Here is a 67780-nt window from a genome sequence, read left to right on the forward strand (position 1 = left end):
AATCTCGAGAAGCGATTTTCTCGCCACATGTCAGGGGGCTATTGGGCCGGAACCATTCACGCAGATGGAGGTGACGTGGCTTGATCTGAAGGCAGGTGCATCGAACCGTCGGACCGAGGAAGGGCCCAGGCGCTGCCACGTGTCGGCATCCGGGAAGCCCTCGCTCGGTGCGCTTTCATCTCGACCGTCAAAGGGCCTTATATATAAGCGGCCACTTACATCCAAAACTTCACTTTTTGCTGCAAATTCATTTCTGACGCTGAGACTTTGTCGAATTGTCCCTCCATTCCAGGTAGTTGTCTTCGTGCTCTCCCTTCGAAAGCTCTTCTCGAAGTTTTGCCTATTCTTGTCTTCTTGCACCCTTCCTCTTTCGTCATTTTCTTTTTGTTCTCCTTTCTGGGGCTAGCGTCATGGCTAGAACCTCTCCTCGAGAAAGTCAGTCGGGGAACCCGACCGACGATTCCTGATCGACCCCAGAGGTGGAGGTTTCTTCACTTTCAACGGCAAACGTCGAATGGCTCAGGGAGCAGTACAGTATCTCGGAGCAGTTCGAGCTCTTCGCCCCTGGGACTGAGGGTCGGGTTAACAACCCACCCCCGGGCTAGGTGGCCTTTTATGTCGAGGACCTTCGGGCAAGTCTTCGCTTTCCGATTTCGGAGTTCGTCCGGAACATCTTGGATTATTACGGACTTTGTCCGGTGCAACTGGTGCCGAACTCAGTCCGATTGATAATCAGCTTCGCTCTGTTGTGTCAGCTTTTGCCGATCTTTCCTCGTATTTCTCTCTTCCGGGCGTTCTTCATCCTCCGACCCCACCCGAAAGCCCGAGGGTGGTGGTTCTTCAATCTCCAAAAGGGTCTTTCGTTCATCACCGGTCTTCCATCGTCGATTCATAGGTGGAAGAACCAATTTTTCTTTGCTTCCTCTTCACTATCTTGGGGGTTCTCTTCCCGCTGGGGTGACCCTCGGACTCAACCGAATGAAAACAGTCAGATGGAGGCTGGAGACCAAGAGGACTTTCACTGACTGAAGGACGTGTCGGTGCCGAAGCAGAGGGAGCTCATCATCGAGCAAGCTCTGTACGACACCGGCCTGAGTTCAGTTCCCCGCTTAGGTATTGTTCGGTCTGTCGGTCATCCTTTGGCTTTTTCATCCGTCTTCGGGCTTGTGCTGACCCTTTGTTGAAATTGCAGGCATACCGCTGAGAGTGAGACTGACTGATGCCGATATTCGGCAACATGCTGCGAGGAAGAGACCGGCGACTGGGGCCAGACCTTCACGGCCTCCCAAGAGGCCTCAGATATCATCCCCGATCGACGTTGCGATGGTGGCGGTGCAGCCCGATCCTGAATGTGCATCGGGCTTTGAACCGATCACCACACTGTCAGCGCCGACAGTGCCACCCGAGGCACCGACCGAGGAAGGGGCAGCAGAGGGGGCAGCCGATGGAGCGTCGGTTCCCCCGACTATGGAAGAGGTTCGGGCCGAAGCACGTGAGCCCGAACGACCTGCAGCGGCCCCCGTCGCACCCTCGGGAGGGACTCGATCGAGTTTAAGTTTCCTGTCCCTCTCTGATCTTCGGGCCTGGGCGACCGACCGTGAAAAAGCTCCGATGGTGTCGGCGGACGACACAAGGTCGACGGACCGCGTGGTGTTGTCCGATGTTCGGGTTCCCGAAGGAGCGTCAGCCCTGGCCAACCACAATTTGGCTAGGAGGTTGTGCCAGGCGACAATCTTGCTGACCGATCAGGAGCTCTTGAAGAGTCGACCGATGACCGACATGCTCTCTTCCTTTTACCCGACCATGATCCAGGTGAGCCCTTCGTCTTCTTCCTCTTTCATTATTATTTTTATCATTTCATTTTTCTGACGATCGATCTTCTATTTGCAGCTGATCTACAATATGTTCGAGCTGGAGGTCGGGTACCAGAGGTTCGGCGACATCCGGATGGCCTGGAAGAATAGGGCCGAAACTACCGAGGCAGAGAAGGCAACGCTGGTGGACCAACTGAAGTTGTCGATCGACCGTGATGCTAGGCTCGAGGAGGAGATCTCCCGACTCACTGATGGACTAGTCGCTTCGGAGGTCGAACTTCAGTCGGCTCACGAGCAGATCCAGCGCAAGACCCGCTTCGTTCACCAACTGCGGTGGGAGCGGGATGGCTGCGTCAGGGAGCTCGAGGCCGAGCGCGAACAGCTTCGTGTTAGCCTGGAGAACCTGGTCAAGGCCAAGGAGAACTTGTCCTCCACCCAAGCAGACGCCGACATAGCGAAGGCGGAGGCAGAGTTGGCCAAGGAGGCGCTGAGCTGGGCGGTGGAGGACTTCCGTAGCTCGGACGAGTACCAGGAGGAGCTTCTTGAGAGCGGCTTCACCTCCTACCGAGTAGGGTACCAGGACGCCCGAGATACGATCCAGAGTCTGCACCCGGAGCTCGATCTGAGCGGCGTCATCCCTCCGGGGTCGGATGACCCAGTCGCAGAGGGGGTTGCCGACGCCACGCCGGAGGATCCGATGGCTGCGGAGGAGGCTGACACTGAGCCAGCAGAGGTGGCTCTGACCTCTGGTCCAACTCCGACCCGAGAGGGCACACCGATTGCTCCCGAGCTATTCCCGATGCAGAAAGTCGACTCCGACGAATAGTCGGAGTGTCCGCTATCTTTGTATTTTTTGCTTTTGCTTTGTCTTTGATATTTGTAATCGGGCTTCGGCTCAATTTTGTAATCCGACTTCGGCCAAATTTTGTAAGTTGCTTCAACTAAATGAAATCAAAGACTTTTTAAACCTTTCCCCGCAAGCGGTTCAAAGTGTATGCCTTGCCGAGCCATTCCCGATAGTATAGGTCGTAGCTCCGACATACCTCATTAAGACACTCGGTAGGATCTAGCATAGCCGACCAAAGTAGTCAGTAGCGCATGCCCCGCCAAAGGCAGAGCAAGCCCCGATCGCGGGTCGGCGACCCGACTGTCATGCTGGTTGCATAGGATCCGATGGTCGAGAATCGTCCCGACTGTAGGTCGAGTGTCCGTCGCCCGGGCCTTGGTCGGGCGTGCATGTGGGGTCAGATTTAGCCAATCCCTGAATGTTGCTCGTCGACACGATCATTCCATAGAGTCTGATAGTCGAGTGGTGTCCGACATATCCGGATAGGATAACGATGACAAATCGAATATCCGTCGTCCGACCCTTGATCGGGCGTGCACATCGGAACGTATGATAAACGGTGGCAAGCCGAATATCCTTCGATCGATCGTGATCGAGTCGGTATGTCGCAAGTGCGACGTAGTTCGTCGATGCCATCATACTGTAGAATCTGGTAGTCGAGTCGTGTCTGACGCATTCGGATAGGATAACGATGGCAAGTCGAATATCCGTTGTCCTGCCCTTGGTCGGGCGTATGCATCGGGATGTATGATAAATGGTGGCAAGCCGAATATCCTTTGACTAATCGTGATCGAGTCGGTATGTCGTGGATGCGACTGCGGTCGTCTTGGCGTTTTGCCCTTTCTTAGTCGAAGCTAAGTCAGTAAGTTAGCCAGCCGCATTGGTCGAAGCCCTTTGCCTTCAGAGGCAGGGACCATCGTAGATATTCCGCTCCTTCGATCTCCGTCGTAAAATCCGATGTGTCGTCGACGATCGAAACGTAGATTCGACGATTGAAACGTAGATTCGACGATCGAGTCATAGATTCATCGTAGATTCGATGATCGACGATCGAGCCATTGGCGATCGGCAATCGAGTCGTTGATTCATCATAGAATCGGCGATCGACGATCGAGTCATTGGTTCGACGATCGATGATCGATCCGTAGATCTGTCATAGATTCATCGATCGACGATCAAGCCGTTGGTTCGACGATCGATCCATAGATTCGTAGTAGATTCGACGATCGACGATCGAGCTGTTGGTTCGACGATCGACGATCGAGCCGTAGATTCATCATAAATTTGACGATCGACGATCGAGTTATTGGCGATCGACGATTGAGCCATAGATTCATCGTAGATTCGATGATCGACGATCAAGCCATTAGTGATCGACGATCGAGCCGTAGATTCATCGTAGATTCGACGATCGATGATCGAGCTGTTGGTTCGACGATCGAGCAGCTGGTTTGGTGATCGACGATCGAGATGTAGATTCAGCATAGGATCGACAATCGAGCCGTTGGTTCGACGACCGACGATCAAGCCGTAGATTCATCGTAGATCCGACGATCGACGATCGAGCCGTTGGTTCGACGATCGACAATCAAGCTGTTGGTTCGACGATCGATTCGGTGATGGAGTCGTAGATTCGACGATCGACGATCGATCGAGCCGTAGGTTCGACGATCGATCGAGCCGTAGGTTCGACGATCAGGATGCTGGTTCGACGATCGACGATCGAGATGTAGATTCAGCGTAGGATCGACGATCGAGCCGTTGGTTCGGCGATCGATGATCGAGCCGTAGATTCATCGTAGATCCGATGATCGACGATCGAGCCATTGGTTCGACGATCGATGATCAAGCCGTAGATTCATCGTAGATTTGGCAATCGATGATTGAGTGGCTGACGATCGACGATCGAGCCGTAGATTCATGATAGATTCGACGATCGACGGTCGAGCCGTTGGCGATCGACGATCGAGCCATAGCTTCTTCATAGATTCGATGATCGGCGATCGAGCTGTTGGTTCGACGATCGAGCCGCTGGTTCGGTGATCGACGATCGAGACGTAGATTCAGCGTAGGATCGATGATCGAGCCGTTGGTTCGACGATCGATGATCAAACCGTAGATTCATCGTAGATCCAGCGATCGACGATCGAGCCATTGGTTCGGTGATCGACAATCAAGCCATTGATTCATCATAGATTTGACGATCGACGATCGAGCCATTGGTTCGGCAATCGACGATCAAGCCGTAGATTCATCATAGATCCGATGATCGACGATCGAGCCATTGGTTCGACGATCGACGATCAAGTCGTTGGTTCGATGATCGATTCGACGATGAAGTCGTAGATTCGACGATCGATGATCGATCGAGCTGTAGGTTCGACGATCGGGATGTTGGTTCGACGATCGACGATCGAGATGTAGATTCAGCATAGGATCGATGATCGAGCCGTTGGTTCGACGATCGACGATCAAGCCATAGATTCATCGTAGATCTGACGATCGACGATCGAGCCGTTGGTTCGACGATCGACGATCAAGCCGTAGATTCATCGTAGATTCGACGATCGACGATCGAGCTATTGACGATCGATGATCGAGCCGTAGATTCATCATAGATTCGATGATCGATGGTCGAGCCGTTGGCGATCGATGATCGAGCCGTAGATTCATCATAGATTCGATGATCGGCGATCAAGCTGTTGGTTCGGTGATCGAGCCGTTGGTTCGGTGATCGATGATCGAGATGTAGATTCAGCGTAGGATCGATAATCGAGCTGTTGGTTCGATGACCGACGATCAAGCCGTAGATTCATCATAGATCCAGCGATCGACGATCGAGCCATTGGTTCAACGATCGACAATCAAGCCGTAGATTCAACGTAGATCCGACGATCGGCGATCAAGCCGTTGATTCATCGTAGATCCGATGATCGACGATCGAGCTGTTGGTTCGACGATCAACGATCAAGCCATTGGTTCAGTGATCGATTCGACGATGGTGTCGTAGATTCGACGATCGATGATCGATCGAGCTGTAGGTTCGGCGATTGGGATGCTGGTTCGACGATCGACGATCGAGACATAGATTCAGTGTAGGATCGACGATCGAGCCGTTGGTTCGACGATCGACGATCGAGCCGTAGATTCATCGTAGATCCGACAATCGGCGATCTAGATGTTGGGTCGGCGATCGACGATCAAGCCGTAGATTCGTCATAGATCTGATGATCGACGATCGAGCCATTGGTTCGATGATCGACGATCAAGCCGTAGATTCATCGTAGATCCGACGATCGGTGATCGAGACGTTGGTTCGATGATCGACGATCGAGCCATTGGTTCGGTGATCGGTTCGGCGATGGAGTCGTAGATTCGACGATTGGGATGCATTGGTCGAGGCCCTTTGCCTTCAAAGATGGAGGCCGTCACAGATATTCTGCTCCATCGATCTCCGTCGTAGAATCTGCGCACGAGGAGCGGAGAGAGGGGTGTAGGAGTCATACCTGCGATGCGTCGGTCTCGGATTCCATCGTCGGGGTAAGATCCGTCTATCGGTGGGAGGCCTGCTGGGTTCAGCAGGGGCCCGACCTTTCTTCCGCTTTTCCTTCCGGCCCGTGCTCTAGGTCAGGCACCGGTCGGAAGCTCCTTCGTCTGCACGCATGTATTTGTACGCGCATTCCAGCAATTCGGCATACGTCCGGGGGAGGGTCATGTCCAGAGAATATGTGAACCGAGACCCCCTTGGCCCCTTCTTCATGGCCAAGATAGCTATGTCTTCGTTGAGGTCCCGAACCTCAAGTGTAGCCGCGTTGAATCGGGCCACAAAGTGTCAGAGTGTCTCGTTTTCTCCCTGCTTGAGGGAGAAAAGACTATCCGAAGTTTGTGGCGGCTTCCGACTGATGCTGAAATGGGCCACGAAAGAATGTTCGAACTGTCCGAAGGAGTGGATACTTTTCGAGCGAAGGTCGGAGTATCATGCCCTGGCAGCTTTGCGGAGTATGGCGGGGAAGCCGATGCAAAGGAGGTTATCGGTTGCTCCTTGAATTATCATGAAAATCTTGTAGCTCTCCAGATGATCAATTGGGTCGGTGGAGCCGTCGTAAGGCTCCACATGAGGCATCTTGAACTGACTAAGGATCGGTTCATCGAGAATAAATCAGGAGAGGGGTTGGGTGGTCCGAAAGTCGACATCATTCGACGACTTCTGACCATCTGCCTAGAGCTGGACAAGCCGATGGTCGATTTTCTCGAACTTGCGCTCATAGTCGTCTAACCGTCGGTGTTGAGAAACTCCAGGGGTCGATCCTCCCGATGAATTTGAGAGTGAGGTGGATGGTGTCTGCAGCCGCTTCTCCTTCCTCGCTCGCTCCAGCTAGGAAGGTGTCACGCTGTGGCCGCCTCCCTCCTTCTCGGTGGGAGTGATGAGACGGCTACTCTTGAGACGAAGACGGAAGTGGACGCGGGCGTCGGCGGCTGCTTCTGGATGACATAGGGTGTGCCGTTGGTTGCTCCACCGGCGGTTGCGGCAGCTGAGTCGGTTGTTGTTGTTGAAGATTTTTGACCACATCCATCAGAACGGTCATTTACCGCATGATTGCTGCGATCTGTGCCTCCGTGGTCACCGTCGGGTGCAGAGAGCTGGGTTCCGCCATGGAGGGTGAAGGAGAGGCCTCTTCCCGACGGAAGAGCGCCTCATCGATCCGGTAGCTCTCGATCGCTAAGCTCTGATTTTCGTCATCTCGAGAGGTCTCTTCAAGCTTCTGTGGAGCTTGCTAGCTTACCTCTGTCGAATTCTCCTACCTGGCGTGCCAAATCTGTTGCGGTCAATCCCCACGTCGTCCGATCGTCGAGGTCGCGCACCTGCAAGAGAAGTCCTCACGGATCGGAGATGCCTCCGATGGGGACCCTCCGATGGTCAAGTCAGAGAGGAGACTAGGCAACAGTGAAAAATCAGAGGCTCAGCTCGAGAGGGCTTGAGAAAGTTTGCTTAAAACTTGAGAAAGCTTACCAAGATTGTTGCCTTACCCCTTTTTATAGTAGAATACGGTATGGTCCCGCCATTAATGGTGCAGACAACTGGAGAGTTGTCAAATCGTCGGGGGCTGTCAAATCACCGTGGGCTGTCAGAATTAATCCATGTCCTTGGCAGGACAATGTCCCAGGACGGTCGCACAGCATGTCTTTGACAGGACAGCAGCCCATAGCCGTCGTACGACGTTTGGACGGACTGACCGACTATACGTCGGTATTCGACTGTCGGGACATCGGATGATGATCCGAAGATACCGTCGGTTGGTTTGGTGCCTTGCTGAAGTCGGACGTCGGCTGCCACCCCCGACAGTAAGTCAGTGATTTGGGCTCGGTCGCACGGTCAGTCGAAAATAGTATGGGTCTGTTCGGCCGATATACCTTCGACCGCATATTGTCGGCAGCCATTGTCAGAGCCATTGGTCGGTCCGATCGGTAGAGTCGGGCGTTGGACGGACAGGTCCGAAGGTAAGTCGGTGTAGAGGGGTCGGTCGGTAGAGATGCGATCCAGAGTTTGCACCCGGAGCTTGACCTGAGCGACGTCGTCCCTCCGGGGTCGAAGGACCCAGTCGCAGAGGGGGATGCCGACGCCATGCCGGAGGATTCGATGGCTGCGAAGGAGGTGGCTTCGACCTCTGGTCCAACTCCAACCTGAGAGGACACATCGGTTGCTCCTGAGCTATTCTCGGTGCAGGAAGTTGACTCCGACGAATAGTTGAAGTGTCCGCTATCTTTGTATTTTTTGCTTTTGCTTTGTCTTTGATATTTGTAATCGGACTTCAGCTCAATTTTGTAATCTGGCTTCGGCCAAATTTTGTAAGTTGCTTCAACTAAATGAAATCAAAGACTTTTTAAACCTTTCCCCGCAAGTGGTTCAAAGTATATGCCTTGCCGAGCCATTCCCGATAGTATAGGTCGTAGCTCCGACATACCTCGTTAGGACACTCGGTAGGATCTAGCGTAGCCGACCAAAGTAGTCAGTAGCGCGCGCCCCGCCAAAGGCAGAGCAAGCCCCAATCGTGGGTCGACGACCCGACTGTCGTGCTGGTTGCATAGGATCCGATGGTCGAGAGTCGTCCCGACTGTAGGTCGAGTGTCTGTCGCCCGGGCCTTGGTCGGACGCGCACGTGGGATCGGGTGTCAGCCAATCGCCGAACGTTGCTCGTCGACACGATCATTCCATAGAGTCTGATAGTTGAGTGGCATCCGACGTATCCGGATAGGATAACAATGACAAGTCGAATATCTATCGTCCGATCCTTGATCGGGGGTGCACGTCGGGACGTATGATAAATGATGACAAGCCAAATATCCTTCGACCGATCGTGACCGAGTCGGCATGTCGCAAGTGCGACGTAGTTCAACGATGCCATCATACCGTAGAATCTGGTAGTCGAATCGTGTCTGACGCATTCGGATAGGATAATGATAGCAAGTCGAATATCTGTTGTCCTATCCTTGGTCGGGCGTATGCGTCGGGATGTATGATAAACGGTGGCAAACCGAATATCCTTCAACTGATCGTGACCGAGTCGGTATGTCACGGATGCGACTGCGGTCGACTTGGCATTTTGCCCATTCTTAGTCGAAGCTAAGTCGGTAAGTTAGCCAACCGCATTGGTCGAAGTCCTTTGCCTTCAGAGGCGGGGCCGTCGTAGATATTCTACCCCTTCGATCTTCATCGTAGAATCCGATGTGTCGTTGGCGATCGAGACATAGATTCGGCAATCGAAATGTAGATTCGACGATCGGATCGTAGATTCGATGTAGATTCGACGATCGACGATCGAGCTATTGGCGATCGACGATCGAGCCGTTGATTCATCGTAGATTCAACGATCGATGATCGAGCCGTTGGTTCGACGATCGACGATCGATCCATAGATCCATCGTAGATTCGTCGATCGATGATCAAGCCATTGGTTCGATGATCGATGATCGATCCGTAGATTCATCGTAGATTCGACGATCGACGATCGAGTCGTTGGTTCGACGATCGGCGATCGAGTCATAGATTCATCGTAGATTCAGCGATCGGCGATCGAGTCGTTAGTTCGACGATCGACGATCAAGTCGTAGATTCATCGTAGATTCGGTGATCGACGATCGAGCTGTTGACGATCGACGATTGAGCTTAGATTCATCGTAGATTCAACGATCGACGGTCGAGCCATTGGCGATCAGCAATCGAGCCATAGATTCATCGTAGATTTGATGATCGACGATCGAGCTATTGGTTCGACGATCGAGCCGCTGGTTCGATGATCGACGATCGAGATGTAGATTCAGCATAGGATCGACGATCGAGCCGTTGGTTCGACGATCGACGATCAAGCCGTAGATTCATCATAGATCCGACGATCGATGATCGACGATCAAGCCGTTGGTTCGGTGATCGGTTCGACGACGGAGTTGTAGATTCGACGATCGATGATCGATCGAGCCATAGGTTCGGCGATCGGGATGCTGGTTCGACGATCAACGATCGAGACGTAGATTCAGTGTAGGACCGATGATCGACCCATTGGTTCGGCGACCGACGATCGAGCCGTATATTCATCGTAGTTTCGACGATCGACGATCGAGCCATTGGTTTGACGATCGGTGATCAAGCCATAGATTCATCGTAGATTCGACGATCGGCGATCGAGCTGTTGGCGATCGGCGATCGAGCCGTAGATTCGTCATAGATTCGGCGATCGACGGTCGAGCCGTTGGCGATCGATGATCGAGCCATAAATTCATCGTAGATTCGACGATCGACGATCGAGCTATTGGTTCGACGATCGAGCCGCTGGTTCGGCGATCAGCGATCGAGACGTAGATTCAGCGTAGGATCGACGATCGAGCCGTTGGTTCGACGATCGACAATCAAGCCGTAGATTTATCGTAGATTTTGCGTAGGATCGATGATCGAGCCGTTGGTTCGGTGACCGACGATCAAGCCGTAGATTCATCGTAGATCTGGCGATCGATGATCGAGCCTTTGGTTCGATGATCGACGATCAAGCCGTAGATTCATCGTAGATCCGACGATCGATGATCGAGTCGTTGGTTCGACGATCGACGATCAAGCCGTAGATTCATCGTAGATCCGACGATCGATGATCGAGCCATTGGTTCGACGATCGACGATCAAGTCGTTGGTTCGACGATCGATTCGACAACGGAGTGATAGATTCGGCTATCGACGATCGATTGAGCCATAGGTTCGATGATCGAGATGCTGGTTCGATGATCGACGATTGAGATGTAGATTCAGCGTAGGATCGACGATCGAGCCGTTGGTTCGGTGACCGGCGATCAAGTCGTAGATTCATCGTAGATCCGATAATCAATGATCGAGCTGTTGGTTCAACGATCGATGATCAAACGGTAGATTCATCGTAGATTTGGCGATCGACGATCGAGCTATTGGCGATCGATGATCGAACCGTAGATTCATCGTAGATTCGATGATCGACGGTCGAGCCATTGGTGATCAACGATCGAGCCATAGATTCATCATAGATTCGACGATCGATGATCGAGCTGTTGGTTCGACGATCGAGCCACTGGTTCGACGATCGACGATCGAGACGTAGATTCAGCATAGGATCAATGATCGAGCCGTTGGTTCGACGACTGACGATCAAGCAGTAGATTCATCATAGATCCGACGATCGACGATCGAGCCGTTGGTTCGGCGATCGACGATCGAGCCATAGATTCATCGTAGATCCAGTGATCGACGATCGAGCCGTTGGTTCGACGATCGATGATCAAGCCGTAGATTCATCGTAGATCCGACGATCGATGATCGAGCCGTTGGTTCAACAATCGACGATCAAGCCATTGGTTCGACGATCGATTTCGCGACGGAGTCGTAGATTCGACGATCGACAATCGATCGAGCCGTAGGTTTGGCGATCGGGATGCTGGTTCGACGATCGACGATCGAGACGTAGATTCAGCGTAGGATCGGTGATCGAGCCGTTGGTTCGGCGACCGACGATCAAGCCGTAGATTCATCATAGATCCGACAATCTTCGATCGAGCCATTGGTTCGGCAATCGACGATCAAGCCGTAGATTCATCGTAGATCCGATGATCGACGATCGAGCCATTGGTTCAACGATCGATGATCAAGCCGTAGATTCATCGTAGATCCGACGATCGGTGATCGAGCCGTTGGTTCAGCGATCGACGATCGAGCTGTTGGTTCGACGATCGATTAGACGATGGAGTCGTAGATTCGGTGATCGGGATGTGTTGGTCGAGGTGCTTTGCCTTCAAAGGTGGAGCCCGTCGCAGATATTCCGCTCCTTCGATCTCCGTCGTAGAATCTGCGTACGAGAATTGGAGAGAGGGGTGTAGGTGTCATACTTGCGATGCGTCGGTCTCGGACTCTGGGGCAAGACCCGTCTATCGGTGGGGGGCCTGCTGGGTTCAGCAGGGGCCCAACCTTTCTTTCGCTTTTTCTTCCGGCCCGTGCTCTAGGTCAGGCGCCGGTCGGAAGCTCCTTCGTCTGCCTGCATGTATTTGTACGCGTGCTCCAGTAATTCGACGTACGTCTGGGGGAGGGTCTTGTTCAGAGAATATGTGAATCGAGACCCCCTTGGCCCCCTCTTCATGGCCGAGATAGCCATGTCTTCATTGAGGTCCCGGACCTCAAATGTGGTCGTGTTGAATCAGACCACAAAATGTCGGAGTGTCTAGTTTTCTCCCTGCTTGAGGGAGAAAAGACTGTCCAAAGTTTGTGGTGACTTCCGGCTGGTGCTGAAATAGGCCACGAAAGAATGTTCGAGCTTCCCGAAGGAGTGGATACTTTCCGAGTGGAGGTCGGAGTACAGGTCCTGGCAGCTTTGCGGAGTGTGGCGGGGAAGCCGATGCAAAGGAGGGCATCGGTTGCCCCTTGAATTGTCATGAGAGCCTTGTAGCTCTCCAGATGATCAATTGGGTCGGTGGAGCCATCGTAAGGCTCCAAATGAGGCATCTTGAACCGACTAAGGATCGGTTCGTCGAGGATAAATTGGGAGAGGGGTTGGGTGGTCCGAAAGTCGACGTCGTTCGATGACTTCTGACCATCCGCTTGGAGCTGGGCAAGCCGACGATCGATTTTTTCAAACTTGCGCTCATAGTCGTCTAACCGTCAGTGTTGAGAAACCTCAGGGGTCAATCCTTCTGATGAATTTGAGAGTGAGGCGGACGGTGTCCACGATCACTTCTCCTTCCTCGCTCACTCCAGCTGGGAAGAAGAGGGGCGTCGAGACCGACAGGTGTCACGCTGTGGCCGCCTCCCCCCTTCTTGGTGGGAGTGATGAGATGGTTGCTCTTGAGACGGAGATGGAAGTGGACGCGGGCGTCGGTGGCTGCTTCTGGACGGCATAGGGTGCGCCGTCGGTTACTCCACCGACGATCGCGGTAGCTGAGATGGTTGTTGTTGTTGAAGGTTTTTGACCGCATCCGTCAGAACGGTCATTTGCCGCATGATCGCCGTGATCTGTGCCTCCGTGGTCACCATCGGGTGTGGAGAGCTGGGTTCCGCCATGGAGGGTGAAGGAGAGGCCTCTTTCCGACGGAAAGAGCACCTCACCGACCCGATAGCTCTCGATCACTGAGCCCTGATTTTCGTCATCTCGAGAGGTCTCTTCAAGCTTCTGCGGAGCTCGCTAGCTTACCTCTGTCGAATTCTCCTTCCTGGCACGCCAAATCTGTTGCGGCCAATCCCTCCATCGCCCGATCGTCGAGGTCGCGCACCTGCAAGAGAAATCCTCATGGACCAGAGATGCCTCCGGCGGGGACCCTCCGACGGTCAAGTCAGAGAGGAGACTAGGCAATAATGAAAAATTAGAGGCTTAGCTCGAGAGGGCTTGAGAAAGCTTGTTTAAAACTTGAGAAAGCTTACCAAGACTGTTGCCTTACCCTTTTTTATAGTAGAATGCGGTATGGTCCCGCCATTAATGGTGCAGACAACTGGAGAGTTGTCAAATCGTCGGAGGCTGTCAAATCATCATGGGCTGTCAGAATTAACCCATATCCTTGACAGAACAATATCCCAGGATGGTCGCACAGCATGTCCTTGACAGGACAGCAGTCCATAGCCGTCGTACGGCGTTTGGACGGACTGGCCGACTATACGTCAGTATTCGGCTGCCGGAACGTCGGGTGATGATCCGGAGATACCGTCGGCTGGTCTGGTGCCTTGTTGAAGTCGGACGTCGGCTGTCACCCCCGACAGTGAGTCGGTGATTTGAGCTCGGCCGCTCGATCGGTCGGAAACAGTATGGATCTGTTCGGCCGACATACCTTTGGCCGTATATTGTCGGCAGCCATTGTCGGAGCCGTTGGTCGGTCCGATCGGTAGAGTCGGACGTCGGTCGGACAAATCCGAAGATAAGTCGGCGTAGAGGAGTCGGTCGGTATATCCCAACACATCTAATGGTATGTACAAACCTGTAGAGACGGGATCGATGTTGGAGATGTGTTATTTATGATGAACCTAATCAGCCTATTCCAACCAATCACTTCAATAAAGTGATTCACGCTTGGGAAAGCATCTCCCTCCAAGAAAGAACTGTTTATAAATTGATATAATTTTCTTAGACATAGAAATTTATATATTAGTACATGGGTGTTTGATCTTAGCTTTAAATATAATTAATCCGCCATTGTTATTGCATTACGCTCAAGCATCCCTTTCATTAGTTATGATGGCCATACTTGTACAAGATTATTTATGGACAAACTGCACAATAGTTTTAGGGGGTGTTTGACGAGGGTAGCTATTTCTTGTTTATTTTAATTTTTTGTCTTATTATGTTCCTCTTTTAGGCTCAAATAAACCTGAAAAAGAAATCTGATATGTGAGGCTAGAAGTTGGAGATTCGTCTCATATCTTTTTCCCGTGGTTAAGATACTGCTCTATTTATATGTTTAATTTAGGGAAGTTGGACTATAAAATGGAAATAAAAATTAGCATCTTACATTCCAACCATTCTGTTGGAGGTACGTAGTTTTATTCTAATTTCAATTTTAAGACAGAATAAAAACATCTAAATCATTTAAAATTTAATTTCTATTCTATACTATTGTTTAAATGTTATTTTGATTTTGATTTTAATTTTAATTATTAATCAAATATATCGAAAAATAAAATTATTTTAATTTTAATTTTAATTTATTTTAAACTAAATTTTAATTTTAATTCTGATTATGAACTAAATGTATATTAAATTCCACACATAATTTATTATATATGTACGAGGAATTTGCAATAAAATCAAGATTTTGCAATGTCTAAATTAGTTATAGCTTGTTACTGTCAGATAAATGAGATGGTAGGCTCCCGCTACTGCCATCATTCTCCGACTGATTAAAAAAAAGTGCTGGTTGTAAAATGAGACGAGGCAAAAAAACCATTAGAGCATGCCCAGAACTTCTACACCATTTCATTTTCCAACATCATCGATTACCCACCTACAAACTCACATGAAATCATCATGATCTGCTCCCTTAAAAGAATATAGAAAAATAAACGACAACCCTTCATAACAATCTAGTGGAATCCAAAAAAATATAAAATACCAAAATCATAAATAAGTAAATAAAATGTTAATTAAAATCTGATGAGAAGTCGCATCGATTCCTTTTGGCGAGGGGAATATGCAAAAAAAGGAATAGAGTGCTGGTGGGATCAGCGTATTCCCCACCCCTTCTTCAGAAACCGTGCCCTCGTCAATACCGTCCGATTTGACGTTGATGTGATCGTGGTGACAGACCGCACACGTGTATGGTATGTCATCTGTCGGCTCCCACAAGGCGGACGCCTCAGCCAGCCTGCGAGCAAACGGCCCACGTATAAGCCTTAATTTACGTTGCTGCCCTTCTACCTCTTGCCATCTTCGACTGTTGATTCCGCGGGTTTCCGGAAAATGTGCGGTCGGATAGGGTGAACAGGGTGTGTGAGGAGGGGTAATTATGAAAGGAGGGAAAAATTGCTATCGAACGTCTCCCCGGGGAGTGACGCGTCCTACTAGCCCATTTCTTTGGATTTTTTTTAAATATTATTTTTTTAATACTTATTTTCCAACCAATCTCCCCTTTCCGATTTATTTCTAAAATACGGTAATTTGGATAATGCGGCAAGGACGTGGCAAAATTCTTGAAACCTTATATTCAACGTATCATTTCAAATGATATAAATAAAATATTTAAAATTTAAATTTAATTTAAAATTTTAAAAATTTAAAATTAAAATTACATATGAAACATGCGGTTTCAATTTTTCAGATGAAATCATATTTTTGAGATGCGGCTTTATACCTTTTTTTCATTGTCGTTGCTGTCCGAGCCTGTTCCGTCCCTCTACCATGACCGTCCATACTGCATCCACTGCGGCCTCATTCTATCGCCATCTACACCACACTTGCCATTCGTCTCTGGCTCCGCTTGACCACTATCTCTCTTCTTCTCTCTAAGCCCCGACGGTCGTTTGCACGAATACAAAAGCACCACCTCTTCCAAACCCCCTCCGTCCTCCTCCGGCCATTGAGTCCGCACCCCACACACCCCTGCACCGCACCCCACCACCCCCATTGTCCGACCGCTGCCCCAATCGGCAGCCCCCCTCCTTTTCCTCTTTGATCCCGATGAAATCCCCATCCGTACCCTTATATTCGATACAAAAATGAAAAAAAAATATCAATAAAAAAAATTGAAACTGTATCTTGAAAATATGATTTCAATTTAAATTTTAAATTAAATTTAAATTTTAAATATTTTATTTATATTATTTGAAATCGTAGAAACCGCATATATGCGGTTTCGCCGTCTCCCTGCATCCTCATCTAAACACTCGTAATTTAAAAAATAAATAAAAAATAATAGATAAAAAAATAAAAATTAAAAAAATAATATTTAAAAGAAATTAGTTCTTACGGCTCAGAAATTATTACTCGGACCACGTTCAAATAGACCGTCCAAATCCCATGATGGATAACACGCCACGTTGACCCTTCTATTTCACGAATTTTCAATTGCACGTTATCCACCTTGCACGTGCTCGAAGATATGCCTTGATCTATCTGGTCCAATAATTTTTCTGGAGTATCTTGGATGTTTTGAGTGACGGATGGGACCCATTTTACTTACATGTCACCGAACCCTGCTGCCATACCTGACCACCAAAAATTCTAGACAAAATTTTATTTAAATGTTTACTTTTATAGGCGAGATTGATAAATAATAAATTCCGAAAAAAATGTGGAATTTGATGATTATTTAGTGTAATTATTAAAATTTTTTAAAAAATTTATAGCAATATTTTTTTAACTTTTTCTGATTTATATCTAGTTCTATTTTTTACAATTAAACTGTAAAATTTAAAATTATTTACAATGTATCTCAATTATCTAATCCATAAATATATATTTTTTACATAAAAATTCATAAATATGTGATTGCCATGTGATATAATTTTATATATTTATTCACAAATATCCTTACCTTTTAATTAGAAGAGGAGAGTTAGGATTTGACGCCTCGAGACTCGATTCACATTGAGCCAACAGCAAGATTCGCGATGAAAAATGAAGTCCAACGAGATCAAGATCACCCCAAACGGAGCTCAGATATAGGAGATACGTACTTTTGAATTTGGCACGAAACCCGAAGTGGCGGCAGACCGTCGGTGGCTGGTGGCGGGCCTGCGGTGCGCAGCACAGGCATGGCCAGCGCACGGGCTAGGTCCGCGCAGGGCGCGGCCCAGCAGGCAGGCCCGGCCCAGGCCCAAGCGCATGGGCACGTGGGCCGGCCCAGGCCTAGGCGCGCCCGCACGGGTGTGGCCCAGCCCAGCGCGTCACGCTGGGAGCCCAGATCCTAATCCACCGTGGATCGAGAGATCCATGGCAGACCGCGTGGGCGTTTTCCATGCGTTTCTCATAGTCCACGTGCGATTGGATGGCGTAGGTTGATCTGGATCTCGATCCGACAGTCTGTGGTCTTAATTGGGCTTGATTAGGACTCCTAAACCTAATCAAACTCAGATTTTAGCACTTTAAAAGGGGTTGATAGCAACCAGAAGGCTCATGGTGGCTTGTTTTTCCCTGTGGACGCATGGAAGGCTCTGTGCGTGAATCCAAGAAGGCCAGAACCCCATGAAGAGAGTGAGAGAGAGATGTGTCACGTTGTGAGAGAAAGAGCAGGAAGGCTCCTAGACAGCGGACAGCGATCGCTTCAGGGATTCAAGGAGGTCTTCCAAGAGAGAGCTTTTGTGAGGGAAACTTTCTGTGAGAGAGAAATTGGATGTACGAGGATTGAGGATGAGATCTCCTCTTATAATTTTTTTTTTCATAGTAAATTTTGTATGCCCTATGGAGGCAAGCTCTTTTGTGGCTGATCCACGTATTTTGATTGTTTTTTGTTTTGTTTCTTCTTTCTTCCTGCTGCATCGCGTGGTACTGAAAAGGTTTTGGAAGGTGGTGTCCTGACCAGACATCCACCCAACAAGTGGTATCAGAGCAAAGAGGTACAATGATACAAATTGCAGCAGTGGTGAGTAAGATTGAAGATGGAGAAGACAGGATCAATCAAGATGGAGATCAACAAGTTTGATGGAAAGAACAATTTCTTTTTATGGCAGGCAAGGGTGAAGGACGTGCTCATCCAATAAGGGTTGATCGATGCTCTCTTGTGCGAGGAGAAGCCGACCACCATGGAGGTGCAGGATTGGAGACAGCTACAGATGCAGACGATGAGTACCATCTGCATATACCTAGTGGATGAGATGGTGATCCATGTGCTGAGCGAGACTTTTCCGACGGTGCTGTGGTCGAAGCTCGAGGAGTTGTACATGGCGAAGTCTCTCACTAACACTCTTTTCTTTTGGAGGCAGTTTTACCTGCTGCGAATGGTTGAGGGACAAAGCGTGCAAGAGTATCTAAACCACTTCCAGAAGATCTTCATCGACCTCTTCAGCATTGGCGAGAATGTTGAGGAAAAGATCAGGGTGCTGGTTTTGCTGGCGTCGCTTCTCTCTTCGTACGAGTCCTTGGTGACTGCTCTTCTAGTAGAAAAAAGTACCATCAAGATGGACGAGGTCACCACGGCGATACTCCAGAATGAGGTTCTTAGGAGGAAGAATCCGACTTCGAGCTCCGGTGGCAGTAGCTCAACTTTAGTGGCTTCTAGAGAAGCAGGAGGCGGTAGACAGAGCGACAGGAGATCGCAACAAGGACGATCCAAGTCCAGGAGGGATTTGAGCAAAACCAAATGTTACCGGTGTGAGGAGTTGGGGCATCTAGCCAGAGATTGCTCTCAACTCAAAAATTGGATGGTGGCTGCTGTGGCAACGGCCAACAGTGATTCAAAGAGAGATATCTTAGAGATATCTGACGAGGTATCTACTTCTTCCCAGCAGTAGATATTAGATTCTGTATGCACCCATCATGTATATTGCAGAGAGGAGCAGTTTGACTCCTCAGAGAACAATGAGGGCACTATATATCTGCCGTATGGATCAAGCTATGCGATTAGAGGCATTGGGACGGTCAGTTGGAGGACACACGATGGTACAGTGAGGAGATTGGGGGAGGTTTGATACATACCCGATTTCAGATGGAATCTTATCTCATTTAGCAGACTGAATTCGAGAGGCTACAGAACGATAACTGGTGGAGAAATTCTGAGGGTGCTACACGACGATAGGATTGTACTGGAGGAGAAGAAGGAGAGCAGAGGACATTATTACCTGGCAGGGAGCCTAGTACGAGGTAGAGCTTTGGGAGCCAGGTGGAGCCTTTGGAGGTCCAGGTGGAGGTGGATCGGGCATGAGACAAGAGACTCGGGAGGAAGAAAGATGACGTCACAAGGTGAGATTCCTATTGCTGCAGGATGATGCCCCAAGCATGTCTCAAGTCAGGAGGAGCACAGCAAACGATAGAGATGGAATCGAACGGCCTGACTCGACTCCCATATTTGTCCATCTATGATCAGCAGGCGATTGCCCCAGAGCATGGGGGTGAGGAGATCCAAAAGCTCTTGAAGTTGGGAGGCCGAATATCGAGTCGAGATGGAGATTGTTAGGATTTGATACCTCAAGATTCGATCCACATTGAGCCCACAATGAGGTTCGCGATGAAAAATGGAGTCCAATGAGATCAAGATCATCCCAAACGGGGCTCAAATGGAGGAGATACGCGCTTTTGAATTCGGCACGGCATCTGAAGCAGCAACGGTGCGACCGCAGGCGGTGGTGCTCGGCCCAGGCGTGGCCAGCACACGCAGGGTGCGGCCCGACGAGCAGGCTCGGCCCAGGCCCTGGCGCACGGGCACATGGGTCGGCCTAGGCCCAAGCCCAGGCGCGCCCACATGGGCGCGGCCCAGGCCCACACGCGGGTCGACCCAGCCCAGTGTGCCGTGCTGAGAGCCCAGATCCCGGTCCACCATGGACCGTGGGGTCCATGGCGGACTACATAGGTATTTTCCATACGTTTCTTGCGGTCCACAGCACTATTCCATAGATCGGAGCGCGATCGGATGGTGTGGGTTGATTTGGATCTCGATCCGACGGTCTGTGGCCTTAATTGGGCTTGATTAGGACTCCTATACCTAATCAAACTCAGGTTTTAGCCCTTTAAAAGGGGCTAATAGCAATCAGAAGGCTCATGGTGGCTTGTTTTTCCCTGTGGACGTGCGGAAGGCTTCATGCGTGAATCCGAGAAGGCCAGAACTTCGTGAAGAGAGAGAGAGAGACGCGTCACGTTGTGAGAGAAGAAGTAGAGAGGCTTCTAGATAGCGGTCGCTTCAGGGGTTCAGATGAATCTTTCAAGAGAGAGCTTTTGTGAGAGAACTTCCTATGAGAGAGAAATTGAGTGTACGAGGGTTGAGGGTGAGATCTCCTCTTGTAAAATTTCTTTTTCACAGTGAAGTTTGCATGCCCCATGGAGACGAGTCTTTTTGTGGCTGATTCACGTATTTTGATTATTTTTTATTTTATTTCTTCTTTTTTTTTGCTGCATCATGTGGTATTGAAAAAATTTTGAGAGATGATGTCCTAGCCAGATATCCATCCAACAGAGGGGTTAGTATTTTTTTAGTGAAAAGAGAAGAAATTACGTGGCTATCATGTGACTCCTTTTATGTTTCTTTTTTCCTTTCTATTGGATTAGTTATTCCGATTCTCGTTGAGTGCGGTGGAGATAAAAGAGAGGGGAGAGAGAATAGAGAGAAAGATAAATATAATATTGATGAACCTCAAGCAACAGATATAATGAAGGCATGAAACATAATGAAGCAAAGGAAGAAGAGAAACACATGATTTCCAGTACACCGACAAGCTAGGGTCACAATCCTGGAAAGCTGCGAAACTACCCAACAAATCATAAAAGAGCCGGAGGAAGGTTCTTCAAGCCTTAGTGCCCACTTTGATTTTAGTAGCTCAAGGGAGTATATTGATAATAGTTCAATCAATACCATTAAAACCATTAATGAATACAATATATACTTGGAAGAAAACATGCATTAATTTTGCAGGAGTGGGAACTTTAAACAATGTTATATTTTGAAGAATCTAGGTGGACAAAACAATGTTATATACAATAATTTCAACATGGATCTTAGATGCAATATCCAACAATTCAAATTCCTAAAAGCACTTCCCGCAGAAGGCAAGAAGATCTAAGATTGATTCTTTGCCTCATTTCTCATACTTTAACCTTGCTCTAAATATGAGTTTCTCATCAACTATGCTTGCCCTCTTAAAGGCACAATAGAGCCTTCTTTGAAGCAATTTTATTTCTCAGGACCCTTAGAAACCTAAAATTGGAGTAACCATAGATTCAACCGATCATGGACTGGGCATGACTTGAGCTCTTCATGTATCCGAGCTAAGACTACTTCTACATAGTCTATAATAGGATTGAAATTGAGCCGAGTCAAAGTAAATCAAATAACTAGCGGCTTGAACTCAATTCGATTCAAAATACTCAAGCTGAAAATTTGACTCGAGATTGATCGAATCTTAATATCCAAATTTGAAGTCAACTAGACTAAAAAAAATACTTGAGATCAACTTGATTTGATTCAAATATCAATCAAGCCATACTCAAGCTTCAATTTGAGCCTGGATCATAATTAAAAATATATTTAAAATAGAATAAAATAAAAAATTAAATTTTGAATATTAATTAATAATATATATTATAAATAAAATAATATTATGAAAAAAATATTTATACTTGACTAAGCTCGCGAGCTTTTGGGCCAAGTATTTTGCTATTGAAGATTGATTCAAAAAATTATTCAAACTACTCAAGCTCAATAATGATCGAGTTGAGTCAAGTATGCTCGAGTTGAACTGGAGTAACTCACGAGCTACTTGGCTCATTTATACCACTAATCTGTAGTTTAAAGAGAGGAAGAACCTATATATCTAGAGCCTTTGCGAGCAATTTTCTGCAAAAGATTTGGTGAACAAATTATTACATTTTAAAATTCATGAAAAAAAGGAGATGAGAAGAATCAAATTAAATTAAAGAGCGAAAGAGATAGCAAAAGCTTATACGAAAGAAAGAGAATGAAAGAAGAACTTTGAAACCTTGTCTCTTTGAATTGGAAATCATAATTGAGGATTGAAAGTATAAAGTTTAGTTTCTTTGCAAGAGGACTTGAGGAGGATGAGGTTCCTCACGGCAGATAAGAGAATGAAATCCCAAAACCCCATAGTTCTCAAATGGATCCTCTTCTGAGGCTCATCGAGGTTGAAGTGGGCATTAGAGGTGGCAGGAGGGTCGGGGAGGAGAGGCTGTGACCAATACGGAGGTTGCCACCAATGGCAGAGGGAGAGAGGCATGCCCAATTGTGAGGGGAGAGCATTGGGGAGTGAGAGAGAGATGACGATGAAGATAAGATGGGATGCGGTAGGAAAGCAAATAGATGCATTGAGCTTGTGGATATTAGGATTTCAGCATCTTGGTCACCAATGGTGGAGGAGGCGGTGCCACTGCCCAAAAGAGGAAACATTATTGCATCTCTTCTTCCACAAACTCCATTTGTGAAGGATATAAATCATTTTATAAATTGAGGAAAGATTTAATAAATTAGGATATTTGGTGAGGTAATTTAGTCATTTCACACATCCTATTAATGATGTCAGAGTTTGGATGGACGACTTAGTCACATTACCACGAAAAACTAGATATTTGGTTCTAATTGAAAAAAAAATAGAAGATTGGGGTTTAAGTGCAAATTACAAAAAGCTAAAGGGACATTACTGTAATTTTTTATAATTTTATTAGCTTCATACACTAACATCTTTAATTTTGATTAAAATTTCATTCTTCTTAATCCTTTTATATTTGTTGATATTTTTGGTTTATAGTTGTATTGAAGGTTTATAGTTGTATTGAATACCACTGTATCAAGTCCCTACCGAAGATCGGTGAGGATGAGATTTAGTAATCATTTATATAACTTCCAAAAACTTTGTTAGCTTGGTAAGTTAGCATGTTCACTTCTAGATTAAGCTTTATAAATTTGTCAATATTTAGGAAATTGACACTTCATGTCAATCAAGGTGTTTGGTTTATTACTGAATTAGGCATGCACTAATACAAGTATATATAAAATATTGGTCTTTATTGGTTCAACCAGTATAAAATCAATATTTTGCATGAACATCAAAACTAATACTTATAGTAGTAGTTAATTGTAATTTTACATTATTGTTGATATTTTGATATCTTGCTTCTTATATATAAGTTAGGACAGTTAATATTTCAATTTTTAAGAAATGTTCGCCTTAGTTTTTGTAATGACCTTTAAGAGCCCAAAACCCTCATTATGACGTGAAATCTGATTTGGTACAAAAATAATTAGTTTTCAGTAAATCTTTCTCTAATTAAATGATTAAGATATCATGATCTGTTTTTTTTTTTAAAAATATAGACTATTTAATTAAACTCAAAACCTTATTTAATTAGTTGCTTGGTGCATTTTTTTACCTCCTAACATAATAGTCAACATAATGTTGATATTTTGGGCCATGATAAATCAATAAACCTTGTGATGATCAAACCAAGATATCTTCCTCTATGGTAGTTTCGTTTGTTAATTTTGAGGATCAATATTGCACTTCTTACCATCTTTGCCTCTTGGAGATTTGAATGTTAGCAAATTTTCCTATCCTCCTTTGAGGCTTTCCATACTTGTCAAGAGGTTAACAAGCTTGGAGAACACCTTGTTGACATCAAGGATGCTTACTACGAGATGTTGAACTTCCAACTACTCTATCAAAGGAAATACCTAGTTAGCACTCTATGTATGCTATCAAAGATATAGACAAAATTATATAGACACCCCTTAAACTTTGTGTAATTTGCACTTGAACCATAATATTTTAATTTTTCAATTAGACCCAAAAGTTATGAATTGGTTGTGAGATGGCTCAAATGTCCACTCGAGCTTTAATGCAATTAACTACAAGTATGAAATGACTAATATACTCTTTAATTTTTATTCTCGCCAAAATACAACTCCTCTAATCCAGCTAAAAGCATATTAATGGAATTTTACGTCTAAAATCTCACATGACAATCATGTGTTCATAAATCTTCACTAGTGGCTAGGTCACAATGCAATCAAGACTTAAGTTTTGGGATTTAATTGAAAAAATTAGAATGCTTGGGTTGTAAGTGCAAATTGCAAAAAATTAAAAAGATGTCACTATAATTTATCCTAGAGATATAAATAAGTGGTTGGGAATTTTGGTAAAAGACACACTTCATTCTGCTATTTCCAAAACTCAGACAACCTTTATCCATGACCATCATACAACATTTACACAAGACCGCATTTTCCAAATTTCAAATGCTTACCCCTAATATATTCGAATTGTATATTTTGGTGAATTAAACACAATTTTGTAGCAAATATGCATTCTTTTAGAATGAATGTGTATATCAATATCTTTTATATTCAATACACATATTTTAAATTTTTTAAGTGCACATAAGTGGCCGATAACAATTGGGTCCCAGCTATCATATTCTTAGATGGGGAACAACCCTCTTCAATTTTGCATTTTTGCTACCATTTGGGAACAGTGAAACACCATTCTTGTCATTTCCAGATGACCCAACTCAAAAAGCGCCAACAACATGGACTCCAGTTCCCTCTCTATCCCTGTGCTGTGTGGCCTTCTTCATGTGAAGGCTCCCACTGCAAGAGAAATAATGCCTGATGATTGTATGACGCAACATCCAAGAAGTTTGGTTTCCATATAAAATTGAGACACTAGGCCTTGCCCTTCTGTCCTGGTCTCATTCTGTGGGCTTTGCTCATTTTGGCATTTATTAATTGTTAATTTTTATCATGAATAATGCTGTGAAGACCCTCCTATTTGTTGCTTGTTCATCATTTGTGATAGCAAAAAGAAGGGATTGATGTGATTCAGAAGGATTTGTCGCAACCCCAAAACTTGAACTAAGATTTTAGCCTCCTGATGCACCATAACGCACTCTAATTTATGCAAGAAATTGAGCTGTCTCAAATACTTGCTCTATGGAGTTCAGATATAGGTGACTATGCACAGGAGTCGGCAATAATAACTTTCCAGAAAAGAAAAATAAAGAAACACTCAAAGTGAAAAACTAATTCTAACTTAATACGTTTTATGGGTCAAGTTGGGGTAGATATAATAAATTATTATCTATTTATATATCTGGGTGGTGACAATTCCATGAGTGAGCTATGTGTATATATATATATCAGACCATATAAATAATTGTATGAATAGAAAAACAGGAAATTAATTTTTATTTCACATAACAAAAATGATGAATTTGATTAATTAAGTCCCAACATCAAAAAGTCAAATAATTCTACTTGACTTTTGAATTATCTTAGTATGATCGTCCCTTCCTATCACTTTAAAATCAACTTTTAAGTCCTTAACTTTTTTAAACCAAAATATCCTATTTTATTATCCTAATATATAATCTTTCGATATCTGATACTTTCAAATCTAGAAGAATAAAATAACATGATTTTTTTTTTTTTGAGGGAAGAATAACATGATCGAGATGATAAGTAAGCAAGGAAAAATCTAATTATATGAACCAACATGGAGCAAAATGTTTAATTAATGATGAAATTTTAGTGGTCCCCATTGAAGAATAATTTATTAGATGTATTTACATTGGTTGCATTACATAGTGTAAGGATCCATGACCTCACAAAAAGGTTGATTGAAAAGTATTGCTTGGGTTCCTAAGTCCTATATAGTTATCCAATATCTATCTTATATATAAGTAAGGTAGGACTAAATATATTTAATATATAAGCTGGTGGTCAATCCAAAATATTATATGCCGCAATACCCTCTAATCCATGGATCATGAAACTAGTCTACTTTTATACCTTTTGTAACAATCAAAAATCTTATGCAAAAAGACTAACTGGAAGATGTTATTTAGATTTCTTAGTCTTATATAAATATTCAAGTTCTAACTAATGTATAATCAATATGAGACTAAATATATACCCACATGAGTCTCATGTATAATTCCTATAAAATATAAAAATTATCATGTGGGGCATCTCATAGCATTATTTTTTCGTTTATAGGAATATACTCAATTTAGAGTTAGACCAACTGATAACATGTATGAATAAGAGCCAACAAATTAGTCATAAAAAGAGCCTCTCTTTTTTTTTATCTCATTGTCTTATTCCATGTATGCAATTTCACATAACTTTATAGTACCAATGTATATACAGAACATTAGAAAAAAGTAGTGGAAAGTACTAATGGCATAAGTATCGCCCATTCTTGTTGATCTTAATATAATATAGATTTTCACTGCAACAAAAACAGAAAGACTAGTTAAACAACAAGCTTGACCATATTTTGGGTTGTTTATATGCCATCACCAATTCCAATCAAGCTAACTCTGAACTAGGCAGTCTCTTCAATATTCTATGAAGTTAACTGATATGTCACTTCTGGGTAAGATGACATAATTGTACAAAACTTTCATGAATGTTAAAGAGGATACATGCAAGTCTTGATGTATGCATGGTTCATAATATATTTCTAGTTCTCAAAATGTGCGAAAGGAGACTTGTATTCCTTGAAGATGTGCAAAGGAGGCATACATACTTCTTAATATCACAAGCAAGCACATCCGGAGGGGGGGTGGGGGGGGGGGGGGGTTGGGGGCAACCATTAATAGGTGAAAATTTGTTATTTGTATGATTTTTGTCATTTTGTCATGTCCTAATTCAATTAGTATCATCCCAACAAAATTATCATGCATCGACTCACCTCATACAAGGTCTAGGATAAGCCAAGTCCCAAACATTCAAACACCATCATAGGTGATCATAGACCGAGAAAATAAGAAAGAAAGCCTACAATTCCAATTGTTGCATCATTTAATAAGTAAAAGAAGAATGCAATGGTTGCAAATCGATATTGTGGTCCTTGTATCTTGCCCCAAAAAATGATATTTGATCTTTTTTGGTCCAAGTTTCTAAGATGATATTTTCTGAAGATTGGGTAGATATATTATTTGTATGTATTGCTAACAATTAGTATATATATTCAAAATATATGGTGTTTTTTATAAGTGCTAGTCATGTTTGGAGGAAGTAAGATGCTATCACTAGTCAAATATCATTACATATATAAGAGGATTTGTACAAAAGAGGAAAAATGTTAAGGATTTACATATATGGAAGATATTAAGGGGGAGAGAATATTAAGGAGCTCCCAGTAACCATCCAAAGCTTTGCTTAAGGCCAAGTTGCCCCCAAGAGCGAACATATGCAAAGTCATGGGAAGAACCATGACAGATAAGCTCTTTTAGCAAGAAAGATATTTGAATTCTTCTCATGCCCAATGTGCTAACAAAGTGCCATTTGTAATTAATTCGAAACCTTCCAAGGATTAGAATGAATGTGCTTCCGTCTCCAAGTAGACTAAAGAGTTGAACATTTGATAGCTAATCATTGATGTTGAGACAACTTTTTAATGTTTGCCAAATTCTACTGGAGAAGGAATAATTTAGAAATAGATGGTTCACAAATTCCACTTCTATTCCATAAAGAGGACAACTATTATTAACCATCCAATATTTTATAGCTAGAACTTCTCTAGCATACAATTTGTTTCTTAAAGTGAGCCACATAGATACGTTGACCTTTAGTGGCACAACCTCTTTCCAAATAACCTGGAGAAAAAGTCTGAGAATTCCACCATTATTTAGAAATTAGAATAAGAGGAAACAAAAAAAGACTCTATCCTTGGATAACTTCCAAATTGGCACATATGCAATTCTAAGGGTATCATTGATGAGAGAAGCTCAAATAGAGACTTCATTTGCCAGATTGATAAAAAGAAGGCAGGCCGAATACTCTGATCTTCCACTTAAGAAACCTTCAATTCTACTGCAAGACAATGGTCATATTTGCTTTAATCAATGCACGACAAAGATTCTCAAATGGTAAAAACAATGGGATTGAGCCGATCCAAGAGTCCTCCCAAAATCTTTATTTCCAAGTTTGAAGGATATGCAATTCGCAAATACATCAAAGTTAGTGCAAATATCCTTCGAAATAGGTGAAACCCTATCAATGAATTTTTCTTACTCTCTAACCAAGCCTTCTCCTTGAATAATATATAGGTGTTTTTGATTAGGGTTTTCCAAAGTACATCTGGTTCATTCATTAATTTTCAAGTCTGCTCAGCCAAAATAGAGTTCTTATTGCTTATAATCTTAATACCAGACCTCCCCCCTCTGTGTCCTTATAGATCGAGTCCTAATTCATAAGGCAATGAAAGCCAATCACTCTATCATTTCCCTTACATAAGAATACCACCTCAATTGGCCGATTCTTTTAGCAATCCATTTTTGCAATCCAAATACTCAAATGCAATAGAGTGGTAAAGCAGTGAGGATAGCATTGATCAAAGTAATTCAGCCTTCGATAAAAGCCTACCCTTCCTCGATAAAAGCTTTGATTGCATGAGCTTGTTCTTGGTCTGTCTATGTTAGGGGTAAATATGTATTTGATAATATCCATTTAGGTCTATTTTTGTATCAGAATCTATTTGAATATGGATAAAAATTGGAGTATTTATCTAATATCCTTATCCATAGATGTATATATTAAAGAAAAAGGATATGAACATAGATAGATAATTATCTAATCTGTATTAATTTTATATAACACCCACATACTTTTAATAATAATTGACCATATTAATATACTATTAACTTAATTTATCATCTACTTAGTAATAACTTTGATTCTATGGTCATAAAATTTTATTGTCATTAGGTGCAAACTATAAGCTCTTACTCAAATTCAACTATTGAAGAATTATATCATAGAAATAAACCATAAAAGCCAAGGATAAAAGATATAAAAGAAGTACTGGCATAGTAATTAAAAAATATTAGTGCAATTCAAGACCTTGACTTGAATCATTCCACAAATATGATAGTTTCGTTACCATATTGAAAATCATGGAATTCATATAGGCACAAGATTTTGGCCCAAACTGGAGTACTTGCAATGTTTTAATCTTTCTATGGCATCAATGCAGTAATCTTGCTTCTCCTCGGATCTATTCTAAAATTTGCAATCAATCAAATATACTAAAGGAGCTATGGATCAACAAAATCTACCAAAAATAGTAAAGCTAATACTGAGCTCGGCCACGGTAGTACTCCAAATCAACATTAAGGTTGATACTCTATAAATATCATCACATAAGAACACTTCAAGAAGGTAGAAAACTAATCAGCATTTAAGAATTATTGTAACTCTTAACCCTAAGCAGCTGATAATGTTCCTCTTCAATCATATTGATGGCCTCTATTTGGAGAAAAACTATTAAGTACTCATTCAAATTGACTATTGATATCAGCAAAATTCTAATGAGATTGTATATTATATGGTGAACAACAACTTCCATACCATACAAAATGAATTGAAGTTGACAACTTCATATTTTGACATGCAATGATGGAAAAATAATAAGAAGATAAAATAAACGAGAGGAAACAAAGAAAGGGGATCATAGACCACAGTCACATTGTTACATGTTTGTCTATTAGCAAAAAGAGGCCTACTTTGGGTCCAAGTTAGAAACCCCGCGTTCTCTTTCCCTCACCCAACAAGAAAAGGATAAACAAATTGATTTAATGCTAACCATTAAACCTATAAACAATAACCAGTGAACTCTGGCCTTCAACTAACACCAAAATATCATTTCTTGGCTCTAATCTTAATCCTAAGCTCTACTAGTTAATTTGACCCCAAAGAAACTAGACTAGGTCCGGAAACAAATTCTAGGCTCAAATCCAATGTTATTGGCAGCATCACAATCTCTAGCAAAACAGCGAGAAGTTCATAGATTGATTTAAATCGTGCATATAGGTAGGCAAGAAAAAATTCTTTAGCTTAGAATACGATAAATCGGGCTGCATTTTGGGTTGGCATCCTTGGAAACCCAAATATCCCAGTGCTCAGAATAAGGAAATCGATCAATGCGGTAGACTCTTTATCATTAGGTTTAATCAAGAATTAAGTTAAAAAATAGAAAAATAAACTTTGTTACTAGTAACTAATGCACTTTATGATTTTACTTGACTGGAAATATTTTAGCCAAATTATACAAAGATGATCAAAAGAGTTCTATTATTTATTTTTAAAACTATCATAGATATAGATGTAGATATAAATATAGATATAGAAAATCTTAATGCAATCATCACATTGAAATATATATCACGAAAGACCAAAATTGCATGCTTTACTATAACATGGGCCCACCAAAATGTAGCCCAATGAAAACATTGATCTTAATCATCATTGTCCAGATATGCGTTTGCCCCGCTTATCCAGCTATAATCTTTATCAGCCCCCATAACCTTATTAATTCAACTAAGTTAGAATTATTTTTGATAAACTTAATATATACAAGGTAGGAGAAGCGTCAGATCCGAGACTCATCATAAAAGTACTCTCCACGAATCTTAATGCAGATCCAAAGGTCTATGCTTTATGGTACCATCAACCTAATCCATTCCTTCTTATCAAGGCACATAGTATCTGGTTAATGGGATTTATGATAACCTTTGCGGATCATCTGCCAGATGGACAGATTATTGGCCGTCCGATTGCTCGGCAGGTGGAAGGATGGGGCGGAAAAGCTGTTCCTCTCACCTGAAAAAGCATCGGGACCACCTGGATTGTGTGCTTCACCGGCGTGCACGGCGCGTCGTGCCCCTATGATTGCCGACTCCCGCCGACTCAGAGACACGACGCCACGTGTTTGCCGGCAACGAGATGCCCACCTCCTGCGGGCCGTCGCCGTGCCCTCCTATCGCGGACGCACCAAATGGGCGAGAGATTTTTATCCTCCGTCCCCTCTAGTAAAGTTAAAATCACCGTTTTTTGTGAACTGTTAAGGGCAAAATTGACATTTCATGACCACAATAACCACCAAACCCTTTGCATAGCGGTAAAAATGCCCGCTTTGTAGCCTGTCCGAGGAACATCGCCTTCCATTATCTCCCGGGAACTCTTTTTAACGGCCACCCAGCTGTAATCCGCTCTCTCCCCACCACGCTTTAAATGGCCTTAAATTTACCAAACTGCCCTTCATTATCTATCATTTTGGAGCCGCTCTCCAGCATCCAAAATTCCAGGTAGAGGATCCCGTAGGCCCAAAATTTTCACCACGTTGTTGTCCGCTCGGTTGGCACGGCACATCGCACCGGCAACAACTAAATTTGAAAAAATTATCGATTAAAATTATTTTTTTATATATTTTAGATCATCTAATAAAAAATTAATATATCATTCAAAATTAAATTTTTTTCATTCAAAATAATAAAAATTATTAGATAGCTAATCATTATTAATGTAAATATTTTTTTATTCAAAATTTTCAATCAGATTTGAATGGTAGTGGATTTTTTTTCAATAATAAATGATATATTAATTTTTTATTGAATGATTCAAAATATGTATGGTAGAAATGTTTCGATCAATAATTTTTTCTAAATTTATCTTTTGAGACGAACCACTCGTGAGGCGATTAAATCCCCTCATGTTACGTGTTTCCTATGAAGGGGACCACTCGGTATTAGCTTTGGGCTCCCTGCGTTATACCAGAAGAATTAGCGGAGTCCATGTTCAAAAATCTTCGAGTAGTGTTAGCTGCTTCCTCTGATGCGTCCACTGAAAAGTGAAAACTTAAAAGCTAAAGGTATGTTAGTAATTTCACGTGAATAAAAATAATTATACTCTTGGTTTTGCTAGAAGTACTCCCTGGCTCCCACTTTGGAAAGTCTTTCTTTGGTGTACGATATAAAAATAGGTGTGACAATATAAGTCCGCTTTACAAGGGGATGCGGATTTTTATAATTCGGATTATCTTTCTCGATCGCGTTTTAGGAGGAAGGTTGGGAGAAAGCGTTCCAGGCGTAATTGCGGAGGGTCAAAGCCACGGTGCTTGAGCTCGAACCATCCAGGCGATAGAGATAGAGGGGAAGAAAATGTAAAAAAAGAATCCTAATTTTCGACGATTTCGCGATCGAGGTACTGTTCTGCTGTTCGTACGATCCGTATTGGTGTTTTCTTGGCCGAATTTGTCTCAGGATAGTGGTAAATCTGCTTGGTCATAATTTTTTTTTTTGGCTATCTTCTGGGTTTCGAGGCTTTCATGGGGTTAGGTAGAGGGGAATTGGCAACTGTTGCGATTTTTTATGTTTTTTGTTCAAGATTTCGCTGTTAGTTGCTGTGGAACTTGATAAGAGTGTTCTTTTGTGGTAATTCTGTTGCCATATCGCAGCAAACGTGACGTTTGTTGGGAAATTTAGTGTGAAACCTAGGGTTTAGATTTTGATCCTGCTTAGAAATGCGATTTCTTGAGTTGATCTCTGCTTTCTGGAAGTAGATCATGTTCTAGTGTTTGTTTTTTATGCATTGAGGAAGCTTGAAGTGTGTTTCGTTGGTATATATTTACTGTTTACACTGATTTGAACGCAGTTTACTGGTTCTTAGCTCTATACGTCAGTATTTTGATCGCAAACAAGAACTTTTGGTTTTGATGACGATGATGTTGTGATTGAGATGGATTCTGCGAGAAGCTGGTTCCAAAAATTCCAACCTAGGGATAAGTCGAAGTTCGGACCGATAAAGAAGAAGGATATGGACAGTGGGAAAGATTTGCAGAAGCCTCCAGTTGATGATGCGCCTTCAAACGCTACAAAACAAAGGGTTGCAGCTGCGAAGCAGTACATTGAGAACCATTACAAGACGCAGATGAAGTCCTTGCAAGATCGAAAAGAGAGGTGAATTACTTTCCTTTCTCTTACTTTCCTTTTTCTTTCTCCTTTCCCTTCATGGTGTATAGTGTAGTACAGAGGGATATTGAATTACATGATATACAAAAACAGAATAACCTTGAGAGGAGTCTGATGTACTTGAAATTACCGATTATTCAATTTTGCATTATGACATTCTTTTACCTATTTAATTGATCTCTATGATAATGATACCGTTCTCCTTCTGCATTGGGTCCAATGAGTTTCTTTGATGCCGGCTGGCCATATTGTTGGAGGGTGGGTGACATGCCAACGTCCTTTTCTCTACTGAGTATCAGGGTGTCTTTTCTCAACTAAGCCTTAATCCCAAAGTAGTTGGGGTTGATTATATGAGTCCTTTTCCTCCATTCTACCCACGTATAATACTATGTGCATAGCGCCCCCCCAAGCCTGGATATAGGAAGAGGGTTGCAGTAGGTTGATGGTTGGCATAAAACTATAGTTGCATCCTATTAACATGGATGTGGTACTACAATGTAGTATATTTTATAAATTTCATGTTTTTTTTTTTGAATCAAACATAAATGGTTTTATAACACCAGTTGTTTGGTTGCAAATTGAAATTTCATAAAACCATTAATAATGAAATCGGATATGATGTCTATCCACGTTATACCTTTCCTTACATTACAAAAACGAAATAAAGGCAGCATTTGTCTTTTTTTTTTTTTTTTTGTGATTTCCAACAAGCTTTTATTGGGTTAAATCAGCAATGCCCCTCCACTTTTCAGCAGTGTTGGCAGTGGTGTGACAGCCTCAATGGGCCTCCGACAGCCTCTGGCAGTCTTCTCTCTCTCTCTCTCTCTCTCCCCCTCTCCTTCCCTCTCCCCTCTCTCTCTCTCTTCCTCTCTTTCCTTCTCCCTCTGCCAGTTTCTTATTTCGATTGCTAGAACCATCATGGTCCACTACCGGCACAGCTCGGTACGCCCTAAACTGGGTGGTTCGGGATGGTTCTACAATCCTTGCCGCCTAATGTCTTTTGAATATTCCATGTATTTGATTATTTGTGCATTAAAGGTAGATTTGATCTTCTTATGGAAGTTTAGACTTGTGATTTGGTTACTATTGTTGTTGTAATTTATATTGTGTAGTGTGAGAGGATTCTTAATACAATATTTGAGAACAATGTCAAATCTATGAGATGACAAACACATTCTATTTAAATTTAAAATCTTTCAAACAATACATGATATCTTCTATGCCTAGAATGCTGCTTATGTCGGCTGCAAATTGGAGACTAAGTTTCCACTTTCCACTATGGAACTCCCTAACATAAAAGGCGGATTTTGCGATTCGGAAGCGGGTTTTGCCATATGCTGCTTAACACGTGAATCATGATGGTATTTTCCTCTCTGAACAGTCTAGCATGTATGGTAGGCAAGCCTAAAGTGAACTTCCACTCGTAGCCAACCTAAGCGACATTTTTATATAGAAATGCTTCTTTTGGCTGTGTTTTGCTTTTATGGTAGTTTTGGCCATGCCATGGAAGCTTCAACTAGAGATTTGCTTATTATTGTTGCTATTTGTTTTGATTTGTGAATGAGGATTTTTAGTATAATAATAAGCAAATAGATGTTGACTAAAATATTTATTGTTGTCAGTCATTTATGTGAATATTAAAGACATGCATCGACGGAATATGCCACACAAGCAACTTTCTGACTTTTCCATGCATCTCTAAATTAATCTGAGAATACAGGACTTTATACCATCCCACTAGATAGGATCAGTAGATGCTGCCTTTTTTCACCCATTACAACTTGGTTTCTTTTAACTTGCACTTTCATTTTAGACCTTTCTATTGAATGCCTAAGATGCCTTAGTTTAACTTTACTTTTCAATGTGGTGAACGTAGACGCTGGATTTTGGAGAGGAAGCTTGCTGATGCTGATGTTTCTGAGGAGGAGCAGAACAATCTCCTTAAGCATTTAGAGAAGAAGGAAACTGAGTACATGCGTCTTCAAAGGCACAAGATGGGGGTGGATGATTTTGAACTGTTGACCATTATTGGGAGGGGCGCATTTGGAGAGGTTGCCATCTGCCCACACTTCCTGCTATTGTGGTTGCTTGCCCTCATATTATGGCTTGAATATAAGCATATCAATTTTGACATTATGCAATAATTTACTATGTCTTCTAACAATGTATTATAGAAAAGACCTTTTAATTTAAAATGATAGCATATGAATGAGTTCTCTGATTGTCTCAGTTAAAACTGCTTGTTGATCTTGACAAATCAGAATTTGTTGTATGTGTACCAGCTTTTATCTGCCAAAGCTTCCTGTCTTCTCCTTTCTTTTCTCTTTTCTTGTTTTGGGTAAGTGTTGTCTCTGTTGTTCATAATAAGATTACTTACCTGGCACCAATGTGAGATGCTATGGCGGATCCAGCTTTACCTTTCAATGTAACTACCCTGTACTGGATGTTACACTATAATTCTGTTCAAAATGCTATTTTTCAGTTGTTTTTTATGTATAGTATTTTGTTAGAAGTATCAACTTTGTAGATTCTTGTTACCGTTAATCTTATGGAGTGGTCATGCGTGCCTATATTGACATTGCAACTATACCCCTCCGCCAACACAATTATCTTACTTGTATCTCTTTATTTACTTACTGCTCATCTGTTCTGATGTTTACATCTTTCTTGATGTGACGAAATTAGATTGTGAATATCCTCTTATTTTGGTTGAGTACAGAAATTTTCTTGGTCAGTTAGGACTTACTAGTACGAAGCACGCGCATTTTCACATCAGATATGAGATGGGTGATTTCAAAATTGAGGTCCAATCTTTGTCATTCTATTTCTATTTTTTTTTTAAAAAAAAACAAAACGATCCATGGGATTTTGGGAGTCTAATGGATGGAGTCAATGGGAGAGTTTAAATGCTCAGCGAAAAAATGAAGTGGCTCCACGAGAAACCAGACGTGCACATATTTTAAAAAGCAGAGTTGAAGGTTCTGGATGGAGTCCAAGTCTTGGCGCTAGCATTATAATAGTAGAGAAGAGAGAAGCCAGCATGGGCAATACCGAGCAACACATTGTTATTTGATTGAAAAAAGACTCGGAATGGAAGCTGAGCTACATGCAAAGGGTTTTTTTTTTTTTTTTTGTTGGGGAGGGGGGGTGGTGGGGAGCTACAATTTTTTTCCCCATTCCTTATTGGGTGAGAGGTGTTCTTGTAATTTTGAAGGGAGAGTGCCTTATTTTGATGATATATATATATATATATATATATATATATATATATATATATATATATATATATATATATATATATATATATATTAAGTTGTTACATTTTCTCTTATTGTTGAATAGTCACCTCTTATTTTTCTTTTAGGGGAGAAAAGGCAATCCAAAAGAGTGTATGCTACAAAAGCGGGAGTATTTATAGGAATGGAACTTGGATAAAAGTGAAAAATCCTTTAAAAAAATGGAGGGGAACAGAAAGAATCCATGGGATTAAGCATGATTTAAAAGGAAACATTTCATGTTTACCAAAAAGTGGTGTGCCTGGACCCCTTTTTCTGGAAACGTGGAAGCCTTTGTGGCTTCCATTTGATTTGCGCATGGTTCTTGGCATCACCAACATGAGAGGTTTAGGCTCTGATTGTGGTCTTATATGGCAAGCCTCAAAGACTTTCCTAGATGCTGGTCTCATATGCCCAAAATCAAAACTTGGGTTTGTCTTTGCATAAAGACGATCTAACCTTTGCCTGCTTATAGAATAGCTTTGTGTGTTGAATTGGATTTATCATATTAATACAAGTACAGACCTATGATCCTATATTCCTATTATTTGATTTCAAAAAATTTTACATAATAGTGCACTTTTAAAATGTGATGTGTAAGGCCACATGTGCAGCTGCACGTGTATTTAGTCATTTGACTTACTGCATACCCCATATACGGCTATTGTATGTGGTTGGGCTGCATATGGGTTGAAAAGATGGTTTCTTAGCATTCTGTGGACACATGTATTAGGTTTAACATTGTGCAGCTGTATATGCAGTTTACTCATTGTCATGCAACTACATATGTGGGCCTTTTAGCATTGTATAACCACATTTATGGTTACTCTTATGCAAAAGCATGTGATTACAGTAGGTTCAAAAGCTAATGGTTGGTCTGGCTGTCAGTTTCAAGCAGGCCATATACATGTATATTAACAATGTCAATGTTTTTATTATTTTATACTATTAATTAGAACCAAGCATTAGGTAATAAGCACTAATTGCTAGATGTCATTGTTGTTAATAGTGCTATTATTTATAACATATATGGCTATTGTTATTGTTCAGGACTAGTTGTTAGATGTTATTGTTATTAAAATTTTCTATTATTTATAAAAAATATCTATATTATTATTGTATATAATATACTTTATTTATTTTAAATATTTAACATACTAATAAAATAGGTACTTGACACCTGCATATCGCAGCTTCATTTGAAAACATTGGGAAGTGACATATTTAAATAAATCTATTGGGTCGCATATAGTTTACACTCTACAGGAAGATAACCTATTAATGTGATTTCTATTTATTACAATCCTCCATAGATATGAACAACAATTCTTCCTCGCCATCAATTTATAATTTATGAGCCTTGTCTTGAGTTATGCGAGTTATGTTGCCCTTTTGGTTTCTAATGTGTACACTTTTAAACAGCCCATTTGGTCAGCAAATTGAAAGATTAATTGACATAGATTATACGTTAGGTGCTTGAGTTTGTCTGTTTTTTAATGGTTCAGAAAAAATTAGAGATTGCTAAGTAGAATTTCTTCCCCTCCATAAGTAACTTTTTTTTCCGCAAAATTATTGACCTAATTCAGATTCTTAGTAGGTTTTGGTGCAATCATGCAGGTGAGACTTTGTAGAGAGAAGACCACTGGTAGTGTTTATGCAATGAAAAAGCTTAAAAAATCTGAAATGCTTCGCAGGGGCCAGGTATCATTAACAGGTCAAACTTTCCTTTGTTGTCAATTACCTTGATAATCTGCTGACCTGCCTGTGTGTATTTTTAAGGTGGAGCATGTGAAAGCTGAAAGAAATCTTCTTGCTGAGGTTGACAGTGCTTACATTGTCAAGCTCTATTGCTCTTTCCAAGATGAAGAGTTTTTGTATCTTATCATGGAGTATCTCCCTGGTGGAGACATGATGACTTTACTTATGCGTAAGGACACACTGACAGAAGATGAGGCCAGGTTTTATGTTGCAGAGACAGTTTTGGCAATTGAGTCTATTCACAAACACAACTACATTCACAGGTATCCTTTTAGCAATTCTGTATCATTTGTTTTGCAACCTTTTTAGAGTTGTAAAAGTAGAAAATTACTGTGTGTATCTTTACAGGGATATAAAGCCAGACAATTTATTGTTAGACCGAAATGGTCATATGAAGCTCTCAGATTTTGGGTTGTGCAAACCTCTTGATAGCAGTAGTTTTCCAAATCTGAATGAGCCTGACTATGCAATGGGAAGAAATATCAAGCCTCCATTAGAGAGCAATAAGCAGCTGAGCACCTCCCCTGCACCTAGGCGTACACAGCAGGAACAGTTATTGCATTGGCAGAAAAATAGGCGATTGTTGGTATGTCATTTGTTAAATTACTTCGTGCATAGCTATTCGACATGTAGATCATAAAGCTTTAGTTGTACTTGTAATTTATGAAATGCTAAAATTTGGATATATTTCATCATTTTTATTAGGGATTTTTGCATATGTACCCTGCAATTATGGCTTACTGCGTATTATCCATTTCTGTGAGTAGAGCAAAAAATGTTACAAAGGAGAGGTTATACGAAAGTTCTTTTAAAGGAGTCTGTGATGAGCATAGCCAAGAAAGCCTTATCCTATCTGTTGTTGGATTGTTTCCATAAATACTCTTCTGATGGCAGTAGTTATAAGTTAACTAGCAAACTTGAGGCCCATTTCAGTCTTCTATCAGGTTGGCAGGCATCCTAGTAAAAGAACCATAAGTGCACTTTTCTTGTGCTCAAAAGATGTTCTTTGTCCAATTATATGTTCAAACATTGCTTTAAAGTTAACACTTAGTCCGCAGGTTCGTCTACTAGCTGATGTGTTTTTCGGTTCCTCATCTAGATTTTATAGTGGATAGGATTATCATTTGTATGTGTACGTTTATGGATGGGATATGCTGACTAGTGACAGCCCCTTTTTTATGTTTATGCTGGCACTTATGTTCATGCTATTTCTTTGTCAACTGCAGGTGGGTATTAGCTGCATTTCTAACGTTTGTTACCATGTTCTTTTGCGATTTCAGGCTTATTCAACTGTTGGTACCCCTGATTATATTGCTCCGGAAGTTTTATTGAAAAAGGGATATGGAATGGAGTGTGACTGGTCAGTTTTTCTATTTTGTTATATTCTTGAACTTTCTACCAGTTTCCTGATCATGCGTATATCTATTAGGTGGTCACTTGGAGCAATTATGTATGAGATGCTTGTGGGTTACCCACCATTCTATTCTGAAAATCCAATGTCAACCTGCAAAAAGGTATGCAAGTCAAGTTTAGTAATTGCTTTAATACTTTTCTGGATTATATGATTAGTTTGGGAACTTACTTTTGTTTGAATTCATTATTTTTGATCGTGGAACTCTTATTGTGGTGTATTTCCTGGGGGAGTCCACTGTTGATCATTGTTCTAGTACTTCCTGACCATGATATCAACTCTCCATTAGCTTCCCTATGTCAAAAGAGATCTTCGAATGAAAATCCATGAAATTTCTTTCAGAGCACTTGCAATTTTGATGAAACAAATTTGGGATCATGGATCTTTTTTAAATATACATTGTCAACATTAAAATTAGCCTCTCATGTCCGTATAGACATGGCCTCCCATGAGTTCTTATGACAATTTCTTTGTTTGACTTGATCATGGATTTGGGACCACCATCAACACATTTAACTTCATACTCGCTTATTCACCTATTAAAAGATGCCTATTGTTAACCTTAGACCTACCTTAAATCACTAATAATATCTGGGCCTGCATATTGGTTCTCAGTATAGCAATTAAATTTCATATTTTAAATTTAATGAAAAAGATATCCACCCTCGTGGGTAAAAGGCTAACATATTGAAAGTGTCTACCTTTCATGTTCTTTTACCACACATTTGAAAACCAACTGTTGGGATAAGTCAATCAACCCCCGACTCAGATCAACCAACTACTGACTTCGACTCAACAACAGCTGATCGACCAGACATGCAACCCTAACCGACTCTACATCGGCTGATTATGCGGTTCCGACTTTTCATTGACCAACTGAGCGAACCGCACCGACCTATTGCCGGCTAACCGACTAATGATTCGACTACTACTGATCGACAGCGGACGATTTAGACCATCGGCATAACAGAACTACTAGCCGACGGTCGCTCATGGATTCTACCGACATATGGTTAGCCAGTCAATCCAAATATACCATAACCATCACGAACGGTTACCGATCGCATATCACGGCGTGATCAGTGGGAATTAACGATCTACTACGTGATTATGGCCCGATGATTTAGCGCCATAAAACACGGGACCATGTCCGACGGTTACGAAAACCTTATCTATAAAAGGGGATAAGGAAAACGAGACTGGTAAGCCAACTTTGGGCCAAAACTCTGCTACTGCTTATAGTCAACTCATGTTCACCAACTTTTTTTCTGACTTAGGCATCGGAGGATCTCCGTCGGATACAAATCCGGTCTGCGTGGACGTGGTTTTGCAGGTGTTCGTTCCCGACGATAGGCAACGAGGAGTTGGCCGCAACAGATTGGCGCGTCAGGAAAGAGAAAGCAATCGTATTCACTATGGCAAAAATCAGGGCCCAATATTTTACTGTAACTGGGTCGGCGAGATACTCTTTCCGTCGGAAAGAGATTCCTCCCCCTCCTTCAATAGCAGAGCCTAGTTCTTCATGTCTTGTGATCATCACGGACGTCCAGATCGCTGTACTCGTGCAGCAGATGAATGTCCTCACAGAGGTAGTCAAAAGCCTTCAACAGTAACAAACCCAGCAGCCACCGGCAGAGCAACCGGTGGCACAATCGGTGCCGTGCAGCAATCGTTTCTTTGGAGCGATCATCTTGGTTTCTCCGTCGAGACGAACAACGATATTCTCGGCATTCTCGGCGTGCCACTCATTGTTCCCGGCGTTCCTCCTTCCCATCTCAATAGTATTAGGAAGGGGCAACGACCGCGAACGCCCTCCGTGTCTCCTTCAAACTCGTCGGGTGGTTCTATCTCCAGAGTTTTCCAACGGCAATTTGATGATTATAAACGTAAATTTCAGGAGATCAATCGCCAACTTGCTCAGCTTCAAGTGGAAGGTTGAAAGTCCTCCAACGACTACGACTTCCACATCGTCCAGCTGCTTTCTCGGTATGTCTTGGACCAACCGATCTCATCTTGGTTCAAGATGCCTCAGGTGGAGTCATATGATGGATCCGCCAATCCGATCGACCATCTTGAGAGCTACAAGGCTCTCATGACGATTTAGGAGGCGACCGACGCCCTCTTATGCATCGGCTTTCCGGCAACTCTTCAGAAAGCTGCTCGAGCCTGGTACTTCGAGTTTCAGTCAGGAAGCATATATTTTTTCGGACAACTAGAATATTTTTTCGTGGCTCACTTCAGTATCAATCGAAGGCCGCCACGAACTTATGATAGTCTCTTTTCGATTAAGCAAGGAGAGACTGAAACACTTCGAAATTTCGTGGCTCGTTTTAATGCAGCCACGCTTGAGGTCAAAGATCTCAATGAAAATATGACTATCTCGACTATGAAAAAAGGTCTGAAGGGATCTCAATTCACATATTCTTTGGACAAAATTCTCCCTCGAACTTATACTGAACTTCTGAAGCGTGTATACAAATATATGCGCGCAAACGAAGGAGCTTCTGACCGACACCAGACAGAAGATCAAAATCAGAAGAAGAAAAAACAGAAGAAAGGAGGAGCTCTGGCAGAATCAAGTCGGCCACTGTCCAATAAGCGAGCGTCACTCCGACGACGGAGTCCAAGGTCGGGTTACGGCAGGTATGACTTCTATACTCCTCTTTCCGCTCTTCGTGCATAGATCCTCATGGAGATCGAAGGAGCGAAATATCTACGACACCCCCCACCGAAGAAAGCGTTACCGAGGAGCCACAATTGGAAGAAATATTATCGGTTCCATCGTGATCACGGTCATGATACCGAACAATGCATCCAGCTCAGAGATGAGATAGAAGTCCTGATTCGACGAGGCTACCTCAGAAAATATCGGAGAGATTCGCCGACTCAACCTTCTGCTGATCGACGACCTCAACTGTAAATTGAGGAAGCTGTAAATAATCAACCGACTGCAGGGGTGATCAACATGATCTCCGGACGATTGGACAGGGGGCAACTTCCGAAGATGAGTCGGCAAAGCGACGACAAATCGACAATGTAATAACTTTTTCGGAAGAAGTTCGGAGAATTCAGACTCTCCATGATGATGCTGTTGTTGTTTCGGCAACAATAGCGAACTATGATGTAAAAAAAATTCTTGTAGATCATGAAAATTCAACTGATATTTTGTTTTATTCGATTTTCTCTTGAATGCGACTGTCGACTGACCGACTTAGAAGAGTCTCGACGTCACTGGTCGGCTTCACAGGAGATGCTGTCACAGTGGAGGAAGAAATTTCTCTCCCCTTAACCGCTGGGACCGAACCACAACAAGGCATTGTTTTCATAACGTTCACGGTGGTTCGAGTACCTTCGGTTTATAATGTCATACTCGGACGATCTGGGCTTAACGTTTTGAGAGCAGTGACTTCGACATACCATTTGTTAGTCCGATTCCCAACAAGATATGGAGTCGGAGAGATGCGTGGAGATCAACAACTCGTCCGACGTTGCATCTTTGTCTTCACCCAAAATAATAAACCTGAAGACTCTTTGCCTGTTGACAAATTAGATCAAAGAGAAAATCAGGAGGGGAGTGAATCGGCTGAACAACTGGTTTCCATTCCGTTAAAAGAAGATCTTGAGAAAATGGTCCGAATTGGATCACAATTATCTGACTCAGAGCGGCAACAACTAATAAAATTGCTCAGAGCCAACACCGATATTTTTGCTTGGTCAACCACCGATATGCCCAGGATTCCTTCAGAAATAATAACTCACCGACTTAACATCAACCCAAATGTTAAGCCGGTGAGTCAGAAGAAGCGACCTTTTGCTCCTGAATGACAAAAGGTCATTGATGAAGAAGTCGACAAACTTCTCGCAGTAGGCTTCGTCAAAGAAGCTATATATCCCGACTGGCTTGCCAATGTGGTAATGGTAAGAAAAGTCAATGAAAAATGGAGGATCTGCATCGATTATACTGATCTGAATGTTGCTTGTCTGAAGGACAACTTTCCGTTATCGAAGATTGACCAATTGGTTGATGCAACTTCTGACCACCGACTTCTGAGTTTTATGGATGCCTTCGCTGGATATAATCAAATCTGCATGGCACTAAAAGATGAAGAGCACACAGCTTTTGTGACCGACAAAGGCATATATTGTTACAAAGTAATACCTTTCAATCTGAAAAATATCGGTATTACCTGTCAATGGCTCGTCAACAAGATCTTCAAGACAGATCGGACGGAACATGGAAGTATTTGTGGACGACATGCTGGTGAAGAGTCTCCAAACTTCAGATCATGTTTGGGATCTGGAGGAAGCTTTCGACACACTCCGACGATATCAGATGAAATTAAACCCGATTAAGTGTACATTTAGAGTAACCTCCAGAAAATTCTTCGGATTTTTTGTTTCATAACGAGGAATCGAGGCTAATCTCGAAAAAATCAAAGTCATTATCAACATGAAGCACTTTTGGTCGGCTTGAAGATAGCCAAGGAGCTTGAGATTTACAGTTTGAAGGTCTTCACTGACTCACAATTGATCGCTGGACAGGTCAAAGGTGAATTTGAGGCCTGCGACCTCATTATGATGAAGTATCTTCAGAAGATGAAAGATTTTACGGCAAGCTTGAAATATTTCGAGATCTTTCACATTTGCAGAATCGAAAATACTCGAGCCGATGTACTTTCATGACTGGCTACTACTGCTTTCAACTCGCTGGATCGGATATTTGTTGAATGCCTCGAACAGCCGAGTATTGATAAAGTCGAGGAGGTATTGCAGCTCACTATCGAACTAAGCTGGATGGATCTGATCGTTCAATACCTGACCGATGGGATCCTTCCTGCGGACTTCTCAGAGGCTAAACGACTCCGATGGACGGCTTCTCAATATGTAATAATGAATGATTATCTTTACAAAAGATCGTTCTCTCTTTCCTTGCTGAAGTGTTTAGGACCTACAGATGCCGACTATGCACTTAGAGAAGTGCACAAAGGGATTTGCGAAAATTATTTGGGGGGCAAGTCTCTAGTTTATAAAGTTCTGCGACAAGGATATTATTGGCCCACCATGAAAAAAGATGCAGCTGAACTCGTTCGAAGGTGTGAACCATGTCAAAAGTATGCGAATATACAACATCAACCGACTAGTCAGCTGACGTCGATTGTAGCACCATGGACCTTCGTACAATGGGAGATTGACATATTTGGTCATTTTCCTCCAGCATTTGGTCAGAGAAAATTCATAGTGATCGCCATCGACTACTTTATCAAATGGGTAGAAGTCGAATCTCTAATGCAAATCACTGAAAGCAAGATGGAAGACTTCATTCAGAAATTCATCATTTATAGATTCGGTTTGCCACACCATCATCACCGACAATGGTCGACAATTTGACAATCAAAATTTTAGAGAGTTTTGTGCGAAGTTTCATATTACGCACAAACTCACGTCGATCGGTTATCCACAGTCAAATAATGAGGTGGAAGTAACCAACCGGACAATCCTACACGGGCTAAAAATCCGACTGAATGAAGCCAAAGGTCTTTGGGTAGAAGAATTATATTCGATCTTATGGGCGTACCGAATAACTCCCCGCATACTGACTGGAGAATCTTCCTTCAACTTGGCTTATGGGACAGAAGCAATGATACCGCTTGAGATCGGATTGTCGTCAACAAGAGTGGAGCAATATAGTGAGCCGAGCAACTCCGAATGTCGAAGAGCTGACTTAGATCTCCTTTCAGAACTCCGACAGCAAGCTCAAGTTCGGATGATTGCATTCGGCAAAGGATAGCCCAGTATTACAACGCAAGAGTCAAGCCAAAGGTCTTTCGATCAGGAGATTTGGTCTTAAGAAAAGCAGAAGTCTCAAAACCCTTGGATCAAGGAAAATTATCCCCGAACTGGGAAGGACTTTACAAAATATCCGAAACTCTTAGATCGGGCGTATATCGGCTAGAAATTCTCGAAGGATCGACGATTTTTCGAACATGGAATGCCGACAATCTGAAGATGTATTATCAATAAAGTCATCGATATGTACATCATTTAAAATACAACCAGAATTTCAGAATCGCAAGCCTTTGACAAGTTTTATTAATTACTGGCTATATGCCGGCTTTCATTGCCAAAGCCGAGCTATCTACTGTACTTTGATATGAAATTTATGTCAGCCTCCACTATAAAAATCAAAGAATCAACTGCTTCGGTGACGACTGTATTTCGGTTTTCATGCAAAAACCGACATACCGACTGCAATCTCAACCGACATCGACTACACAGGCTTTCACCGCAAAAGCTGAATCATCGATTATACTTCGGTTCTCAATGTTGGCTCTCCATGTAAAAACTGACTATCGTCGAAAGACTAATATGCCGACTTAGTCCCAGCTAAGCGGAACGGAAAATGCCAAAACGATTAAGATCGGATTGACATTATATCGACTAGGCTACGGTCTGTCAGGGATATTCGACTTACCATCGATTATCAGATAATTCGACGTACAAGCTTGATCAAATGACGGGCACGGGATATTCGACCTACAATCGTTATCCTAATTTCTATTTAACACGTCAAAACGACTACACTATTGATGGACATTCTACAAGCCCTACCGAATGATCGGGTCACCGATTAATATTTGGTGATTATTTTACATTGCAAGCATTGTGAACAAGTAAAACAAGAGCCTAAACTTAGAAGGAGAATATTTTCATTCACTATCCAAAAAGAGTTATAAAATTGGACTAAAGTCCGACTACAAGTATCAGATTACAGAAACAAAAAAAAAACACCGACTAAGCTTCGTCATCGTTCCTGTTCCTTTGTTCGGGTGTAGCATCATTGATCTGAACGATTTCGGACTCAGTCGGTGCTTCTTCTTGAGTCGGAGCAGCTTCTTCTTCAGCAACTCCGTCTTTCGATCTTGGAGGGTCGATGCTGCTCAAGTCGAAGCTCGGATATAATTTTCCGACCGTATCTCGGGCATTTTCATACCCGACGCAATACGAAGCGAAGTCATTTTCGAGGATCTCTTCCTTATATTCTTCCGAACTTCGAAAATCTTCGACTGCCCAATCCAGTGCTTCTCTTGCCGACTCTGCTTCTGCCTTGGCCAAATCAACATCGGCTCAAGCAGAGGACAATTCTTCTTCGGCCAGTGCCAACTTTTTCAGGTTGGCCCGATGACGTCCACGTTCGGCTTCGAGTTCTTCGATGCATCTGTCTCGCTCTCGTCGAAGCCGGTGGATAGAATGCTTCTTGCTCTTGACCTGTGACTCAAGAGCCGAAATAGCCTCATGAGCCGACTTAAGTTCGGCTTCCGAGGATGTCAAGTCGTCAGTTAGTCGGGAAACCTCTTTTTGAAGTTTGACTTCCTGCTCCGCTGCCGACTTGAGTTGTTCAAGTGCAGCCATTTTCTCAGCATCGGCCACTGCCACCTTATTCTTCCATGCACTACAGATGTCGGCAAACTTCGTATAGCCGACCTCCAGGTCAGACATGTTGTGGATCAACTGCAGACAGAGGATAAGTCGGGTTATATAAAAAAAAAGTTTATCAAAGAGACTTATCCCGATGATTGTCGAATCATCGGATAAAAGGACGAAAATATTTCAACCACCGACCATTTCCTCCGACGCTCCCGATCAACCGGAAGAAGAGTCGCCTGGCACAGTTGCTTGGTTAGTACAGAATTAATCAGGGCTGATTCATCGACGGGCACTTGGAGGTCGAAGTGCACTGCATGGCCCTTTGATGCTGCATCATCCGCCAACGCCACTGGAGCTTTCCCCCGATTTGTTGTCGACGGCCCCATGTTTAAAAGCGAGGGGAAGCTTGAGTTTGACTATGCCCCAACTAAAGGAGCAACTGGCGCAGCCGCAGATTGTTCGGGCTCTGTTGCCTCGGCCCAAACCTCCTCAAGTGGTGGGACATCGATGTTGTTTTGGTAGTTTCCCTCATCGTCCTTTCCTCGAACGATGCAACAGAGAGCACTGTCGGAGCTGACAGTGCCAAAATTGGTTCGAGAACTGATGCGATGGGGCATCGGGTTCCGCAACCGACGTTGAAACGCCGATTGGAGCTGGTGCTTGATGCCTCTTCAGCGGTCGCGAAGTCCCGACCTCAGATGCTGCCCTCTTCTTGGCAGTGTGCTGACGAATGTCGACATTCGATACTTGCATCCTCTGCTGCATAGCTGCAATTATAATGGAGGTCAGTACAATTCAGGAAGTAAAAAGAAAGTCAGAAATAACCGACCAACTATATTATACCTAGACAAGGAACCGAACTAAGACCGACATCATAAAGGGTCTGTTCAGTTACAAGCTCTTTCTGCTTCGGCACTGACATGTCTTTCAGTCGGTGAAAGTCCTCCTGGTCGTCGACCTCTATCCGGCTGTTGTCGTTGGAACTGGTTCGTGGATCACCCCAACGAGAAAGAAAACCCCAAGAAAAGGAAGAAGCAAGGAAAAATTGGTTCTTCCATCTATGAATGGACGATGGAAGATCGGTAATAAAAGAAAGATTTTTTCGGAGGTTGAAGAACCACCACCCTCGAGCTTTCGGATGAGGTCGGAGGATGAAGAAAGTTCGAAAAAGAGAAGGGTGGGGCATGGTCGGCAACATCCGACACAGCAAAGCAAAGCTAATTATCAGCCGGACCGTGTTCGGTGCCAGCTGAGTTGGGCAAAGTCCGTAATAATCCAAAATATTCTGGACAAATTTCGAAATCGAAAATCGAAGACCTGTCCAAAGATCTTCGACGAGAAGGCCACCTGGTCCGAAGGTGGGTTATTCACCCGACCATCGGTCCCAGGGGCAAAAAGTTGAAACTGCTCCAGGATACAAAACCGCTCCCGGAGTCGTTCAACGTTCAGTTCCGAAAGTGAAGAGGACTCCACATTTAGACTCGACTGGGATTCATCAGTCGGATTCTCCGACCGATCTTCCCGAGGAGAAGTCCTAGCCATGAGAACAACTCTGAAGAAGACAGAGACTTTAGAGGAAAGGACTCGAAAGAAAGACGAAGTTGATCTGAAAGTTGGGAGCGATAACCTTGAGCGTTGGGGCAACAATCCGACAGAGTCCCGGCACCAAAAGCAGTGAAAAGTAAAAATTTGGCTGAGAGTGATCCTATATATAGGATCCTTCAACGGCTGAGATGAAGACAGTCAAATCGAAGATCTACCAGGTGACGACACGTGACAATATCTGAACCGACCATTGATCGGACGGTTAGACGCACCAGTCCCAAATTGAGTCACATCACCTCTATTCGCATGAACAATTCCGACTCAATAACATTCGGACACGTGGAATAAATCTACTTGTCAGAATCATATCATCAGACGCCGAATCGACTTTTCGAAATGACGTCCGATACTGACAACTGATACCGAATCGTCCGATCAGTGTGACAGACGATTGTACCTGCCAACACGACAAAATAGTCGATCATCCGTATCTCGAAGAAAATGGCATCAAAATCGGGATTCAATGCGACAAAAAATAACTTCCTTCATCCAACATGACAAACTATGTCATAATATATACATCAACTCACCTTGGACTTGGGAGTGGGGGGCAATTGTTGGGATAAGTCAATCAACCCCCGACTCAGGTCAACCAACTACCGATTTTGACTCAACAATAGCTGACCGACCAGACATGCAACCCTGATCGACTCTACATCGGCTGATTATGCGGTTCTGACTCTTCATCGACCAACTGAGCGAACTGCACCGACTTATTGCCGGCTGACAGACTAATGATTCGACTACTACTGATCAACAGCGGACGACTTAGACCATCGGTATAACAGAACTACTAACCGACGGTCGCTCATGGATTCTACCGACAATGTTCGGTCAGTCAACCCAAATATACCATAACCATCACGAACGGTTACCGACCGCATATCACAGCGCGATTAGTGGGAATTAACGATCCACTACGTGATTATGGTCCGATGATTTAGCGTCATAAAATACGAACCACGTCTGATGGTCACAAAAATCTCATCTATAAAGGGGGTAAGGGAAACAGGGCTGGTAAGCCAACTCTGGATCAAAACTCTGCTACTGCTTACATTCAACTTCTGTTCACCAACTTCCCTCTCTGACTTAGGCATCGGAGGGTTCCTGCCGGACACAAATCCGGTCTGCATGGATGCTGTTTTGCAGGTGTTCATTCCCGACGACAGGCGATGGGGAGTTGGCCGCAACATCATCTACAATTCCTTCTTATTTCATAGATACTGTCCTGTAATCATTATGCTTCGCCTTGATTTTTCACCTTTACTCATATCCCAATTTTGCACCCATATTCTTTTATTGAAGTTTTGCAATTAATTCTAAGAGTAAAAAGATCTCCATTAACACCCTGTACCCTTTCATGCTACAATGCTATGGCACCTTCTCCTAGCTTGAATGACAATTGCATTCGCCAGCCATATCACCTAATCCACGAACATACCATTCATTTGTTTACCTCACATTTTCCTCAACGTAGTTTAATTAACTCTTTCCACTAGGCCTTGATCTTCTAAGCTAAAACAAACTAGTCATGGCCATTATTTAAAAGACTTTAATCAGCAGGTGGGTGGCTTCGCAGCTGCAGAGCACCCATGTGCTAGGTAAGCACGCACATTCAAGGTGCTTTGAAAGAAATGAACTATAAGAACAAATACATATAGGGGAAAAACCTGAAAAATTATAATACAGCAAATGAAACATACCATGTCAAATAAGATGTAGCAAGTCAATGACAATTATTATGTTGGAAATGTCCAATACTAACTTTTAAATCAATATCAATGTTCGCCCTCAAAAATGATGCAGAATATTAAGCTTGGCTCCTAGACAGGCTGCGTTGGCTGCCAAGGCTGTCTTTTAAAACAGTGATCGCTTTATCTTTATCAAACAACTAAAAATGCCAAAAAAAAATCCACTGTTATTATAAGACTCCAATGTTAACAATGGCATATATAACCCATTGAATAAGGATATTCCTACATTCTCCACTGATATTCTATAAATAACCTCATTCCCATATTCCTACTTCCTTATATGTATGAGGAACTCATAGGAGAGGAGATATTCCTACTTTCTTTAGCATAGCAATTCTTCAGTATATAGTCTCTCCACCGATCCGAACTCCAAAAAGAGATATTAAAATAAAAAAAAAGTGTGCAAAAAATCCAATAATAGTAAGATCCATGACAAGCTAACAATAACTCTATATATCATGAAAAATCTGAAAAAATAAGAGAGCTCCCTTGAACCCCGAGGTCCTTCCTAATGTAGAAGAGTGCTTCCGGAGTCTCAACCTAGTGTGAACAATTTCTCTAATCTCTATAGGATATAAGAGGAAATCTTTTTCTTCAGAGGAGTTTACCACTGAAAAGCCATTTCTTATATCCATCAGATATAAGAAAAATGCCTGTCATTTTCTAGAATTCCTACTTGGGGCTTTTTCAGGAAAATCCGGCAGGATCTAGCTGGATAGGCTGTGGAGAGAGAGAGAGAGAGAGAGAGAGAGAGAGAGATGGCAGAGGGGAATGAAGGGAGGGAGCAAGAAAGGGAGATGGAGAGCACGAGGGGTCCTGAACAGATCGGGCCCCATGACCCCCCTTCACTCTCCATGTCCAACTCCCTCCATCCTCCTCCCCCTTCCCCTTCAAAAGACGAAGAAGAAGAAGAAGAAGAAAAGAAAGAAAAGGAAAAAAAAAATATCTGCACTCTCTTCCTAGCCTTTCCCACCAGATTTTTCCAAGTAGGCTTTTAAAAAGTATTTCAGGAAATACAACATAACATTCATTTTGCACTCTATCTATCTATTCTATGAGTTAGTTTACTTAATTTTTGTGATTTAACAGATGGTGCATCTTCAATTTGGTTGTTTATAGATTTGTATTCTTTCATATTTAGTTCAGATTTTCACCCATTTTGCACCTGCAAGAATGCCTAATTTAGCGGCACTTAATGATGCTGAGCATCTCTTTGCCAAGTGTATCCCTTTTGGAAGCTTGAGCCTTTTGTTCTCATAGTTATGTGAATCCATCCTTCCTATGAGATACTGGCATTGTCATGTTCTGTATATGATGGCTTTACTTCATATCGCTTCGGTGGTTAACTAGAAATGATACCTATGGAAAAATGAAATTCCTCCTATGGTGAATATTCACTGATTTTCTTGTGCATTCCATTTTCTACTCTCAATACTTTTATTCACTGATTTTCAATACTTTTATTAGAAAAAAAAAGTCCAAAAATTTAAGATATCTAGATTGGTAATACTTTTAAAAAAGCTTAGAGAAGCGATATCAAATTAATGTAAGGAATTCACAAGTGATGGAATTTTGTTGCTACAGAGGATATTAAAAATGAACACGGTGCTCACAGCAGCATGCATACATTGTGCACAAGAATGCTTTAGTGAGTTTGGTGATGGAGAATGTGCACAACTAATGATAATTGTACAAAAAATTAGAAATCATTTGTTCTAAAATGTGCAGCAATTGATTTAGACTTTATGCAGGGTCCACATGTCTGAAGTCTCTCTTGATTTATAATTTTAATCTTCTGCAGTAGTTGGGTACATAGATACAGTTTGAGTATCTGAACTCAAGTTTGTTATCCTAAATTGCTTGCTCTGTGTCCTGCAGATTGTGAATTGGAGAACAAACTTAAAATTCCCTGATGAAGCAAAGCTTTCACCGGAAGCTAAAGATCTCATCTGCAGACTCCTGTGCAATGTAGAGCAAAGGCTTGGAACCAAAGGGGCCCATGAAATAAAGGTTTGCACTTATCATGATATCTAATTCCTCTTGGTTTTCTTTACTGTCTGGTTGAAGGTTAATACCAGGACAATGTTCCACTTCAGGCACATCCATGGTTTAAAGGCGTCCAGTGGGACAAACTGTATCAGATGAAAGCTGCTTTCATACCAGAGGTTAAAGATGAGTTGGACACTCAGAACTTTGAGAAGTTTGAGGAGGCAAGCCATTCTTCATGTTGGCTGAATCATCAATTTTTTTTTAAGCACAAAGTTTATGTATCCTTATGCATTAAAAATCACATACATGATTCAACTCTTGATGCACCGCATCTCAAGAACCTTCAATATATTTTTGTTTGGGATGCTCAGCCTACTATGTACTTGGGACCTGCCTTTTTGTCTATGTTTCCTTGAGCAAAATTCTCTTCATTTCTGTGCTCGCATTCTTTGCTTTTTCCTTTCAATTTCATTCACCTTGCTTTTCAACTATCCCTTCTGTGTCTCTATTCTTTCCTGCTGCCAAGACTTATCTCATGTTTAGTCTCTTTTAACCTTCCGATGGTGGATACTGGAAAATTTATGCAGTAATATGTCTAGTTAGTATCATTTACGGAATGGAGCACATGTTGTCTGACTTATTATCTGTCTTTAGTAAGGTGCGACAATGCCTCTGTGATCATGTTTAAATCGGTAGTGGCAACCTAGTGATCTTTGAATGTTGTAACAACTCTCAGTTTGTGCTTGATATGTCAGTGGTTTAATTAGGTTTAGAATTTTTCGATCTAGCTGAAAAAAATTAAAAAAAAAAAAACTATTGTTTTGCAAGTATCTTGTAGACTTTTATATCCAAATGTTGATTTACTAATTAGAATTACAGGTCGTGTCCTTACAGCAAGTATAAAATGATTTGAGTTAAAACAATGACAAAAAATTAGAAGTGAATATTGTGCTATTAAATTGAATATATCCTTTGCATTGAACAGATGGTTTTGATCAATGTCTCTTCTGCTTTTATATTCAAATAATTTTTATTTAATTCAAAAAATAAAACCAGCATTTTGAAGCATAGCTTCTGATTTGTTCTGCCTGTAAAAAATTATAATTTGTGAATATCGTGGTTCAGACTGCAGCACCAATGCAAACTTCATCAAAGTCTGGCCCTTGGAGAAAGGTATGTTGCACTACTTTTCCTATATCATTGCTTGTTCTGATGACTTATATGGAACACTATGATGAGTTTTGCAAATCATTGACAGTATCTGTCCTTTTTATCGGTTGCCATGAAAAATTTATAGATGGTTATATTTTTAAAAATCATATGTTGTTTTATTGAGTTGAATGTTTATCGAACTGTGTTTTCTCCCCATTACCTTACAAGGCATGGGGGTTGATATCTAACAGACTTGTCATAATACTACATGTTTTCTGAGAACCATTTATATTGCTCTTAAGCATGAAGAATTTATTAATTGTTGCTTGCTGTTGATAATTTAAGAATGATCTTAGTGATGTTGATCTGTTTTCTTGTCTGTACATTTAAATCATAAAACTAAATCCATTCTACTTTGAATCATTACAGTGTATTTCTTTCACTGTTAGATCTGTTTCAGAATCATGTCCTCAATCATAATGATATTGGTTAGATCCAATATCTTTGTTTATAAATTATTTTAGATCTTCTGTCATGCCTTCCTTTCGGCCTTCAGATTTTCCATCATCTTAGATCTTTCATCCATGTATTTCTTTCACTGTTTGATCTGATTCAGAATCATGGTTTCGATCATAATAATATTGGTTAGATTCTTTATCTTGTTTATAAGTTCTTTTAGATCTTCCATTATCCTTTACCTTCTGCCCTTGAGATCTTCCATCATCTTCTTAGATCCTCAAACATCTTCAGAATCATGCCCCCAAGCATAATTTATATTGGTTAGATCCTCTATCTTTGTTTATAAGTTCTTTTGTGTCTTCGATCATCCCTTCGTTTCATCTCTTTAGATCTTCCATCATCTTCTCAGATGTGCGAACCATAATAAAGATTTGACCTCATGGCCCTTCAGATCTTCTCTTCAGCCCTTTGGATCTTCCATCATCATCTTAGATCTTTCATCCTTGAATTATTTCACTGTTTGATCTGATTCAGAATCGTGCCCTCAATCATAATATACTATTGGTTAGATGCTCTTCTTTGTAAGTTCTTAGATCTTTCATCATCCCTTTCAGCCCTTTAGATCATTCATCATCTTCTTAGATGTTTTTCACATGGCTTGTGGAAAATTTTTGAAAATGGTAGAGATTAACAGTTTTTGGTATTCTGGACTTCCATGTGGAAGATCATACCCATATTGGCAGACTTCCATTTGACAGGTGATAGGCTTACTGGCTTGGAGATAAAGATGTTCGGTTGATAACATAAATCATATTGGGAAATCAGATCCTTTATGGCAAGGCTAACTTGCAAGCTTGTGTTAATGTGAGTTTGGCTTGAACTTTGTATTCAAACCTATTGGCAGAATTTGAGTTTTGAACTTGATGCTTTGGACTACATGTGATCAAATGACTTAGTGTGAGTTTAACCTTGTTGAAACTTGGTTTGACTTTAAACTTGTTGAAACTTGATTTGACTTACTAGTATCATATGATAGTCATTTCTATAAGAAATTGACTGTGGTGGTGAGGAAAATTTGGAGTTCAGCTTAGGTCAGATTGATTATTCAAACTTTATCCATCAAAGAAAATCCAAGATGAGCTCTGCCTGCCAAATGTTACTTTGGACATTTTATCAGTTTATGCTGGTGCAGATAGGTGGGCCATGGGGCTCCAGTTCCCTCTTTGTATAGATGCATCTGTTTTGAAGGTTTATAATAGTAATTAAACTTGCTAATTGCAAATTCCAACTATTGATGTCAGTTGGAGTTTGGCTAATTTGGTATCACCTCTAAGGTTGTGGTAGGAAATAATAGAATTTAATTAGAACTACAAAGACTTTTGTTCAAGGCGTAGAAGATGGAGCATGCTTCCATGAATGAAAATTTATAAGTACCACTATGTAAGGTTGTTCTGCTTGTTTCTTGTTCTTCTTCATGTTTTGGTAGGCTATAGTGACTTTTGTTGTCTGCCCGTAGGACATAGAAGGGTGATAGTGGGGTTCCCTTCCTTGGAGTTGGTGCTTTATACTCAACAAGTAGTTACAACTTGGTGAAGGAAGTCTTCCCTTTGGTACATGGAATTTGGTGCCACACTGACCCTTTTAATCTTGTGACTATCTGGCATTGTATTTTGGAGGTAGACCACAACTAGGAAGGAGAGTTTTTTGGGTGAATTATTGGTTCTTTTAACATCCTATGAGGCACTAATTTAAAGATCTTCTTAAGAAACCTCCAGGGCAGGGTAAGTTTTGAAGTTTTCTATTTTAAAGAAGTTAAAAAAGAATCTAGCATGGAGGTGAATGAGAAGCTATATCAGTGTGAAGACTTTTTGATGCATGGTATGATTTTTTATTAAGCTGTTGGTGGCGCCTTGTTTATTTTTTATGCACCATCAGTCTGTGCGTCATTCTTTCTTTTTTGTTCATTTTGTAGTCCTCCCTCCATCTTATTCATTTCTCATGCAATCCCTACTTTCATTTCCCCCAGATGGAATAACTAGTACCTGTCACACGGATTTTCTTCTCTGTCCAGAGTGGGTTTGGGGCTCAGTTATGGACAATGAGCCTATATTCCTTAATTTTAAATATGATGGTGAGAGTTTGTTAGGTTTTGAAGGGCATGCTGGATGTGTTAGATCCTGGGTTATAGAGCGATCTTGTATTTGAGGTGGTCCTGTTTTGTCACTTCTGTCTATACTGTTGTATAACTGAAAGATATGTTTGCACATGTTCTTGGTTTGAAGCTATCATAAAGATCCTTGCATTGATATAGTTGTATACAATAAAAATACTGAAGTCTTAGAAGCATATTATACATCTAACAAGAGCTGTGAGGAAGAAATTTTTGAAGAGGTTAAACTTGTCATCTTCCTATTTTGAAAATAATAGTTCATGGTCACACGCAGTGCATTTGAGTATCAAACAACAATGATAAGTTTATATGAAAATAAAGAGATTTAAAAGAATCTTATTTAGGGTTATGTATACTTTTGGTGCCAAAAAAAGATAACCTGCCTGAATTGTTAGTTTTTGTGTTTATAATTTGATATTTATAATTTACAATCTGTGTTATATGTGTGTGTGTGCGCGTGTGTCTATATATATATATATATTGACAAGATGTGATGTAGGTTGTCATAGTCTGATTATATAATACCTTAGTTAGTGTTATTAAGCTTGTTTGGTTGGTTATACTGAAGTGAATATTTCTCTCTTCCCTTACAGATGCTCTCGTCCAAAGACATGAACTTTGTGGGTTATACTTACAAAAACTTTGAAATTGTGAATGATCATCAAGTTCCAGGCATTGGTTGTCCTCTCTCTCTCTCTCTCTCTCCCCTCCCTGCCCCCCCCCCAATATGAATATATGATGATGCGAGGATAATCAAAGATCATTTCAAATCTTTGCATTGCTATGTTTAATTAATTTTCTAATAATCTTATTTTAATCATTTTAATGTACAGCCGAGTTAAAGAAAAAGAGCAACAAGCCAAAGAGGCCAACCATCAAATCATTGTTTGGTAATGATCCCATTATAATTCTACTTGCCTAGTATTTCTTTCATTATGAGATCACTTGCTGAATGCATGTGATTGCTCAGAGTCAGATACAACGGCTACTCCAAATCAGCCTGCCCAAGGGAGTTTTCTCAACCTGTTGCCGACACAGTTAGAAGTGTCTGAAAGCCTTGAACCGTCTCCTCACTCCAGCATTTCGTCCCCAGATCAATCTCAATCTCGGCATAGATATTGAAAAGTATTTCACCAGCTAACTGTTCATAGCCAAATCAAATTTAAAAGAAATGAGTTTTCTGTTTTGTTATACTGTTCAGTATCTGAGCCTTTGTAACCCTCTTCGTTCCATATGCTTTTGTGTTGGACCTTCCGTCCCTCTTCCATCACCCTGGAGAAAGGATGGTTGACGTATCAGTTTGGTTCCCTTGTAAATTTGCATTTACTGTACAAGAATGGAGTTAGATTCTTTAATTCTTGTAATTTGAATCTTTAACTGACAGGAAGAATGCTTAAATCATTCTTATTTGGATTAAATGTAAATTGTAGCTGTTAGTGGATGTGAAAAGGGCAAGCACTTTCTTTTGTGTGACACTTTAGGCAAAAGCAGTGTACAAGGAGCAATGCATGAATGATGATATGAATGAGAGCTTTGAAGATAAGCGCTTCCGATGTGAAGTTTTATTTACTTGGACAAGTCGACAATGTCATATTCATTCTTTTCAACTGGCTCGTCTTTTCTTTTGGTATATCTGAATCTTTGTTGCTGACTCTGGACTTGGAAAAATTTTTTAGGGGTGTTGAATTTGTACCCTGTAGTATGGGTTATATTAGGTTTGATCTACATGTGGAGAATAGAAAAATTGAGTTTTTTTTTTGGTAAGGAAAGGCCTGCAAGCTATATTATGAAATGTCACAATACATATGGTCATGTGCCCAGTATTAGTTAAGAGATAACAAAGAGCAACTAGGGGCCAAAGAGTGTATAACAGGTACCAAACTGTAGATTACATCTTCTAGAGTTAATATTGAACAAAATATGAGTCTACTCAGTTGCAAGATAACACTACAGCTGATTCCCATGAAGTCCATTGTAGTTGAATGATGAAGTGTATATGCGTAAAGCAATAACCATTTATCCATTTGTTGATTTGGTAAATGCCAGCAACAACTGAATTCAGAAAGGAACCAAAGTGTAGCTATCCAACAAAAGCAGCCCAGTGCCAGGAAGTATAAAGGAAATACGAAGTGGACATCTGATGAATAGCTCCAATCTACCCAAAGATGACGACTCTCTAAAGAGTAATTCTCTCTTGGAGGCAAAAACTAAGAAATAAAAGTCTTCAAAGTTGAAACCCAATAGTCTGTTGTAGAAGAAGGCACGATACCATTCCATGAGTCCGTAATCGATAAGCCTGTGTAATGTTTCATAAACATCCATAAAGGTGTATGAAGGAATAGATGCATATCCACAAACCTGTATTAATTTCCAGAAATCTATACAGAACCAACTAGAAGTATGCATTTCTGCTGAGGTCTATTTGGGATAGATTCTTGGTGATGGCAACAAGATTTAGCTGATCAACTGTTAGTGAAATCATATGCAAGAAACATTGCATGTCACTTTGTTTCAGGACAACAAATGAATGCAGTTCTGTGATATTTTTATCAACCATGTTTGAATCTTTTTTAAAATTCTAAGCTTTTGTTGAGAGATTTTGAGAGATTGTAAAAGTACCTTTCAGCAATCCCAGTATTTATCTCGCATTGCATGTCATTTTGGTTCAGGGCAACAAATGAAGGCAGTTCAGCAATATTTTTGGTCAACCATGTTAAAATTTTAAGCAGTTATTAAGAATTTTGGTGAAATCATAAGACTTTGATTTCTATTTGATTGTTGCAGGAAAGTCTTGAGAGATTCTATACATTGTTTCTTAGGATTTAAATGAAAATTCTTGGGTCAAAATTATACATATTATATTTCTTTTCCCAACCAAAGAAGGTTTTCTTTGTAAAATAAAGAAAGTTGGACAATTAAGAATACATAAACATGATTTGGATTATGCTAGATATTTAGTAAAAGATTGACTGATTTAAAAGATTGAATGATTTGGACATTCAAGAATGCATACGCATAATTTGGAATATCCAAACAAGCATCCATTTATAATTTATATTTGTAAAAACATTTAGAAATAAAACATACATTTTAAAATATTTCTAATCTATGTATCTTGTGGGTGCAAAGTAAGCTATGCCCATTTTGCCAATCATTTTTAAAGTATTAAGTCATTTAAATTAAATATTTAATTTACTAATCATGATTTATAAATGGTAATGCATATTAAATCATGTAGATTGAAAATCAATATATTTTAATATTTAAATCATACATTATTCTTATGTCTTTAGAATCATCCACTTTTGATATAACAGTTTGGAAAAATCCAACATTGGCTATAAATTGTTAAATCTATTAAAGATTTAACAATAATATCCAATTCTCTTTCTATATCTGTGCATGCGTTTCGTGTTTTGCATGCATATAGGTGTGCATTTGTATGTGTGTGCATATAAAAATATGTCAGTCTTGTTATAATCAACTATTAGTGATTAAAAATATATTGGTGATTAAAAATAGTTGTTACATATTATAAGAAATGGATTTGTTTTAAGATATGCTATAAGAAGATTAAGCAGCTACATTGTGAATCCCAATCAACCTCACTAGAGAGCACTAGAGTGCTACTGAAAGAATTCTTAGATATCTTAAGAGAAAACTAGATTGTTCTTTTCTGTAGATATTTGTTGAGAGATATAATGGTGCAATCTAAATAATATTCTCTTAATATCAAATCTACAACCAATTATCTTTTCCTTCTTAGTGGAATTATCGTTGCTTGGGGATTTTGTAAGCTAACTATAATCTCTGGGAGTACTATAGAAACAGAACAAATTACTTTTTATACCATTCGCACTAAGGCAGAGTAGATCAAAAATCTTTTATTTGAAATTTTCTTAGTAGCAAAATCAATTTCCCTTATTTCAATCCATTGCACTAGTAAACTAACTATGAAGTTAAGAAATAAAAAGAGCTTAAGTAAAAGGAGGAATTGATACATTCAATTAAGAGATAAGCCTATGAGATAGCGTAGAAGATACTTTTGCAATTTTCTAAGAACATGTCAAGTCACATAAAAATTTGATAGATCAATTGACTAAAAATCTTTTTAAGAATCGAGTCCTAAAATCATTGAAGGAATAGTGTGATTATTAACAGTGGATGCCAACTTTTATAACCAAATATATCATTAGAGAGATTCAGTGTGGTAGGAACAATGCTAATTTTTTTTAATTGAAATGAGTTAGGGAAAGCCTAACTCAATAATATTATTACTTAATAGTTACACGAGGCTTTAGTACATAGAGTTGCTTATAGGAAAAAATATTGGTTCCAAGACAAAACCATTCTTTGGGTTCAACCCCAAAGCCTTTTGCTATTAACAAGGTATCTGCCACAGAAGCAGATGAGTTGACCTTTCAAGGGAGAAAGTAGATGGTATTTAGCACTGTAGTATTTCTCCTTGAAATTAAGTAACACTGAAGTGTTCAGAGCTCGAAAATTTTATTAACAATGTAGTTTTCATTCTCATTTTAAGCCATTGAGCTAGAGGAGACAAGAGGATGGAGTGCATCACGAACTATGGAGATGGAAGTAGCATACTTCTATGAAGTGAAGGAGATCCATGATAGGAATTGGCAGGTATGACTGCTCTAAATCGGAAGATCCTATCATTCCATTCATTCCAGAGACATCAATAGCCCACTATGATTAGAGCTTCTATCCCAGTATCAAATCCTTATCAGGGAGCGATGAGTGCCATAAACCCTAAAGTTCTAGTTGATTGAACGACATATTAGAGATGCTGAGGTATGAGAGAAGGTAGTTCCAAACTGCTCGTGAAGCTTGGCATCCGATCACTGAGTGGTCTACTATCTCCAAGTGATTGCCATAGCCATAGAGGCTATAGCTTATTGGTCTCATCCCACCTCTCTTTGTCAAGTTAATTCGTGTTAAGATCCTATCTTGGACACATAATCAGGTGAAAATATTGACTTTCTTAAGAACTTGAATCTTCTATATAAGTTTACTAAAGGCAGGTTGAATGCCCCTATCAATTAAAAATTTATAGCAGCGCTTAGTAGAATATTCAATATTTGGAACCATCTCCAACCCACTCCATCCCTTTCATCTGATGTTTCTATATTGTGAAGGGTTGACGTAAGCATCTAAAACTCTTTAGTATGTGTGTGATAGGAGTGGCAATCAAAACTTTGTGAGGAGGTCTTGCTGTTGAGAGAGGTTCTAGGATTCATAGCCATCGAAAAAAGGATCAGAAACTTTTCTTTCAGTGGTAGATCGCCCATCCATCGATCATACCAAAATGAAATTCTTAGACCATTTCCAACTAGGGGGAATGATAGGGTTCGGAATAATTCTTGATTTCTCAATTCACCCTTCTAAAAGGGCGAAGCATGCCATGAATGTTGTTTGTAAGATCGGATAGCAAGAATCGGTTATAGTAAATTCTTTATACTAGTGTGCACCATCACTTACTTGGGCTTTCAAAGAGATTCCACCACCATTTTAGGAGTAAGGTTTGATTGAAGATAGGAAGATAAATAATGCTCAGGCCTCAAAACTTCTTCGGTCTATAAATGTTTCTCCATTTTACTAGTCAAAAACCTAGCGAATAGCTACCCTTGCCCCTCTAGAGGAATGATCTTCTTAGCCTATCAATTTTTCAAAGGATCTCCTTTAGTAGAAGAAAGACAGACATCCAGTAGGTTGGTGTGGATGTGAGAACCACATTTATAAGTATTAACCTTTCAGCAATCGACAAAGTATTGGCTTTCCATCTCGCTAGTCTTTTTTCTATCTTTTTCGATAAGGAAGTTCCGATCTAATTTTCTAAGGGATGAGTGGTTACGTGGCATACCTGAGTAGGTAATGGGAAACTCAGCCTTCTTATTGCCCAGTATATTTATAAACATTGACATTTGAGAGCTTCATAATTTGGTTTCAAGCACATAAGCTTTTTGAAAGTTGATCTGCAAACTAGTTAGGAGCTCGTAAGAATATTTGCATTGCAAAACAATGAGGTGTTGCTTACAAATTATAGACATTGCATTCGACCAGTGATTTGGAGTGGACCGATATCTGCAACTAGATTATTAGGTGATGCTTTATTGAAGACTCAATCTAGAGTATCTGCCACCAATAAGAAAAGTTATGGGGAGAAGGGCTCGTCTTGTCTCAGGCCCTTGGAATGTTGAAAATTCCTTCCAGATTTGTCATTTACTAATATAGAAGATTTCGATGTACTAAGGAGGTTAAAAATCCATTTATACCACTTGGATCCGAAGCCTCTAGCTGATAGGAGTCGGAGAAGAAAATCCCAATCCACACTATCAAAAGCTATTTCAAAATCTATATTGAATAGGATGTGCTTGTGTTTAGCTTTCGAATAGAAAGAGATAATTTCAGTAGCTATTGCAAAATTTTAAGAAATACATCTCTTTTTGATGAAGGCCGACTGAGAATGAGGAATTAGAGAATTGATCTTAGTAGAGAGTCTGATAGCAAGGGTCTTCGTGATGCTTTTGATAATGTCGTTGATCAAACTTATCGGCCTAAAGTCTCTCATAGAATAAATGGAAGATTTTTTGGGATTAGTGTGATGAACAAGCAGTTTAGCCTGCCGATATCTACCATGTGCTCATAGAATTCATGAAATAAGTTCATAATATCATCTTTGATGAGGCTTCAGAAGTGCTTATAGAAGGAGAACGGAAAGCCTTTGGGATTGAATGATTTTTCAGGTGCCAGATCAAACGTGACACTTTTTTTTTGGTAAACTATGGAGCCAATGGCTGTGTATTAAAGAAAAGTAAATAGAGTACAGCAGAGTATAGATAATTACAGATTATGAGTATCAAAGAAATCAAAATTCCTGCAATCAAAATACAACCAAGGAGAATCATACTAAAGTAACATTGAAAATAAGGGGGTCCAAAAAAACCAGTAGCCCTTCAGTGTAATGAGATCAGAATAGTAGGCCATTAATCCCAAAGAAGTAGTTGATGAGTCTTCTAAGATGAATGAGACTTTGCTATATGAGAACCAATGCACATGTATATGCAAATTGAACTGTGTTGATACATAAACATGAGACGCCGAGGAGAACTTTTATATGGGATGAAGTCCCACATATGGTGAAGGAGCCACCTGCATGGATTAAAGGAGAAACAGATCTCCCACTACAGTAGCTGAAATGAACCTATGGAATATGAATATGACTTCTGCTGTATATGCTGATGTGAGAACCTCTTGAAAAAACCCAATCAAGTAACATTATAAAGAAAGAAAGCCAGAAGTAGCCAAATTAGTGGTGAAGAGTGATATGTATACAGTAATGTATGAAAAAGAGCAATTTGAGTAAGAACCACGTCTTGGAAGCCCTACAAAACTGTTATTCGGAAGAGTGACAGATACTTGTTAATGCTTTTAATGAGTTGCCTGCAAATGGAGACTTAAAGCAGCGAACAAGTTGAGCCCATCTGATCCATTTAAAATAAATAAACTTTGGTAGGCACTGAATTATGTGGCATATAGAGAGCAGTAAGAGAAACCGACGCAAGGGGTGGTGCGCAATGACCTTATAGTACATAAAGCAAATCAGGAAACATGAAGCCAAAGACAGTAATTTGAAGTAACTAAAGTCGATAATGGTGAACTCCATAGGCATCTGCGATAAGAATAAGTTTGGTTGTAACATCCAGATCTGCTTCTGAAGTCCATAAAATTCTTCTTGCAATGCTACATTTACTATGTGATTTGCAATTTAATTAGCCTATCTAAGTCTATATAGAATTGTAACATTAGAAGCAAATAGTATCCAAACTTGCAAATCCTGGAAGAAGGGATTTTGTTGTATAGGGGAACACAGCTTGGATATGAGCCAATTAGTAACTGTAACTGAGTCACTTTCCAAAATAAAGTTAATAACTTGAATCTCCTGCATAGCTGCTTTAACTGCAAGCCAAGCAGCTAATAACTTAGCATGTGGAACTGATAGATGCATAAATGATTTTTCCTTAGCTCTAATCAAAAACCACAGTCGCATCAAAGTTGATTTTAACAGCTCCTATGGGAGGGGGTATCCAAGGAATGATAATTGGCATAGGAGTAATAAATGAAGAAGAAAGATTATCCCAGTACCTAGACAGAGCCATTGAGGAAGAATACATTACCGCTTTGCAAACCACTGGAACAGCAGAAGCTTCAGCATGATTAAAAATACGATCAAATGAGGCAAGCGACAACCACTTCTTGACTTGGATCCATCAAGGCCTGCTCCATGAAGTGGAACAAGGTTGGCAAATCTAAGAAACAAACCCGCAATTGAAACAACTATCCAAGAGTTGTCTATGCTTCTTTAGCTACCGTACAGGTAGCAAACACGAGAACAATCTTTAAAGACACCTGGGCATACATCACATGGACAGGCATGAGAAGAAATAATAGAGTATCGAATGAGTAGTTCTTTGGTTGGCAATTTTTTTTATTTTAGCTGCCACCAAAAGGTCTTAACACAATGAGGCACCTGCAATTTTCGGATTCAATAAAAGGAGGGAGAGTGCTGATGTAGGGGTTGATCAGCCCACACACGTTGATCAGCCCATAAGCCTTGAGAGAGTGGAATGGTAGTAACGAGGGCCATCATTTCAGTAGAGAATAATGAGGCGATACGATTCAAATTCTAGATCTATCTGCATTGATTAGATCTGCAACATGAAGATTCATATCCTACGTATCGATGTTCAAATATGTAGGCCATGCTATGAGAGGTAGATTAGACAACCATGGGTCAGTGTAAGCATTGATTTGAATACCCCAACCTATCAGCCACTGAATTTGGGATTGAACCTAAAGACCAACTTGACGGATTTTGAACCAAATAGCTGAAGCCTTTAAAGGTTTATGGTAGGATATCCAGGAGCCTTCAAAATGATATTTAGCCTGAATCAATTGAGCCCACAAAGATTTTGAATGTAAAAGCAATTGAGCTATCATTTTACAAACAGATTGCTACTTTCTAGTAATCAAGGAGGAAAGGCCTAAACCTCCTTGATTCTTTTTCATGCACACTTTATCCTAAGCAATGCAATGAAAACCCCTTGTATTCGAAGAGTGACCCCATAGGAAAGCTTTAAATTCTTTCTCAACCTCCGAATGAAACACATTGGAACATAAACTGAAGATAATAGATGAAGAGGCAAAGATGACAATATAGATTGGAAAAGGACTAGATGGCCAGCAAAGGATAAATGTTTTCATTTCCAATCAGCCATCCTACCCTTAATCTTAGTAAGGCTGAAAATCTCGAAGAGATAATGCAGCACCAGCTACTGGGGTACCAAGATAATGCCATGATAATGCTTTAGTCGGCATTTTTAGAAGCTACAGAATATTTAATTTAATAGCTGAGGGGATAGATTGGCCAAAGGTAACACATGATCTAGAAAAATTAACAGCTTGTCTAGAATGGATACAATAAGTGTATAGATGGGCAACGAGCCTGGCCGTGAGACGGGCCGTGCCTATCTAGAAAAATTAACAGCTTGTCTAGAATGGATACAATAAGTGTATAGATGGGCAACGGGCCTGGCCATGAGACGGGCCGTGCCAGTGTATAGATGGGCAACGGGCCTGCCCATGAGACGGGCCGTGCCTGGCACGGCCCATCGGCTATAGTGCCGTGCTTTGCCGTGCACAGCCCATGAGACGGGCCGTGCCTGGCACGGCCCATCGGCTATAGTGCCGTGCTTTGCCGTGCACAGCCCATAAGAGAGGGCCGGGCTGGACTGGAGTTTTTGTTGGAAAATGTGTCCTAAAGTCAATTATTTGATGATTGTGCTAATTATAAATATATATGAATTGATAAATAATAAAAGTTGATCTTTTTCATCGTAAGGTTACATCTTCTAACGAACTCCTATGTTGTGATAAAGTCTTTAGAACTACTTTGATCGATAAAGGATGATTTATCGCATAGTCTTTAAACTGGTTCGCGACCAAACGATACGCTATTACTAAGGCGATAGCGATATTAAGTATAGGTCGTTGTGTACCGTATGCATTGGTTGTTCTCATAACCAAATGGTGTGGAGACACTGGTATAGCATACAGGTGAGATATAGGAGTACATCATCACTGAACGTGACCAATTGTGGAGCACTCTACTGTCATAGATAGCTCGCGAAGGATATGGGTATAAGTATCCTTCCGACCTGAGATCACCACAGTGACTTGCAAGCAACTCACTATACTTTGATGTCGAACTAACTGAGTTTCTAATTCAATAACGGAAGGTTTCTGGATGCAGTCAAGTACTTATCAAGTTGGTGCGTAAGTCAAGATGGGATTGACCCCTTCGAATTAATAGGAGTTAATATATCAATGTATTTCAATTTACAAAATCTGGACCCAGATAATCCATGTGATAGATTTGAAAGATTGAAATACAATGTGGATGACTTATCTAGGATTGACAGTTAAATCCTAGGTTGTCTTCGAGCATTAGGATCAAAAAGATGAATTATACGGTAACCATACGTCAATAGGTTCTTCAATGTTCTTCGCCATCATTCGACCTATCCGGACGTCGGATCACCATTGCTAGATGGTTATATCGATTGGTTCAAAAATTTATTTCTGTGCTACTAACTTAGGTTCGAATCTATAGGATCACACTTAAAAGAAGTTTTTGACTGATCATGTGGCTGATTAACGATTGAGAATCGTTCAAGGGCTTAATCGTCAATTCGATTAATGATTAACCTTATGTAAAAGTTACAATAAATTTGTTCACCAAGTATTAGTAAATTAGTGAAGGATTAATTAGTAATTAGATTACTAATTAGTTTAATTTGATTGAGTAAAGAGGATTAAATAAAATCTAATTGAATTGGATTCAATTAGGTTATGAGATGACCTAATCGCTAAGAGAGAATTATCCCTGATTTGATCAGAACTTTGGTTCAATCAATTTTTAATTTAATTAAGATTTGATTAAGAATTTATGAATCTAATTAGATTAGATTTCATCTATTTTATTTGGGCTAAACTAGATGTGATTTGGTTTAGATTCAAATAAGGAAACCTAGAGTCGATATAGGATTGGACTCTTCCTCCCCTTGCGCCACAATTTTTGATGCCATCTTTTTCCACGCACAAATAGTTTTTGCATGAAATTTTTTCACACCAAAGAGTCCTTTTCCTTCTCTATCCCATGCCCAAATTTGGATAGGATTTGATTTTAAATGGTATATTCAAATCTGATTTGAAATTGGATACCTTAAAGATAATGTTTGATATTATCTACAACCTCTCCACACCAACTTGTTTTTTTCTCCATATGTGTGCAACATTTTGAGGAGATTTTTTGTGAAAAATCAGTTGGAGAACTGATTTATTATAAAAAAATATGGGAAGGGGCATCCCATATTTTTTGAGCATATTTTGGCATGAAATTGGGAGATAGTGCGACATATCTTGAAGAGTCCAAGATCCTTAGGACTCTTCACCCAACCCTATTACATGCCAATAAAAAGGGGTGTATTTCTCACTTTTGTGTGTGTAAGAGATCAGAAAAGGAGTTTTCCATGTTGAGGGGCTTTGGGGCATGATTTTTGGCATGAAAAAGAGGAGGAGAGTCCTCTCTCTTAGGGTGTGCACAAAGCCTAGTTTTTTAGGATTTCTTCCTTAGGATTTGGGAAGAGAGA

The 67780-nt window shown here is 41.2% G+C and overlaps 1 protein-coding gene across 3 annotated transcripts; it reads left to right on the forward strand.

Annotated features, from left to right (window-relative positions):
• Positions 1 to 32133: 32133 nt before the first annotated feature.
• Positions 32134 to 57492, forward strand: LOC105046769 (uncharacterized). 3 transcript variants are annotated; one of them, XM_010925478.4, is made up of 14 exons: positions 32134 to 32286; positions 32737 to 33041; positions 34930 to 35104; positions 37946 to 38029; positions 38108 to 38349; positions 38435 to 38672; positions 39367 to 39446; positions 39516 to 39600; positions 52160 to 52291; positions 52378 to 52491; positions 53396 to 53443; positions 56645 to 56729; positions 56885 to 56941; positions 57022 to 57492. In XM_010925478.4, the coding sequence occupies exons 2-14, from the start codon at positions 32821 to 32823 to the stop codon at positions 57171 to 57173; spliced, it is 1713 nt and encodes a 570-aa protein (XP_010923780.1). In that variant the 5' UTR covers positions 32134 to 32286; positions 32737 to 32820; the 3' UTR covers positions 57174 to 57492. The 3 variants fall into 3 exon arrangements, 2 of the variants coding, with proteins under 2 accessions (XP_010923780.1, XP_029120883.1); XM_029265050.2 differs by having other exon boundaries at positions 32214 to 32352; XR_012142176.1 differs by lacking the exons at positions 56885 to 56941; positions 57022 to 57492 and adding an exon at positions 54640 to 54745.
• The last annotated feature ends 10288 nt before the right edge of the window (positions 57493 to 67780 follow it).

The sequence above is a fragment of the Elaeis guineensis genome, chromosome 6, assembly GCF_000442705.2.
Source record: "Elaeis guineensis isolate ETL-2024a chromosome 6, EG11, whole genome shotgun sequence".
Lineage (NCBI taxonomy): Eukaryota > Viridiplantae > Streptophyta > Magnoliopsida > Arecales > Arecaceae > Elaeis > Elaeis guineensis.

Bases quoted from the DNA above. Each gene is read 5' to 3' on its own strand.
- LOC105046769 (XM_010925478.4), top strand. From the start codon at position 32,821: ATGGATTCTGCGAGAAGCTGGTTCCAAAAATTCCAACCTAGGGATAAG. The intron at 39,601-52,159 runs GTATGCAAGTCA...TGTGTCCTGCAG, and splicing joins CAATGTCAACCTGCAAAAAG to ATTGTGAATTGGAGAACAAA. The intron at 56,730-56,884 runs GTTGTCCTCTCT...TTTAATGTACAG, and splicing joins TCATCAAGTTCCAGGCATTG to CCGAGTTAAAGAAAAAGAGC.